At 50.3% G+C, this 67651-nt stretch overlaps 7 protein-coding genes across 7 annotated transcripts; all 7 read right to left on the bottom strand.

The window, feature by feature from the left end:
• Positions 1–4106: 4106 nt before the first annotated feature.
• Positions 4107–7184, bottom strand: KLK7 (kallikrein related peptidase 7). Its single transcript, XM_032388939.1, has 5 exons — positions 7112–7184; positions 6496–6649; positions 6133–6380; positions 5792–5928; positions 4107–4262 (listed from the first exon to the last, which is right to left on the bottom strand). The coding sequence occupies exons 1-5, from the start codon at positions 7182–7184 to the stop codon at positions 4107–4109; spliced, it is 768 nt and encodes a 255-aa protein (XP_032244830.1).
• An 8276-nt stretch (positions 7185–15460) lies between these two features.
• KLK8 (kallikrein related peptidase 8) lies at positions 15461–22101 on the bottom strand. The gene is given in 7 exon segments (XM_032388938.1): positions 15461–15616; positions 16794–16927; positions 19452–19711; positions 19845–19906; positions 19908–20026; positions 20534–20611; positions 22050–22101. Coding segments are annotated over 7 exon segments (861 nt in total).
• Positions 22102–22669: 568 nt separating this feature from the next.
• Positions 22670–27888, bottom strand: KLK9 (kallikrein related peptidase 9). Its single transcript, XM_032388008.1, has 5 exons — positions 27846–27888; positions 27519–27675; positions 24414–24679; positions 23073–23209; positions 22670–22822 (listed from the first exon to the last, which is right to left on the bottom strand). The coding sequence occupies exons 1-5, from the start codon at positions 27886–27888 to the stop codon at positions 22670–22672; spliced, it is 756 nt and encodes a 251-aa protein (XP_032243899.1).
• A 3745-nt stretch (positions 27889–31633) lies between these two features.
• Positions 31634–35109, bottom strand: KLK10 (kallikrein related peptidase 10). The gene is made up of 5 exons (XM_032388000.1): positions 35019–35109; positions 34157–34340; positions 33070–33344; positions 32783–32916; positions 31634–32266 (listed from the first exon to the last, which is right to left on the bottom strand). Exons 1-5 carry the CDS (start codon positions 35107–35109, stop codon positions 32114–32116), a joined length of 837 nt encoding a protein of 278 aa, XP_032243891.1. The 3' UTR covers positions 31634–32113.
• Positions 35110–37647: 2538 nt separating this feature from the next.
• On the bottom strand, positions 37648–40226 carry LOC116621963 (kallikrein-11-like). The gene is made up of 5 exons (XM_032388009.1): positions 40159–40226; positions 39544–39700; positions 38917–39182; positions 38233–38369; positions 37648–37821 (listed from the first exon to the last, which is right to left on the bottom strand). The coding sequence occupies exons 1-5, from the start codon at positions 40193–40195 to the stop codon at positions 37669–37671; spliced, it is 750 nt and encodes a 249-aa protein (XP_032243900.1). The 5' UTR covers positions 40196–40226; the 3' UTR covers positions 37648–37668.
• A 2598-nt stretch (positions 40227–42824) lies between these two features.
• On the bottom strand, positions 42825–47244 carry KLK12 (kallikrein related peptidase 12). The gene is made up of 6 exons (XM_032388002.1): positions 46975–47244; positions 46754–46809; positions 46144–46303; positions 45129–45388; positions 44078–44211; positions 42825–43180 (listed from the first exon to the last, which is right to left on the bottom strand). Exons 1-6 carry the CDS (start codon positions 47001–47003, stop codon positions 43025–43027), a joined length of 795 nt encoding a protein of 264 aa, XP_032243893.1. The 5' UTR covers positions 47004–47244; the 3' UTR covers positions 42825–43024.
• An 11548-nt stretch (positions 47245–58792) lies between these two features.
• Positions 58793–66583, bottom strand: KLK13 (kallikrein related peptidase 13). Its single transcript, XM_032387999.1, has 6 exons — positions 66510–66583; positions 65966–66052; positions 62052–62241; positions 61579–61847; positions 60340–60476; positions 58793–59001 (listed from the first exon to the last, which is right to left on the bottom strand). Exons 2-6 carry the CDS (start codon positions 66015–66017, stop codon positions 58813–58815), a joined length of 837 nt encoding a protein of 278 aa, XP_032243890.1. The 5' UTR covers positions 66018–66052; positions 66510–66583; the 3' UTR covers positions 58793–58812.
• Positions 66584–67651: the final 1068 nt, after the last annotated feature.

The raw sequence follows: 67651 nt of genomic DNA, 5'->3' as shown, positions 1-67651 counted from the left end.
GCAGCTATGGAGGGATCCAGGATGATTTGAGGGGGTGCCTATGAAGTTGGACCTTGAATGCTGCGCCCATTGTTGGGTATTGGTCAGGTGAAGCAGGGCAAGAAGTCCTGATGTGTGGCGGCCATGGGGAGGGAGATGAGGATGGATGTAATGAGCACAGGGCATGAGAAGGAAAATGTGGGGAAGTCACTGGAGATGAGGACAACTGATATCAGTAATGTCCACCTCAGCACCAGCTCAGGCCTGGCACTGGGGGATGAAAATCAATATTTGGCAGTCAACATACTCTCGGGCTGCTCCTCTGCCCCCAACTTCCCCCAGGCCCTTCACGCTCACGTTCCCACTGAACTCGGCATCTTCTCAGAACCCACCATCCTCCTGGACACCAGGCTGGATCGCTTACAGCCCGGCCCACCACCTCCTGTCCATCCCCATGACCCTAGCCCCAGCTCAGACCTGCTCATGTCCCCCCGGACCATCACCCTGGGCTCTTCCCCCTTCTCTGTATCCTTCACCTGACCCCAGAGGGGTCTTCCTGCACCCAGAGTTGACCCTGACGCTCTCCTGCTCATAGCACTTCCCTGGCTCCCCCATCACCCATGGGACAAAGTCCCAGACCCTCAGCCAGGTGTTGGAAGACCTTCAGCATCCACAGCTGTCCTGGTCAATAGAAATATATTGCCAAATACAAATGCACTTTTAAATTTTCTAGTAGCCATAATTTTTTTTAAAATAGTAAAAGGATGGGATGCCTGGGTAGCTCAGTTTGTTAAGTATCCGACTCTTGATCTCAGGGTCATGAGTTCAAGCCCCATGTTGAGCTCCACACTGGGCATGGAGCCTATAAAAAATAATAGTAAAAAAAAAAAAAGAGACAGGAGCTCATTTTAGTATTTCATTTAGCCCAATACATCCAAAATTGCAATGTGAAATCAAAATAAGAACATTTTAAAGATAGTTTGTCTTCTTATTTTGTGCAAAGTAAATGTTTGGAATCCGATGTGTCTTCCATTCACAGCACATGTCAGTTGGAACTTGTCACATTCCACAAGTTAGGAGCCACCGTGGTGAGCAGCTACTGCATTGCACAGCCCAGCTCTGCCCACAGATCTCATGCTCCAGGCATGAAGCTTGCTCTCTCACCTCTGGGTCTCATCCATGCTATTCCCCCTCTCCAAATGCTCTTCTCACCTTCTCCTGACCACAACTTGTCTTTCAAGTCTTTGCTTTGGCATCATCTCCTTCTGGAAGCCTTCCCTTGAACACCACCCAACTTCCACCTTCTGCAGTTGGGTTAGTCACTCTCTCACTCAAGTTCCCACAGCAGGTGCATCCCTCAAGTCATCCTGGACCATGAGCATCTGGATCCATGTCCGTCTCCCCCACTGGATCGTGAGCTCCTTGAGGGCAGGCACTGAGGCTGACTCACTCCCTTGTGTCCCAAGTGCCTTCACAAGACCTGACCCAGAGGAAGCCTTAGGAAATGTTGACCAAATGACTAAAATGTCTTCATTACGCCGCCCACTCCCATTTTACAAAAAAGAAAACTGAGACTCAGAGAAGGAAGTTAATTGCTCAACATCCAACACCCAGGAAATGGTGGGACCTTTTGGATTGGAACTCAACTTCCAGTGTGGAGGTGGACAAGGCCGGTCTTTTGGAGCTCCCATGGGGTGTCCCTTAGCACAACAGGGGATGGGAGGGCTTGGGAGGAGTTGTTGAGAGCCTCGTGGGAAAGGAGGGAGGTGATAGGTGGTGAGGAACTCCACATCTAAGAACCTCTAAGAGAGAGAATAAAGTCCCCAACTGCAGGCGTTTGCCAGTGACCTTTATGGTTTTGTCCTTGCCATGAGCCATGCATTATTATTTACAGGGTATTTTCCCCCAAATTGACATGCTCCACAAAAGTTTTCAATAAAGAAAATGTGTTATAAGAAAATTTTGTGAGAGTGTAAGCAGGAAAAAGTACCAGAAATCACAGACAATAGGAACCAATACTCACTGAAAGCTTACTCTGTGTCAGGCAATGTTCTAGCATTCTCTGAATATTAAATTTATTTAACCTTCATAGCAGACCTGGGAAATAGGTGTTATTCCTCTCACTTCAAGGATGAAGGAAAGGGGATTAGGAAGTAATGGACAAGCAGCTGACAGGTGCCCAAACCGGGGCTGGAATCCAAGAAGCCTTAGTTCTGGAGTCAGTGCCTTTGACTACTATGTTGTATGGTCTGCCCAAAGAGAAAGGAAGTTATTTTTAAAAATCCAACAAAAGTGCTATCCCAAGTCATTACAAACCAACCCACCTCCAGACTTGTAGGAAAGGCCAGGTGTCTCCAGGCTGATTTAGTACAATTGCAACGTTTCATTACTTTTTCAAACTTTAGATGAATATTGATTTGAGGTTGCTTGCTGGGGGGAGGGGAAGTTGATGGATCTTCATGGACACTGGTGGCCAAAAACCCTTGACATACCTTAGACTTGACACTGATCTAGAGGCAGGAAGGGTCAGGGGTCTGGACACCCGAGTCTGAGGGGGGAGGTGCTGCAGGCAGGGACATTAGGTCTGAGGGAGGAGGGCCTGGGGGTCTAGACTCCTGTGTTTTGTGCCAGGAAGGGGCTTTGCCTCCTGTGTGTAGGGAGTTGGCGGCTGCAGGATTTCTGCAATATGGGGAGGGGTGGAGGAGTGGGGGGCTAGGAGAGACTTGCTAGGGAGATGAGATGAGGAGAGGAAGGATCTGGAGGACACTGGTTGAGAATTCTGGGGGAGAAACTGGAAAGACAGGCAAGAGGGTGAGCCCTGGGCTGGAGAGGATCCCTCTGTCAGCAGCGTCTGAGGTGTGACTGCCCAGGGAACCTTTGATGGCAGGAGGCCAAGGGCATAGCCAGGCTTTGAGTCACAGGGGACTCCTCCCTCCTCCCTTCCAGAGGTCCCTTCCCTTCCTTCTTTGAGAATAGGAGCCCACCAACCCAGATTCCCACCCCCCCCTTCCTCTAGCACCCAAGATGCTGTTTTCTCACTCTGGGTGGGTTCCTGTGGGACCCTGGTGTCCCATCCACCTGCCATCTCTATCCTTCCTGAAAACACCCCTCTCTCCTGGTTTTGCCACCTGTGAAATACTCAGGAACACTTTCATATCCCTTTCCACCCCAATGAAACAGGCTTATTCTCTCCTCCCTCCGCCCTTCCTTCTTCCCTGTCCAACCTTCTCTTCCTCTCTCCAACCCATTTTATAGATGAAGAAAACTGAAATCTGGGGAATGGATAGAAACAGGTCACTAAGCAGGAGGCAGGGCGAGGGCTCAAAATCGGATGTCTCTCCCTCTCTTAAGGGTTCCTCCTCCCCAGCCTCAGATCTTCAGAGCTTTTCCGCCTTCGTTTTCAAGTTACAAAAGTGCACGTCTACAGAAACATAAATGGAAGGAAGGAGGCACCCCACAACTACCACTGCATGAGTTAGTATGTGTCTTTTCAGATTTTATTCTGTAAACATTTCATTTTACACAGCTAGATTCACACACCCGTTTGTATCTTTCTTTTTTCTTGTTTCATCATATAACACAAACATTCTTGCATAACACTAACAATTCTGCAAAGTTATTATCTTTAACAGCTTCCTAATATCCCTGTCCCAAACAGGCCTATTGTTTACATAAACAATCCACTAATTTGGGACATGTTCAGTGTTTCCACTGTTTTGCTATGATAAATAATGTTGTGATGAATTAAAACCTTGCTCCGCACTTTGGATTTTTTTTTTTTTTTGAGTAGTATCTTCCTCAACTAGAATCACAGGGTCAACGACCTGGTAAATAAGGGTCTCAATCCACCATGCCAAACTGCCTTCCATAAAAATGGCATGATTTACAATTCCACAGGTTGAGAGTGCTGGTCTCATTGTGTCTTTACCAGCACTGAGGTTTTTGTGTTTCATGCTGGTTTTAGGTCTTTGCTAACTTGATTGGTTTACATATGTGGCGTATTGTTGAGGTTTTAATACGTCTTTGAGGAAAGGTAAAGTCAAATATGACTACAGTTCATCACGTCCTTATTTCTCTGAATTTCTTGTTGAGGGCGTACGGATGGAGAGATGGGAGGTATGCAGAGATTAACAATGCTTTCTCATGGTCTCATTTATCCATTTGACGTACTTGCAGACTTGGGTATAGACACCTGGGTCATTGGGTTGGCCACAAGGGAAAGTTCCCCAGGACACCAGGCCTTGCAGGGTACCTTTGCACATCAGTGGTCCCCCTGAGTCACCCTGGAGAAAAAAGAGCAGATTAGCTTCCGTTTCCGAGCAACCACCACTCACTGGACGTGTCCACGTCCGCAATTATCAAGTCTTTGTCCTGCCACACCGTAGACTTCTACCCTGGCCAATGGGAGAGACTCATGGTCTCTGGGCACCAATAGGAGAACAGGAGTTAGCGTTGTCACGGCGAGAACAAACCAGTTCTCTGAAGACATTGGCTTGAGCCCCGGCCAATGGGACCAATCACTGGGAAGGGGGTGGAGCTTCCAGGGGGTCGGAGCCCCATTTACTTTCCACCTTTAAGGACTCTGCGCCAAGCCAGAGGGAGAAGGAGCATTATCTCCAGAGCATGTCCCCCTTGAGCATGAAAGGGGGACAGGGTGGCCCTGGAAAGCAGGGGCAGGACGGGTGTCATAATTCAAAAGCAACAGTGCAAAATGAATATGCGGCCCCTTTTTTCAAAAATTATTAAGAGATTCAAGACAGCAACAGAAGTGCATTAAATCACTTGTGTGGGACTCTCTGAGTATGAAGCCCTGTGCCACGGCACAGCTTACATATTCATGAAGCCAGCCCTCACTAGGGAGAAAGGGGACCCCTGCCGCCCATTCTCTAGGACATACATCCCTGTCCATCCCCCCCATCTCTAACACACACCATCCCACCTCCCCTGAAAGCTGAGGGTGCAGATGTGAGCAAAGAGAGTGGGGTACTGAAAGAAGGGTGGAGAGGAGAAGGCAGAAGGAGGAGGGGGATGGAGAAGCAGAAATGTAGGGGGTGGGGAAGGAGCAGAGATGGACACAGGTGGAGACGGGGTCAGAGAGAGAGAGAGAGAGATCCCACACAAAGAGAGGAAGACAATGTCATTCAGATACAGAGAGGAGGTTAAAAAGATGAGGAAGGGGGAACAAAGAGGAGGGGGAGAGAGAGTTCTTTCCCTAAAACCAGGACTGGGATGAGGTGGAGGAGACAGCTCCTGCAACAAAGTCTCAATAATTGCAATAAATAATATTTCAATGCAATGCTTGGAAAAAAATCAGATTTAGTATGAAAAAGTCCATGATGAGCACAGTATCCCAACCTTAAAGACAGCGTCAGTACAGTGCTGGGTTGCACCATTACTGTAGCCCGAAGCAAATGAACAATTCAGTAAGAGTGATGGCTCTTTATCCAAAATTCTGATATATTGTTCATCATGGGCTTTTTGCATGGATTTTAATTTTTAAGAATGTTGCATTAGTAGAATATGATTTATCTTGGCAACCACTTGAAGTGTGGGCTGGAAGCTAGTGCCTTACTCATCTGCCTGTCCCAACCCCATCTTTTCCACCGCCATTCTGCCCCACCCCAGGGTCATGCCAGCCTCCTGGGCTCCCACTACTGCCCCAGACAGAGAGCAGGGTAGAGAGAGCTAGGAAAACAGGCCTTGGGGTGGGGTGGGGGTACAAAGGAAATGCTCAGCACCAAGGTCAGGTGCACAGATTTCTGGACGGAAGGAAAGACAGGGGATCCAGGGCTGGGGATGGGTGGACTCTCACATTGCAGGCGTTGGTCTTGGAGTTGGGGATGCCAGCACACAGCATGGATTTTCCCAGTAGGTCCTTGTAAATCTTCTTGCAATCCTGGGAGGAGATGAGCTTGACATCCGTGCACATGAGCTCTGATGGAAAGGTCACTGGTGGGGAGAGGGGAGGTCAGTCAGAGGCCTGGGCCTGCGGCCCCCTGAGTGCTGATGGAGAGAGGAAGAGCCTTGGACCCTGAAGGAAGAGGGGACTGGAGGCTCAACACTCAAGTCATGAAATGGGGCCTGACTCCTGGTCTCCAGGGTCTGAGGGATGAGTTGGGAGCCAGGGCCCTTGGGTCCCGGAGGCAGCCTCACCATCAGGGCTGGTGGTGGTGCCCCAGCCAGAAACGGTGCATGTGGTCCCAGGGGGTTCACAGCGGGAGGGCAGCTTGACTTTCCTCACACTCGGTGATAGCCTGGCTCGTCTACTTAGCTTCACAAGCATGAGGTCATTAACGTGGGTCTGAGTGGAGTACCCAGGGTGGCGGAACGACCTTGTGGCCCGGATCTTCTGAGCTCTATTATCACCCAGCTGATGACTGCCCATGTGCACGTTGTATTCACTGGGAGAATAGAGTGACATTCAGAGAGAAACACTATGATTGGGAGAAGGGATAGGGACCTCGAGGGAGGGGGACAGAGACCCCGAGAGAGGGCTGCAGTGTCCCTGCCACGTACTTCATCATGCAGTGGGCAGCAGTGAGCACCCACTGTTCATTGAGCAGCACACCTCCACAGTGGAGCTGATTGCCTCTGAGCAGGGCCACCTGCCAGGGGTGGGAGCCTCTTGTACATGGGACTCCATCAATAATCTTCTCCCCACTCTTGTCACCTTGGGTTGGATAGAGACAAGGAAGAAAACATGGGTAGCATGCATTAAGGGGGCTGAAGAAGCAGCCGATGGATCTGGAGAGAAAGATGGAAAGAAACAGAGAGGCATGAGAAATGCAGAGGCAGAAAGAGGGAACAGTACAGAGAAAGCTGGATGTGGAGATGGAGAGAGACAGAGGGAGCCTGCTCATAAACCCAGGAGGAACATCTTGTCTGGAGGCAACCACAGAAGCTGATGGGAGCAACAATGAGCGCAGGAGATGGCCCGGAGGGCACAGAGACCCCAGGAGTCAGAAGGAAGCAGGAAGAAAGGGGACAGGAGGTAGAAGAGTCTTGTTTTCCATAGGAGGAAGCTGTAGCAGGGGGAGGGTTCTGACCCAGGAAATCCTTGGAGAGAGGGGGGGTCAGCAGGGACAATGGGAGGCCCCAGGGGTGAGGTCAGACCTCCCAGTCCAGCCCTCACCTTCTTGGCCAGCAGATCCCAGGACGAAGGTCAGTAGTAGGATCTGCAGGGGCAAGAGAAGGGATCCTGCCATGGTGGCCTCTCTCAGCCTCTCCGGGGGCTGCCAGGCAAAGCAAGGGTCTCTTTTGCAGGGGGCTGGGAAGGACAAAGAGTTTCAGGTAGCAGGAGTCCAAGTCCAGTCCCTCCTACATCAGACCTAGAAGTCCAAATCCCCAGTTCTTCCCCCACTCAGACCCAGGAGGCCAGGCCTCCAGACCTCCCTTCCCCCTGGGGACTCAGGAATCTCAGCAATCTGTCCCATCCCTCCTCATCCGCAAGTCTAGATCTTCAGTTCTTTTTCCCCTGACACCAAATTCCAGACCTCCAGTCCCTCATCTCTCACAACCAGGATTCCAGCCACCCCCCTCCCCTTAGAAGCAGGAGCCAGCTATCCAGCCAGCCTCATCCCCCACCCCAAATGAGGCCCCTTCTCACCTCCCGAGGGTCCGATGTGATCTCGGCTCCAGGCTCAGTTGGGAGCCAAGCGTTTCCAGCCCTGTGCAGGGCGTCCCTCTTATACCACCCCCGTCCCCACGCCCGCCCCAGTGCCCTGGGGTGCAGGCGGAGCCGGCTCTGAGACGCCCCCATCCTGCCTTCGCAGTTATCTCGAAGCCCTGAGGGAGCGGAAGCAATTGGCCGCACTCAATTCTTTCTCCACCCTCCTTCTCCAGGCTAGGGTCGGGCGGTACCCAGCTAGTTGGCCCCGCCCATTCGGGCCCTCTGTCCTGGTGGCTGCTACAGGTGAGACTAGGTGTTGGCTCTGAGGGGGGCCTCAGGAGGAGGAGCAAGGAACTGCAGAGCTCAGGGAACGTCCTCCTCTGGGGCCATTTTCTTGTCCTCATTCCCTCTCAGGGGTGGCCTACCCTGTACCCTAATTCAGACCAGCCTGTGGGAATTTGTCCAGGCTGGATCCCGATGGTGTCTTTGAGCCTGAACCCACTCCCAGCCCTGATATAGGGATATGAATTAAAAAGAGAGTGCTTTCCCTAATCCCACCCTACTAAATGTTCACTATTATCAATTTAGTCTGTGTTCTCATATTATACACAGATTGCTGTCGTATTGTGTATTTATAACAAAGAACTCCATACTTAAGTATTATGTAATAGAACTTTTTTTCTCCATAAAATAACTTGAACAATTTTTCCCCTTAGTATATTTAGATAATTTCCTCTTCCTTCCTAAGGATTGCATAGTATCCCATTCTATGGTTGAAACATGATTTATGTAATGTGTTTCAAATTCGTGTATTTTGGATAGTTTTCATTATAATAATGCTGGAATGAACTTCTTTGTACATTCGTCTTTGCTCCTGTGTTTGTTCAAATATTCATGGAGCATCTACTCTGCCAGAAATTCTTCTGCTCCTGGGGACACAGCAAGCAGTCAACAAAGCAGATAAAAATTCCTTCACAGAGGCTCTCCTACTGTGGAGACCATGAATACAAAAATAAGTACATAAAATATATTGTTTATTAGGTGGTGGGAAGTGCCATGGAGAAAAATATAAGTGGGAAGAGGGATAGGGAGTTATTGGTTTTCTCCACTCTCAGAGATCCCTGGGGTGATTAATATTTGGAATGATGATTGGAAAGACTCCATGTGAAGGTAACATTTGAGCAAAATTTTGAAGGAGGTGGTGAATGGATCCATGTAACTACTTGTGGGTAGTGAGTTCCAGGCAGAGCAAACAGGCAGGTGAATTAAGCAAGGGGTGTGACTAGAATGTTCTAACAGGGAAGACATTTTTGAGTGGAGCTGAATGAGTAAGGGAGACAACGCAGGCCATGAGATCAGAGACATAACAGGACTCAAATGACATAGAGTCTTGAAGACCAATGTAGGACTTCAGCTTTCACTTTGAGTAAGATGGGACATTGTCTGATTATTACTTGAAGACAAATTCCTAAAAATGGAATTGACCGCAACTTCTAAATCAGATCTCCAAAATGTAATTGGTTCCTTAGCTATCAGCCCAAATCTTATCTCAGTGCTGATCCAAACCCAATTCTACAGTAATCAACAAACCATTCCTACCTCCAATCCAACTAGAGAACTACTCCCCCAGCCCCCCACCCACACTGTCTTTCAGATCCAATCCTTTTTACACTTAAGAAATACATATTGAGCACCAGCTGTATACCAGGCTGGGCTAGAGGCTGAGGATACAATGGTGCGCAAACCCAGACAGAGTCCCTTCTTTAAAGGAGCTGACAGTCTAGGGTAAAAGAAAGATAAATAATTCATAAACAAATGTAAAATTATAAGCATAATGTGTGCTCTTAAGGAAAGGCATAGGGTATTATAAAAACACTTCCTAGGGACTTGGACCCAGGAATTGACAATAGGCTGAGAGTTGAAAGAGCAATAAACATTAACTAGAATAAAATGGGAGCAGACTAGAGAGTATATCATTTAGAGGAAATAGCATGGACAAAGGTCCTGAAATGGGAGTTATGGTTGGAGTTCAGAGACTGAGGGTTGACTGGAACCCAGATGATGAAGAACATATGTCATGGCAAGTTTGACTTTATCCTGTGGATGATGGTGAACCACTTGGACTCTAGTCAGAAAAGTGACGTAACAAGATTTGTAACTGCAAAATGTCACTCTACCTGCTATATGAAGGATGGATTTTAAGGGGATTCGGACCCATAAGAAGACCATTGCTGTAGTCCAGATGAGAGGTGATGGTGACTTAGCTAAGGCTAGTTAGGAGGTGGAGATGGCAGTAAGTGGATGGATCCAATATGTGCTTAGGAAAGAGAATCAACAGGCCTTGGGGATGGATTAAATGTAGGATGTGGTGAGGGAGTCAGATGTTAAGATTTCAAGGTCTCTTGCTCAATGGATGGTGGTGCCATTCATTGAGAAGCCCTGTTCAGATATGATCAAGTGTTTGTGAGAAGGTGAGAAAGATCTCAGTCTCTGGCTTCAAGCATAATTCTAACTCCAATCTTTACTGTGACACAGTTCTCAACACCAGTCATGACACAAGCCCAAGTCTTAACCTGAAACCTCAACTCCTACCCAAACCTAACCCTCAACTCTGCTTTATCCTTATCCAATTCTAACTTATACCTCAACTTGGAATCTAGTTCCTGACCAAGTCCCTGATTCCAAATGTCAGCTCGAGCTACAACTCACACCTCAACCAACCTTAAACTTTGACCCAAACCCTGAATCCCTAAACATAAACCAAACTCAGTCTTGACCCAAAACTGAATATCACTATAGCCTCAGTCCCAAGCCTGACCCATGCACAACACAAACTATAGTGTCCATCCGAGACTATAGTAATATTCTGGAAGCCCACACTGACATCCCTATTAACTCATCCCCAACTCACCCCAATCCTAACACTCTGACTCCAGTTCCAGCTCTATCTCTTTTCCAACCCAATTTCTACCTGAAATTTCATATTCACTTCCGTGTCTGACTCTTTCCCCATCCCATCTTCATTTTCCTAACTCCACACACCACCTTGACCCTTTATTTCACACAAACTCTGAAATAAAGTCTACCAACAGACACCATACTAAAATTGACCCCATACTGACTAAATTCAACCTAAGTCCCCAAACTTTCTGAGACACTTACTCCCATCAAATCCAAAATGAGACCCCCGAACTCAGACTACTGATCCCACCAATTCCACAGGAGGACCCTGGCCTTGAGGGGTGTCAACCTTCCTGACTTGGGCTCCCCAGTCAAGTAGAGGTAGACCCCAGTCCACTTGACTTCATATCCCCATGAGTCAGTAATCTGTATCTTTCCCTCTCAGCTTCCTAAGGAGAGGAGTTTTAGCAAGACTTCCAATTTGTTATCTACTGCCCAAATCTCTATCCCTGGATTCTCTCTTCATCCCCCTGCCTCATCAGCATTCTGTCAGAAAGAGGAAGGGAGCTACACTCCTCTGGAGCCCTGTTGTCCATTCTTACAAACCCAGAACATCTCCTCTGCTGTGCTCTGCATATCTGTCTTTCTATGTTCTTAATTATTTAATCTGATTTTGTTGCTAAACATGTCTTCATGAACAGAAGGAACGAGTCTGGTGTTCATTGGTGTTTTCTTTAACACCCAGCCCAGACCAGGGAACATAGGAGGTACTTAAATAAATACTAGTTTGCAAACCACTGTCATCCACAGATTTGCCAACCCTAGACTGTCTTTCCTTGATCCCTGCGCCGGTCAACCATGGGGTGTGAGGCCAAGTTCTTTTGCTCAGACCAAACCAGGTGTGAATCCTAATTTCTTGCCCTGTGATTTCAGGTAAGTGACTTAATTTTTCTAAGCTTCACTTTACCCCTCTTTAAGTGGGGAGTGGGGCACCTGGGTGGCTCAGTTGGTTGGGTGTCTGCCTTTGGCTCAGGTCGTGATCTTGGGGTCCTGGGGGCAAGCCCTGAGTCAGGCTCCCTGCTCAGTGGGGAGTCTGCTTCTTCCTCTCCCTCTGCCACTCCCCCCCCACTCATGCTCTCTCTCTCTAATAAATAAAATCTTTAAAAAAATAAAGTGGGGGAGAGAAAAATTTACTTCTCAAGGTAAATGGTAGGATAAAATAAAATTATGAAAAGAAAGTGGATGTACACATAGCATACACTGAGTAGTATTAGCTCCCTTACCCCGTCATCCAGAATGAAGCAGCTTCCATTTTTTGTACACCTGCTGTGTGATGTGTCAGACATTTCTCAGAACTCATCTCTATTCCTCACATGGGTCCAAGTGAGGACTGTCTTCCCCATTATATAGATGAGAAAATGGAGTTTTAAAAGAGGTGAGATCCCTTGATCAAAGTCATATAGCTGAGGAGTCAGAAGAGGCAGAATTCAAATGGCTGAGGATTGCCCATGGTATCACAGTTGTACAGACCCACACTCTGAGAAGAAAATTTTCCAGGGACACTGTCACACACCCTTGAAATCTCATATGGCTCAGAATGGACTTGGAACCCTATGGGCCTATTAATGATGCCTACCCCCACATTGGTGAGACTGTCAAACCCCAGCCCTCCTGTGCCCTTTGTATTTAGTACCAGCACCTGTTTTGAAGTCCCACACAAATACCCAGCCTCATACTTCCCTCGCCCTCAAACTTGTGTCCTGAACCATTGCCTGATGACTTATCCTTCAGCTCATGATCACACTTGAGAACTGGCATCTGGTTATCCTGTCAGCTGTGCCTTGCCCTGAGGGATCCTGGACACTGTGACCCTGGAACCTCCTGACTCAGCCCCTTGGGTTCTGAAGGCCCATTGTTTCTGACTTCCTGGATTCCCTTCCCTCTTCTTTCAAGAACAGCTTCCCACTTCTTCTGGGAAGCTGCTCTTTCATTTCGCATAGTTCTGGTGAAAATGTCAATCATAGTTCTCCAATCCCTCCCATCTGCCCACCCAACCACTGGGATTGATGCATGACCCAGGCCAAGCCAACAAGAGCATTGCCTCCTCCCTGACAACAAAGATTGACCCAAGGGGTGGGTCAGTTCAAACTGAACCAATCAGAGTTCTTCCCTGGGAGTAATATCAAGATGCCAGGAGAATGGAGATCTTTGTTTCTGCTGTGTTTGCTTAATTGGATGTGTCAGTAACTGCTATGTTCCCTCCATCTGAAAAAGTCTGTCTACAGAGGCTAAAATGAGATCCACAGAAGAAGGAAAGAGACAAGCAGAATGAGAAACAACTCACACACACCAAAAAGAAAAATAAAGGCAGAGAGAGGTAGGCAGAGTGACAGAAAGTGTCACACAGAGAGAGAGAGCAAGAGCACGTGTGAGAGAGCTGATTGGCTTAAGTCACCATTTCAAGTACTTGAGACTCTGGTACCCGTGTCACATCCTGACATCATGAACCATCCCCATAACCTTCCTAAGCACCTAAGCCAACCATCCCCTCTTGCATATAAGCCAGTTCTAACTGGGGCTCTGACATTGCTACCCAAAAGCTCCCTAAGTAGATCCTTCCAGCTTTTGTCCATGCCTGGTGTTTTGATTTCCTCCCAGATTCCACAGTCCACGATCCTATTCCTGAATTTCTGGTTGACCTTGGACCAGTTTCTTCCCCCCTTGACCTCAGCCATGCCCCTCCTTAATACTATAAATCAATTTTCAAGTGTTGTTTTTTTTTTCCCCCACTGGGGACATTTAAATACCACCTGGATACTGGGTGATATTAAAAAATTATTACTAACTCTGTAAAGCCTTGATAATGTAAGGCGTTTATGTTTTAAAATAATCTATATTTTAGAGCTGGAGTTGGCAAACTTTTCTCAAAAAAGAGCCAAAGAGTGTATATTTTAGGCTTTGCAGACCATGAGATAAAATTGAGGATATTATATAAGTACTTACAACAAGAGAGAAAACTGGAAAATAAATTTCCAATTTTAATTGATGAAATCCAAAATACAGTAATAATCATTTGTTACCAATTTTTGTCATACAGGTCTATTAATGAGCAGAATGGAACTATATTTGGGGGATAACATCTTGCTTAATTAGAGTTCAAAATTAATGCTCCCTGTCATCAAATCGAATAGTAAAAGCTATTTTTAGCTCTTGGGATTTGGCCCATTGGCTTTAGTTTGCCATACCCTTTTTTAGAAACATATGACAAAATATTTAAGAACAATAGGATGGTCACCATTAGTTTCAAAATACTCCAGCATTAGGGAAGTGTGTAGTATAGGTGAAAGGATTGGTTTTGATTGACTTGGATGGTGGTATACGAGGGTTCCCATACTATTTTATGTATGTTTGAAATTGTTCATAATAAAAATTCTAAAACAATTCTTTAGACCAAGATGACCCTTGAGTATCACCTCCAAAAATGCATCCCCAGTTCCAGGAGTTTACTATCAAGCACGAAAGTCTTCATCAAGATGTCTGGTATTCGGGACGCCTGGGTGGCTCAGTTGGTTAAGCGACTGCCTTCGGCTCAGGTCATGATCCTGGAGTCCCGGGATCGAGTCCCGCATCGGGCTCCCTGCTCGGCAGGGAGTCTGCTTCTCCCTCTGACCCTCCTCCCTCTCATGCTCTCTGTCTCTCATTCTCTCTGTCTCAAATAAATAAATAAAATCTTTAAAAAAAAAAAAAAAAAAAAAAAGATGTCTGGTATTCTGGGGACTTTCACGGAGGACAGAGGTTGATGCATGAGACGCCTCTTGGACACCCACACCACTTGCGGAGAACTGTCCCACCCACAGCCCAGGATGGAGAGACCCCTCCTGTCAGGTGACTCTAAATAGCCATGGCTGGGACTGGTCACCTGAACAGAATGCAGTCAAATCATTGGCCATTCAGTAACCTATCATGTGGCCGGCTGAAGGAGGACCGTTGACCTGGACCAATTGGATTCTCTTGCATGAGAATATAATCTGGGAAATCCTGGGACAGTGAAGCTGTTGGTGGTAGGTGAAAGTGAAGTTCAGAGGTTGTGAAGTAAGGAGAGAGACTGGAATAGCGCATGAACGAGCCAACACTATGAAAATGCAGAGGCATGAAGGAGAGAAAGGCGTCAGAGAGTCAAATAAATGAGTTAGAAGGTTGGTAGCAAGAAAGGATTGAAACAGGTGAAGAGAGATGAGATAGAGGGGAGCCAGTGCCCATCCTTTTGCAATGTATTTATATCCTTACAATAACTACCCCCTCCACACACATCTTTCCCAAGACAACTTACATTAAGCCTCTGTTCTAATGAAAACTCCCCCAAATCTCTTTTTCTCCACACTTCAATTTGGACACATGCAATGAAGTGACTTATTCCCTTCTACCACAGCAGAAAAGCTCTAAGCTGTGAGAAAGATTTCTGTTTCTCCTAAGGAAAAAGAATCTGTCGCTAAGAGTTTTGCAGGCTGTCAATGTTCTATTTCTTCATCTGGGTGGTGGTTCCATAGATGTATATTTAAGCTGCTCACGTATTTCCTGTACCCTGCTCTACATATTTTATAATGGGGGAGGGGAATTCTCCTCTCAAAGCTTAGAAACACTTTAGCTGCTCAGAAAAACGAAACAGAAGTTCTTTCAAATCTCTTTTGCAGGCCAGCCCATTGGATATTTGGAAATCCTTGTGTGTCTTCTCCCCTGAAATTAACCTCCCATTCCTCCAAGCCCTTCTAGAAAAAGGGGATCACTCCAGGCAGTGGTGATAGCCAAGAGTGGCCATGGGGATCCTGGTCTCTATAGACCTCCCATCAAGCCTCTCAGCAAGGCGCAGAACCCCATCCTTCCATCCCTCCCCACAGGGCCAAAGCACAGACAGGCAAGGAGCCAGGATGAGTTGTGAGTTTTATTGAAGAGCGTCCAAAGCTTGTCCTAGCATCAAACGCTGCTGCCTATGGTCTTCTTGATCCAGTCCAAGTAGCAGCAAATGTTGGTGTAGACACCAGGTCTCTCGGGCCACCCACAGGGGTCCGATCCCCAGGATGTGATGCCCTGGAGAACACCACCACACACCAGTGGACCCCCGGAATCTCCCTGGATGGGGAGAGTAGAATACTTTCACCTAAGATGCCCTGCGGTACCCAGAAGTTGGTACTAGTTCTGTAGCATGATTGGTTCCCTCTAGTCAATAGGGATAAGAGCATTGTACCCTGGGGCCAGTGGTAAGAAAGAAGGGTGGGGCTACGTGTATAGGGACACAGACTGGATGTCCTAGGGCAATGGGGGAAATCCTGACCAAGGAGGGAAAAGAATGGTGTCTCAAAGGTCTAATCCAGGAAGAAGACAGTGAGGATTCCGTGGAGGGAACTGAGCTGATGTCTCCATTCCCGGTCAATGGTGAAAAGATCTTTGATTCCAGTTACCAAACATAGGAGGAAGGAGCAGAGTTCTTGTGGACACACACACACATGCACGCAAGGGACAAAGTCTTTTGGGAAGAGATCATGTCTCTATGGAACCAAAACCATTCCGAGAGATTAGATTTCATGGGACGACACTGATGGAAATGACTTCATTACTGGCCAATGGGGAAGAAAGCATTGAAGCATTGTCTTCAAGGACCAGTCATTAGTAAAGGGGGTGAAGATTCCATGAGGGAGGCAAACCTGGGGGAGCCCTGAGGACCCGAATGCAGCCAATAAGAATGAGAGTGTTATACCTATGGCAAATCCCAAGATTTGTTATCTTGGGTATGGGGAGTTTGTCAAGGGACCATTAAAGTCAATGGCACCATTCCCTACCCAGTTGGCAAGAGAGCATTGCTCCCCGAGGGACCAGTCATAGGAGAAGGCAGCCGTGCTAAGGAACCCAGTCAGGTCCCAAAGAAAAGTGGCTGACTACCTAGTCAGTGGTAGAGTCAGCACAAAATCCCAAAACTTGGTGAGGAAGGGAGCAGGGAGCTTGCATACCCTCTAGCCTCAGAGTCTTTCCCTCATGGACATCTCCTCTTACCCCCTTATCCCCTCCCCTCTCTGCACCCCATCCTGAAGACAAGGGATCCCAGGAATATGATAGCAACAATTTAATGTTCCTGAACCCTGTGCAGTGTGATCTGCAAATAGAGTGTGGTCTTCTCTGAACCTGTTTCCCACTCTAGAGATAGGGGTAACCTCTCTGGGTACTAACTCTTTGAGGTCACCCTACTGCCAAGCCTCGAGCCTCTATGGGGGGTGAGGGACAAGGGAAGAAGGGAGTTTCAGAAGTAACTCACCTGGCATGAATCAGCCCCATTGCTGTCACCTGCACAAGTCATAGCGTCTGTGATTTGCCCGCCATAGACATCCTTACATTTCTTCTGGGGAAAGATTTCTACTTCTGCACAGTTGAGGGTGTCAGGAAAATTGAGGGGGCAGAGGTTGTAAGTTCCCAGAGAGAGCAACCATTTTCACCCTCAATCCCTGTCTGGATCTAATCTCCCTTCTGTACATCCATGGCTGCACAGGAGAGTTTTCTGACACATTTCACAGGGCACATCACTTCTCACCACATTAAACAAAGCCATGGTCCCTGCTGTTTCCTTTCCAACATCTAGAGAAGGGATGTTGGGCCCTACCTTCTGTTTCTTGTCCACTAATTTTCAAATTAAGGATCAGGTGACTGGAAGACATGGAGGTGCCCCCTTATGACACCTCTGACCTTGTCTCTCCAATTTTCCCAACCCCAGACCATCAGGTCCCCAATTTCAGCTAAATCCTACTTTTTCCAAAAGTCATCTCATCCTAGAAGCCTTCCCTGACCTAGAAACATCACCCCTCCATCACTCTGTATCCTCTTACTCTCGATGATATTTCATTATAGCACTTAACCCTGCCTAATAATTCATTTTATATGTATTTGTTTATCATCTATTTTCGCCACCTAGCATGCAACTCCATAGGATAGAAACTTCACACAGTAAAGCAGTTGGGGCATACCAGATGCTCACAAATAAATGTTGAATTAATGACTAAAAGTGGAATTAATCATGTAATGTACACCGCAGGGAATATAGTCAATAATATTGTTACAACTCTGTATGGTGACAGATGGTAATTAGACTTATTGTGGTGATCAGTTTGCAGTGTACACAAATGTCCAGTCATTGTATTTACACACAAAACTAATAGAAGGTTGTGGCCAACTATACTTCAATAAAAAAAGAAAGAAAATGGAATTAATCTTTCTTATTAAACTTTGAGCAATTGACTTGAGGGGGAAAAACTTCTATCTGGGACCTCTATGTTCCAGAAGCTGTATACTTCACAATCTCATTGATTGTGAAAAGTCTGAACTCACAATAGCTTTTTGAAAGAGGTTTACGGGGACACCTGGGTGGCTCAGTCAGTTAAGCATCTGACTTTTTGGTTTTGGCTCAGGTCATGGTCACAGGGCATGGGATAGAGCCCCACATTGGGCTCTGAGCTGAGTGTGGAGCCTGCTTGAGATTCTCTCTCTCCCGCTCCCTCTGCCTCTCCCCCTGCTCTCTCAAATAAATAGATAAATCTTAAAAAAAAAAAAAGGGGGATATATTCATTTGTTCCATCATTCATTTATCCATGCATTCATTCAACAAATATTTATGAAGCACCTACTGTGTACCAGGTACCATCCTGAGCACTGGGAACATACAACGAAGAAAAAAGATTTAACCTGAGCCCTTATGGAGCTTAAAAATCTATTATCTATTACCTAAAATCTATTATCTAATCTTAAAAATCCATCATTTTGCAGATGAGGAAAATGAGGCAAGAGATGGGAAGGGGCTTGCCCAGAGGAAAGAGCAGAGCCATGGTTTGAACTGACCTGACTGATTCATGAGCAGGTGGGTTTCCACAGCATCCCATTGTCCCCTTAGAAGGAGTCAGACAGGCAGGGATCTGAATCCTGTCTTTGCTTGGAAAATCCTGGATTTCCTGGTGAATCACATGCCTCTCTGAGCTGAGTCTCAATTCTCTCACTGTGAAGTAGGGTAAGGGTTGCCTGGACTCTGAAGTCCCAAAAGGAGGACTTCAACGGAGGTCCAGACTTTGGGTCCAGAGTGAGGAGGGAGCTGGAGACCTAGACAGTGGGTCTTGGGAGAGGAAGGGACTGGATTCCTGGGTGTGAAGGAAGAGAGTCTCTGGTGCCAGGAATCATGGACTCAAAAGGGAGAAGATGCTTAGGAGCTTGTTCTCTTGGGCCACTGAGGAGCCCATATATCCCAAGTCTGTTGAGAAAATTATAGAAAATCCTGGGCAATGAAAGATTTCATAACGTGGTGCTCTCCATGGGACGCCTGGGTGGCTCAGTCAGTTAAGGGTCTGCCTTCGGCTCAGGTCATGATCCCAGGGTCCTGAGATTGAGTCCTGAGTTGGGATCCCTGCTCAGTGAGGAGTCTCCTTCCCTCTCTCCCTCTGCTTCTCCCCCCTATGCTCTCTCTCTCAATCTCTCTCAAATAAATAAAATCTTAAAAAAAAAAAAAAAGAAAACAAAACATGGTACTCTCCACTGTGAAGGAGGCATGCATTCTTTTTTTTTTTTTTTTTTTTTTTAAGCTGGGTGTGGAGCCCAAGTCGGGGCCTGAACTCAGGACCTTGAGATCAAGACCTGAACCAAGATCAAGACCTGAACTCAACTGGTGGAGCCACCCAGGCGCCCCAAGGAGGCGTGCATTCTTTATCCACTCATTCACCCATCCATTTTTTGGAAACCTGGTTTAACAATCTGCTATTTTGCTTTCTTTCTCCCACCAGTCCTGTTAATATTATGGCCTTCCAGGTTTCCAACATGGGCCACCTGTGAATCTCAACCTCACAATCACTGTCCCTTCTCTATCTCCTTCTGGAGGCAAAGCTTTGCCAATGGCTTGAGGTCCACTGGGCCAGCCAGCTCCTCCTCTCCCTCCTACTACCTCGGGGGCTGGTGATGGTGCCCCAGCCCAAGATGGTGGACTTCTGCCCAACTTCAGGACAGTGATCCGCCAGGTTGATGAGCTTCACTTTGGGCCCCAGGCATGCCCGACCACGTAGTCGGATGAGCATGAGATCATGGCTGTGGTCCTCATTGCTGCTGTTGTAGCAGGGGTGTGGGATGGACTGAGCCACAGCCATTTCTTGCTCTGAACTGTCCTTATTCTTCAGGCTGTGATCCCCCAGGCGTACTGCGTATTTCCTGTAATGGTGGAGAGTAATTTGGGACCCAGGCAGGAGTCTGGGAACCTAGTCCCCTCCTCCCTCGGCCCTCCTCTTTCAGAGGCTCAGTCTCCAGCTCTCTTCTTTCCCCCTTTCCCCAGGCCCCAGCCCACCTCTGCCCCAGGCATCCACTCTGTTTTTTACAATGGGATGCTGTAAGGACCCCGTTGTCATCGAATGAGGACACCCCCGCATAGCAGCTGGATGCCCTGGAACAAGGCTGTCTGCCAAGGCTGCGAATGGGCCTCACATTCCTGGCCGCCCAGCACCTTGGACTCCTGTGCCCTCACGTGTCCTGCAGCAGGAGGGAGAGAGTTTGGATCGTCACCCCCTGGGGCAGTGCAGAGGCCAGGAAAACCCATTGTGGGTTCAAAATGACATATGGCACATTCTCTGCCTGCCTCCTCACATGTCCACACTGGGAATGTGAGGCCCCCAGCTTGCGCAGGCTGCCACACAGATGCACACGTCCACTCATTGAAGCCCATGAGTCACACGGAGTCACACACCCGAGCATGCTTCCACATGCTTCCACATGCATCCACATCCCTGTGTACTGTGCGTATCTGCACCCCTCAGCAAGCAGCCCTGCCGGCTTGGCGTACTCATGCAACATGCAGCATAAGCTGACACACTCCTACCCTCTGCTATGTGTGCATGCCTCCATCCACCCTCAGGAAAGCCCAAAGAAGTTCCCACATGTGATCGCATGTTTCACATCCCCCCCGCATGCTATCACAAGCGCCTACCACGGCATTCCCACACACAGCATTCCCACAGGCTCCCACCGGGCCCTCCTCACCTGCCCAGGCTTCCAACAGCAAGAACAGGAACATCCAGGTCCAGACTGCAGCAGGTGAGAGATGTCCCGTGGCGGGGTCTGGGAGACGGAGAAGGCAGGGCTGAGAAATGAAGAGGGAGGAGCCCTGAATCCTAGGAGAAACTTGAAATAAGGAGGCAGAGCATCCAGAGCCATTCTTCTGGGTCCTGCTGGGGGGGGGGGGGGGGGCTGGGGACCCATCTTCTTAGGTCTGAGGAAGAAGGGGGCAGACCCCAGATTTCTGAATCTGAGGAGAGGAGGTGGAGGCTGGATTCCTACATTCCCAGGAATGGGAGTGTTAGAGTCCCGGACTCCTGGATCTGAAGGAAGAGGGAACTTGGAGTTAAGATTCCTAAGTCTTGGGGAGGAGGGGGCCAGGGTCCAGATTCCTAAATCTTGAAGGAGGAAGGGGTCTGAGATTGGGGTCCTGGGCCCTGGGAGAGCAGGGGCCCCCGGGCCTGATGCCTGTGTCTGAGAATTTTGGCATCTCACCTTGCAGAATCCAGGGGGCGGGGTCACCGACTGATTCAGACCCCGAGGAAGAGGCCCCAGTACTTCAGCTCTGTCTGCCTGGTACTAGGTTCTGGAGGCTTTTAACTGGGAATCCCCGCCTCCCGCTCCACCTCGTCCCGCTCTGGAGCCGAGGGAGCATCAGAGCACTGGAACCCTGTGTATGAGTCAGGAGGGGCTGAGGGGCTGAAAGGGAAACCTGGGGGCGGGGGGGGGGGGGCGCTAGGATCTGGAACTCCTCAGGCTTGGAAGAGAAGGACGTCAGTGCTGTGACTTCTGGGGCCAGACACCTGGACAACTGGCTCCGAGGGAGGAGGGACTGGGGACCTGGACTCAGGGTCCAGGGAAGATAGGGATTGGGGGTCTGAACTCCTGAGTCTGAGGAAGGAGGGAGCTGGAGCCCGGAATCCTGGGTCTGAGAGAGGAGGGGGTTGGGGGCCTGAACTCTGGGTCTGGAGTAGAGGGCTGGGATTCCAGACTGTAGGTCTGAGGGAATAGGAACTGGGGGCCCAGACCCCTGAATTGAGGGAAGGGAGGTTGTGTCTGGACTCCTGGACCTCGGAGGGGAAGGAATGGGGTTCTGGACTCCTGAGTCTGACGGTGGAGGGCGCTGGGGACCCGAACTTTTGGGTCGGGGGCGGGGGGACTGGCCTGAAGTTTTAGTCTGAGGGAGAAGGGGGTTAGGGGCTGAATTCTTAAGTCTTTTTAGGAGTGACTTGGAGCCTGGGTTCTTGTGGGAGAAGGGGGCTGCTGCCACTAACTGGAAATGGACGAAAGATGAGTCTTCTGAGGGCGGATCGGGCCCCGCCCGCTGCCCCTGAGAGGTCCGGGATCTGGGAAGGCAGGTTTGGGAGGCACCATGACCTGGTTTCCCCTTCCCCTGGCGGCGACGGGACCAGCCCAAGCAGAGCCCAGCGGCCTTGCTGCAATAGGGCTGATGGAGACTTTAGGTAGGACCTACTGGGGGGTTAAGGGGGAATTGCTGTACGGTGGCGGTTCCCTGTCTGCCCACCGCCGCCCACACTTTGCCCTTCCTTCATCCCACAACGCAGGCAGACGGACGGCGCGGCTCCGCGCGTTTATTGTAAAATCATCCATTGAATCTGAATGAATTGAGACCCTCCCCCAACTTCTCTCAGTCGGGTCCCCGCCAGGATTCAAACGCCCAGGGGCGCGGGCACGAGGGGAGGAGCCCGACCCTGCACCGCGGGCTGGTAGGGGAAGCCACAGCGCACCTGACGTCACGGGGGCGGGCTCTCCCACGGAGGAGGCGGGGTTACAAGGGGCGGGGCCCGGAGGGGAATTCTCATTGGGCAAAGTTCCGAGGGCAGGAGCTGTCTGCTGGAGGTGCTCCTGGAGCCGAGCCACAGGTGAAGCTGTTCCACGGTGATGCCAGCTCTGGTGACATCACAGAGGCGGGGCTACAGGGGCGGAGGCGTCTCCCCGCTGCTTTACGACGGGGCGGGCCCTGAGGGCGCGGAGCCTGAAGATCCAGAATGTGTCTCGGGGGCGCTGAGGCCACGCGCCGAGATCTCTGAGGCCGGAGCCCTTCAGTTCCCCTCTACCCTACGCCCACCCTCCTCTCTTGGTCGCCCAAGGCATGAGGGCTCAGTTGTCCCCCATGGTCTTTCGGATCCAGTCCACGTAGTGGCACACGCTGGTGTACACGGCAGGGCTCCGGGGTCTGGAGCAGGGCTCGGCACCCCCAGACACCACACCCGCCAGGGTCCCGTCGCAAACCAGGGGGCCCCCAGAGTCACCCTGTGCGCGGCAGAAGAGCAAAGAAACTGTTAAGCAGGTGTATTCATATTACACTGGCCACTTCCTCTCAGGGAAGAGTCGGGGCTTCCAGTCCCCTTTAAATCCAGGAATCCTGGCCTTGGTCCCATCCTCTCCCAGGACGCAAGTGTCCTGGATCCCCAGGAATTCTGGGGCCCCCAACTCCCTAATTCCCTAGGACCCAGGAATCTGGCAAGATATCCATTCCCCTCCTCCCCAGAGTAGGTCTCACCTGGCAGGAGCCCCGGCCCCCCTCCCAGAGGCCGGCACAGAGCATACTGTCTGAGATGTGGCCTGGATATGCCCGATGGCACAGTTTGTGATCCAGGATGCTGATGTTGGCACACTGTAGCGTGAGTGGGTACTGCACTGTTGGCAAAAGAGATGCACCCATAGAGGATCAGCAGCTGGGCCTATCACATTCAGCAGCCCCTCCACCCAGACCCTTCCCTAAGGAGGACCCACAGAACCACAGCAGAAGACTCTCAAGGACAGAAGCAAGAGACAGTGACAGAATCATAATGTGAAAGAGAAACAGATGTTTGAGGAGAGGGAGAGGGCCAAAGAGAGAGAGACAGAGAAACAGAAAGATGCAGGGAGCCAAGAGCCCAGAAGAGATACATACATGACACACAGAGAAAAATAGAGACCATGGCAGGAGATAGACCTCTTAAAGGGAAAGGAGATAGACCTCTTAAGACCTTCCTCTCAGAGGAAGCAATGAAGTAAAAGAAAAGAAAAAGAAACAGGCCCAGAGATGCCAAGGGAGATGGCAGTGAGAAAGGGAGGAAACATTTATGGTCATTGACAGAGACAAACACATAAGAGATACTAGACACAGACAGGGAGACACAGCATGTAGAATATAGATATGGATATAGATATGCATATATCCACGTGTATAATCTAGGGGCACAGATTCAAATGGGCTTGACAGGTAAATTAGAAGTGGGAGGAGGGGACTATGCAGAAACAGCAACCAGTTGGAGGCACGGTAGAGGCCCAGAAAACCCACATCTGGTCTGAAGGCCGTAACCTCCACTGATTCTGCCCAATGGTCACTATTTGGGGAATGTGGGTCCCGCGTTGTCAGCTCTTTGGATTTTCCCAGCAAATGCAGAAATTTGGCTTTTATGTAAAAATCTCTCAAGCTCAGACTATTTTTTCAAGGCATTTGAAAACCAAGACTGATGTGGGAGGCTAAATGTGGCTAATGGGTTGCTGATTTGTGACTCTGAGAGATCTAGGCCTCATTTCAATTCCATGAAGTGTATATTTTCATATTTAAACATCTCTGAAATCAGGGCATGTCTTCCAGCAAATGGTGTCATGCAAGCATTCACGGGATTTTTTTTCCCCTGTTCTTAGTGGTTGTAAATAATGATACATCTTGTAATTTATAGCATCTTAGATTTTTTCCTTATCTATCTATCTATCTATCATCTATCTATCTATCTATCTATCATCTATCTATCTATCTATCTAAGAGATGAAAAGGCAGAGACAGAGAAATAGGGGGAATTCAGACCCTCAGCATGAGACACAAGGGATTGAGTTGTAGGCAAGGCTATACCCTTAGGACTGGACACGGCCCCCCAGCCTGAGATGAGGCACTGGGTGCCTGGGGAGACGCAGGTCTGGCTGAGGTTGAGGGGCTGCACAGCAGGTCCCAGGTGTGCCTTCCTGGGCAGACGGATCAGCATGATGTCATCATTGTGGTCATGAGCCCTGAGATCCTTGTTGAACCCAGGGTGGGGGAAGAAGTCCGTGGCCCGGAACAGTTGCTCTGGGCCCTCCCATTGCCAGAGGTGGTGCTCCCCAAGGCGGACCCACAGATACCTGTTGAGACAGGCCTCAGAGGTCAAGCTGGGTGTCCACCAGGGTGATATGTGTTCCACAAGCCACACACTCTCTCTTGGCCCCCATCATTTCTGTATGACCCAGAGTGCTGTGTGATTTTAAGCAAGGCCCACACCCTCTCTGGGCCCCAGCTTCTCACTCCACCTCTTTGTCTGCCTCTACCTTTGTAGCTCTCCCCTAAAAGCTCACACCCCTTCCTAGTCCCATACCAAGTAAACCACCTTCCTTCCTGCCCCACCTGGAGCCTTTGTGGTGACCTGGGTCCCCTGGAACTGTGTAGGCACATGGGGGCTCCACCTACCACAGAACAACATCCCCACCTCCTGCCCCCACAGGTCTGGTGGCTTCTGTGGGGAGTGGCTCTGTGTGTGTGTGTTGTGTGTGTTGTGTGTGTGTGTGTGTGCATGGAGGGGGATGGGAAATGGAAAATCTCCAAGTTGGGGGTCATCCATGGCCTTAGACTTTTCCTGTCAGCATATGCCCTCACCTTCAATGCATGTCTTCCTGAGGCCTGACCTCAAACTCTCAGTCCACTTGTTCTGCTCTGGATCCCCTGCCCTGGACAGCTGGGGACTCTCTGGGGATGTACATGTCCATTCCTCGGCCTCTGACCTCTGACCTTAGGAACCAGGCTTATGACTGAGAATTCAGGATTTAATGAGTATGAGACATTATCTCTATCTCTGTCACCTCGTTGCCTGGGCTCCGTGTCTGGGAAACCAATCTCCCCCAACTCGTCCTCAAGCCTGAATCTTTTCTACCTCCATATCTCTGCCTCTCTCCTTAGTCTTTGGAGCTGAAATCTGAACATTCTTCTCCTAGCCTTAAGTACAGACCTGAGCTGAAAGAGGCCCTATCATGGAGCAATGCATGATGGGAAATTCCCAGACAGCATTCTGTACTTCATTCAGCACCTGTGCTTCATTCCTGGAGGGAAGAATATCGTAACAAGATGGGCTACCCCTTTCCAGAGGTAATATAGAAATTCTGGATTTCTGCATCAGGTAGATTCTAAGATTCCATTAGAATTCCAGAATCTTCTAACACCCTAGGAATCCACGATTCTAGAATTCTATGTTCTAGAATGTTATGAATCCAATATTCTAACATTCTAGATTTCTCTAGGTCAAAAGTCTGCGGTTTTAAAATTATCTGGATGAAATCAAGGATTTAAAGAGCCTAGAATTCTAGTATTCTGGGACTATAAAATGGATTTAATCAATCTAGAATTCTATAATTCTTTTTTATATATTTTTAAAAGATTTTATTCATTTATTTATTTGTCAGAGAGTGAGAGAGAGGGAGGGAGAGCACAAGCAGGTGGGGGAGCGGCAGGCAGAGGGAGAAGCAGGCTCCCTGCCGAGCAAGGAGACTGACACAGGACTCAATCCCAGGACCCCGGGATCATGAGCTGAGCCGAAGGCAGCCGCTCAACCAACTGAGCCACCCAGACATTCCTAGAATTCTGTAATTCTATGATTTTAGAAATTTAAGAATCTAGGGTTCAAATAGTTTGAGACTCTAGAATTCTCTCAATTAAAACTTTGGGGATTTTAAGAATCTGGAACGATAGCATTCTAAGATGTTTAATTCACCAGATTCTAGACATCTAGAATTCTACTGATTCAAGATTCTAGAATCTGCAAGTCACAGTATTCTAGAATACTGTGAATCAAAGATTCTAGGACCATGAGCTTCTATTTTCAACGAACCTAGCTAGAATACTGAACCTAAGATTCTAGGGTTGTGCTATCCCATACAACTATTGAGCACTTAAAATGTGACTAGTCCAAATTGAGACATGTCATATGTGTAAAATGCACATCTGATTTCAAAAGTGTAGTATTAAAAAACTAAACTATATCATTCATAAGTATTTAAAAATGGATTGCACATTAAAATAATGGTTTGACCATGAGAGACTCTTGACTCCGGGGAAACAAACTGAGGGTTGCGGAAAGGAGGGGGTGGGGGGATGGGGTAACTAGGTGATGGGCATTAAGGAGGGCACGTGATCTCATAAGCACTGGGTGATATATGCAACTAATGAATCATTGAACACTACACCAAAGAAAACCTAATGTACTATATGTTGGCTAATTGAATTTAAATTTTTAAAATAATAAAAATAAAATAAAATAATGGTTTGAGTGTGTCAAATTAAATCTATTATTAAAATTAATGACAATCCTTTCTTTTTTACTATTGTAATATGTCTACTAGAAAATTTAAACTTGGGGTGCCTAGGTGGCTCACTCGGTCAAGTGTCTGCCTTCAGCTCAGGTCATGATCCCAGGATCCTGGGATCGAGTCCCACACCAGGCTCCTTGCTCAGGGGGGAGTCTGCTTCTCCCTCTGCCCCTCCCCCCACTCATACACACTCTCTCTCTCCCAAAGAAATAAATAAAAATCTTGAAAAGAAAATTTAAACTTAACTATGTGGCTGGAGTTATATACCCACAGGGCAGGGCTGCTCTAGGCTCCTAAGATTCTACCAGTCTGAGTCTCAATTCTAGAATTCACGGAAACTAATGTAGAATCTCATGGATCTGAGATTTTAGGAGTCCATGACTCTGGATTTTTCTGGGTCAGAGTCGAGGTTTCTAAGAGTTTTGAATTTTAGACCCTAATAATTAGATTATTTGGGACTCTAGAATTTGGAGGGTCAACTCTAATTCTAAGAGCTGAGCTTTGGGGAACAGAAATGAAGGCTAAATCCTTCCAACCACAGCTCCCTCCCTCCTCTACTGAAGGCCCCTTGACCCCCTCACTTACCTCCAGCTCCCCACCCCACCCCAGTGGCGCCCGGGTCACTCACGGCTTCTGGCAGTGGGCAGCTGTGAGCAGCCAGCGGTCACTGATGAGGGAAGCCCCGCAGAAGAGGTGGGTGAAGTAGAAGAGCCCAGCCTGCCAGGGCTGCGAGTTGGGGCGGCATTCCTTGGCCCCAATGGCTCTGGTGTCTGCCCAGCCATGCCCTGGGGTGGGATAGAGGCAGAGGGGTCAATGACAAGCACAGTGGGAGGGCTGGGGGAGACATGCTAGATGCCTAGCAGGAAGGAGCAGAAGCCTGGGAGGTCAAGGGCAAGCTGGCTGGCGGGGCTCCCGGGACCGTGGAGGGGCAGCGGATGGATGGCTGGAGCCTCACCTGCCAGGAGAGAAAGCAGAGCACAGACGAATCCCAGCCTCATGACCTCGGGGTGCCTGGGTCTTGAGCATGCATTCAGGCTTCTGGGCTTCTTGAAGGTAAGCCATGCCATCTCCTTCCTCCTCTCTGGGGCCGCCCCTGTGATTAATCTGGGTTGGGAAATGTCCCAGGGGGGGAGGGGGAAGCCCTCAGGCCTTGACTGGGGGCCTTGGAAATGGAGGCAATACAGGGGGACCCCTCCTCCTGAGCCGGATGAGCTGGTGGCCTGCTGAGCCAGGGCTGGGCTGAGTGGGGGAGGAGCCCTGGGATATGGAGTCCTCCTGGGATCTCCAGAGAGGGGAACCCTCATTCCCATGATCTCAGGATGCAGGACTTGGATACAGGATATTCTGTGGTCTGGAGGAGGAAGAGGGAGAGAAAGATGATCCCTAAGGCTGGGTCCTGAAGTGGAAGTGAGTTTATCTTGAATGAAGCTGTGGGGAGCTGGGGCCAGTGTCCCCGGCAGGCTGGAGGGATAGGCAGGAGGACCACCACCCCCCACCCCCACCCCCACCCCAGAAAGGCAGGTGAGGGTTGAGAAAAAGAACAGAGACTCAGTAGGAAAAAGGCAGGCTGGATGGGGCAAGGCAGGGAAAGAGAGAGAAAATTAAAAAAGAGAGGGACAGGGATACAGAAGGATCCAGGGTGAGGGAAGGAGAGAAAGGGAGAGACAGACTGAGCAAGGCAGAGACCACAAGAAGCCACACACGTGTGTACCCCCTAAAGAGCCCTCCCTGCCCTGGGCATTTGGGCCCCATCCTGCAAGGACAAAGGCCTCTCCTAGAAGGTTGAGGAAATATGGGCCTAACTGGATTAACTCACTCTTTTCATAAACTACCCTACCCCCTTCTTCATAACCCTACCACCCAAGACCCACATGCCCAACCTGCCTGGAACTAAGCACTTTCCTTTCCTCTTAATATCACCAGATCTGGGCCAAGTCCTGAGAACATTGCCCTGTTTTTTCATCTCCTCCCCTCCATTGTCCTTCCTATCAGCCCATCCTACCTGCCTCTCTCCCCATCCTTCCTCTTCATCAGGTGGGCAGGCCCTGCAGGGCCAAGCCCAGATCTGATTCATCTCTGTGTCCCCAGGATCACCCATTCAGGGCTGAGCTCTCAGGAGGCCTCAGGAGATATTAATTAAATGAGTGAATGTCTTTCTCCATATTCTTTTCCTGGTAAACTCCTACTCATCCTTCAAGATTCAAACTAAATGCCCCCTCCTCCAGGAAGTCTTCTCTGATTTCTCAGGGAAGAATACAACTTTTCCTCCCCTGGACACTCACAGACTCCTCCACTTTCTGTTGCTGTAAGCCTGATTATCACTCTGGGTCTGGGCTCCCCTTGAATGTGTCACTGGGTGTAATGGTTTAGAGCATGGACTCTGGAACTGGACCACCTGGGTCCAAATCTCAATGCTGGCAATTATTAGGTGTGTGACCTTGGGCAAGTCACTGGACCTCTCTCAGTTGGCCCATCTATTAAGAAGTAATAATAATCCAGGTTGGGGGCTGATTGAGCCAATTAACCCACATGAAGCACTTACAACCGTGCTTGGCACATGGTAGGCATTCAACCAATGTAGTAAGTCTATCCATCTCCTACAGAGCCCTGCACTGCCCCCATTATAATACACATTACTCATGGTTGTAGGGTGTCTTACTCTCTCTCCAGACAGGGATGGAAGACCAAAGACTGAGGCTGAAGAGACACTATGTGCGAAATGCCATACTAACTGCTTCTGAAACATCTCCATAGCTACCTTTAAAAAAAAAAAAAAATATATATATATATATATATATATATATATATTTACTTATTTATTTATTTTTTTTAAGTAGGCTCCACATCCAGCATGGAGCCCAATGCAGGGCTCAAACTCAGGACTCTGAGATCAAGACCTGAGCTGAAACCAAGAGTCAGGCGCCCAACCGACTGAGCCACCCAGGCGACCCTTGATAGCTACCTTTATTGACCGTAGTCTGTGCCTGGCAGGTAAGCATTTCATATATATATCATCTCATTTAATTCTCACAAGAGTCTATTCAATCTCTATTCCACAGAGGGGAAAACTGAGGTCGAGAGAGCATTCCAGTAATTTCCTCAAGGTCACAAAGTAAGTGACAGAAATACGTTTCTTTCTCTACCCAGTACATTCCTACTCATCCTTTTAAACCCCATGCAGATGTCCCCTGATCTGCGATGACTTCCCTGACTCCTTCAGAAAGAGCCCATGGCCTCTCCTTAGGGCACCCCGTGCCTCCTTCCGATGCAGCACTAATCAATTTGTGTTGTTAATCCAATGATGTATTGAGTAGCTTCTGTGTGCAGGCACCATACCAGGTGCTTAAGAAAATCACAGTGAATAAATCAGAGTCCCTGCTTTCATGGACTGAGTCAGAAGAGAGAGGGGACAGACCATTATGCAGTAAACAGATAAATGAGGTCATTTCATCTCTAACAAGTGCTGCGAAAGAAATAAACCGAGCAATGGATTGTTGTCCTGGTGAGGGCAGGGGACCCCTTTAGCCAGGGCAATCCTGGAAGGCCTCTCTGAGGAGGTGACTTTTGAGTAGAAACCTGAATGACAAGAATGGAAGTCTTGCCTGTCTCCCTGACCTGACTAGCAGCTCCTTGAGGGTAGAGCTCGGGCTGATTCATCTCCAGGACCTAGAGTAGGACACAGCTCAGTAAACACGTGTAGCACGATGACTAAAGGAACAGGCGATGTGCCTTTAAAAATGAATCGAGTTCCCACCTCCTTCGCTTCTGAGTCTTGCATGACAAATTCAGCTGATACGTCTGATTGGCGTTTCCTGGGTGTGCTAATGGGGGCAGAGGAAGGGAGCTGGAGACTGTGTACCAGTCTTCTGTGGGCTCTATGAGGGCAAGGACCTTGTGGTTGTGTGCCCAGCATCAGGCCTGCCATATAATAGGTGCTCAGTAAATTGGCGTTTGAAAGGGGAAACAAGAGCAACCAAAAATGGAACATTTCTGTTGTGCGTATGTTCAGCTGATGTTACGTCTCCAGAGTCTAGGCTAAATGGACGCACCCAAACATCTGTCAGCTCTGCCTGGATTCTGTGTAGTAGACCCCCCAGTGTAGGAATATTTACATGGAGACACTTTCAGGGAGAGGAAAAGAACCCTTCTCCTTCCAAATTTTCAGGGCGAAATTTCCAAGCCAATTTTGGATAAGGTGGGGATGGTGGTGGACTGGGGCTTATGGGCGTTGGATCACAGGAGAATGGAGATACGGTGGAGCTGGGACTGGAGCTTGTGGTTGGTGAGGGGATGGAGAGGGATCTAAACAGAAAATTTCCCCTAAATCTCAGAGGACTTCTTTACATGAACTTAGCAACTAAGGTGGGGTGGGTTCCTCTGGTCTTAGAGGCTGAGGTGGATCTGGGGTGAGGTCCCTTGGGTTCCAGTGGCCCCAGGAGGGCAGAGAAGGAACCAGATGACTCAGAGGTGGCCCAGCTCCTGCTGAGACAGGAGGAACTGGTGTTGGGTGGACTGAGATGTGGGGAACAGTGGGATGGAGGAAGGAAGTGGTTAAGGGGTGCTTCATGGAACTTGAGAGGAGGGTGGGGAATGTGATTCTCCCATCATCCCTGAGGGATGGCGATGCAGAGGATGGGGCGAGGGGGCTTGGGACTGGGGGCTACCCCTGTGCTTTTCTCCCTAGAACGCGGAGTCACATACGTTCATTCTAACCAGGACCTGTTCACAGATCATGACAACAGGTAACATTTAGTCAGGGCTCACCACTCCCTGCATTAATGCTTTACTGATAATTACCATAGCAACCTATGCACTCATGTTATATGATCGTCTCTTCACAATGCATCTATGAGGTAGACACTTCATTGTCCCCACTTTCCAGATGACGAAATAAGAGGCCCAGAGAGGGTACTTAGCTTGCCCTAGGTCACACAGCGGGGAGGAGCAGAGGGAGGCAGGTTGAGTGAATGACAGCTTCTCTCGGACACTGGGTGACCACCAGCTTCCTTGCTTCTCTTGAATTAAACTTTGCCACCACTTTTAGCACTTCAGCTTCAAAGTGCACCAGAGCAGTGGAAGGCAGGGGGAGGTAAGGGAAGAGGAGAGATGTTAGGAGGTGTAGATGGGCGGCGGAGGTTCGAAAGGGGCAGGGGGAGGGTTCAGCCCCTGCAACTGCGGAGGAAGGAGCAAGAGGGCAGCTGGTGGAGTGGCAGGACCTCTGGATCAGTTGGAGCGTAGGGTTTTCTCTATCCAGGAGCTGTATTTGCAGATCTGGGTGTAGACAGCTGGATGCTGAGCAGAGCCGCAGGGGTAAACGCCCCATGAAAGGATGCCCTGCAGGGTCTCATCACAGACCAGAGGGCCACCAGAATCACTCTGGGGGTGGGAGAGGAGAGATCAAATAAATACACGGACCCACTTGGGTGTCTGGGATAGTGATAGCGAAGAGGTTTGGGCAGGGCTGGAGTTATGTTTGGGTAAAGATGAGCTTGGGGTGGGGTTGGAATTAAGTATGAGCTCGGGTTGGGGTGGGACTGGCCTGGGGGTTGTGGACATCGGACGGGGGGATGAGAAGGGAAATGTGATGGCCCTGGCATTGGAGCTTGTGGAAGGTGAGGGGATGAAGACGGATGGAGAGTAGGGATGGGCTCGGGGTTTAGGACTGGCCTGAAGATGGGAATGCAGTTGAGGATGGGGTGGGAAGTGGGTAGGGCCAGGCACGAACAGGTGGAGAGTCACACACGGGGATGAAGATGGGGTAGGGATGGGATAGTGTGGGACACGGGGATGACACCGGGCTGGGGTTGGGGACAGGGACAGGGCCTTCTGATTTCTCATAACTTCCCTATCCTAGCTCCCATGAGTCAGAGACCCACCCTGGCCAGTCCCTACCTGGCAGGGGTCCTGACCCTGGTCCAGTCCCGCACACATCATGTTGTTGGTGACGACACCAGGGTAGAAGACCTCGCAGTCTTTAGGGCTCAGGACAGTGACCCTGGAGCAACTCAGGCCCCTGTTGTACTTCACTGATGGGAGAAAACAGTAGGTAAACCCGTGGCCAGCCCCTAATCCTCCAGGACCCAGGAGTCCACACCCCCAGCTCCCTCCTCCCTCAGACCCAAAGTCCTGGCCCTCAAGGTATTCCCCAGGATACAGGCCTCAGGGGTCCCAGCTCTTGCCTCTTCGGGTAGCCGTGGTGCCCCAGCCAGCAACCTGGCACTGATCTCCGGGCTGGGCACAGCGGTAGGGCAGGCGCAGGGTCTGGATGCGAGGCCCCAGCACAGCGGGCCTGGCCAGCTTCAGCAGCATGAGGTCATGCTCGTCTGTCCGCCTCGGCAGGATGGGGCCTGAGCCCTGGCGGTATTTGGGGTGGATAATGTGGCGAGTGGTCCGGCGGAGCTGCTCACCCTGGAGGAGGAGCAGGTGGTCGTCCCCAATGCGAGCCCACAGAGGACTAGGAAGGGAAGAGATATATGGGGGCAAAGCCTCCTTAGGGACTGGGACCAGACTCTGAGTCCCTGGGAGGGAGGGTACTGGTAGCAGGGTAGGAGCCTGGACTCCTGGGTCTGAGGGAGGACGGGTTTGAGGGTGAGGACTCCTGGGTCTGAGGGAGGAGGTGGTGGGGGAGAAGGGAGCTGGGGATCTGAGTTCTTGGGACACGGGGAAGAATGATTAGGTGTTTGGATCTCTGAGTTCTGCAAGAGTTGAGGGCAGGGGTCCACCTGGGTAAGCCCACCTCTTCCTCCCTCAGTGGGGACTCATGAGGCGAACAATTTCCTTAGTTCTAAATTCCTAACCACACCAGACCCTGACTTCTGTTGCATACAACTATCTACACCACCCCATTGATCGCCAGGGTTGATTCGGCTGATCTGGCTGGCTAGGCGGGTGTCCCCTTCCTCCCTCACCGCTCTATGTGCGTCCCTCCCGCAGCTGCGCGCTCGGTCGAAGAGGACGACCTTCCCTGATAGAGGAGGACCGTTCTTCAGTCAAGGGTATACGAGTAGCTGCGCTCCCCTGCTGGAACCTCCAAACTAGCTCTACACTTCAATGGAACCCAAGGAGTATCAGCAAGACAGGGCTCGTGGACGGGCCCAGAAACGCTTAGAAGGACCACACCGCCCCCTGGCGGCCACAGCACCCCTCCCACAGGAAGCCCTCCAGAACTGGCTCCCACATGGATTCAAGTGCCCCAGCCCTTCCCGCCCCCTCCCCCGGGCCTGCCTCCACAGCCCCTCCCTGGATGCCCCGAGGGGCTCCCCCTACTTGCTGTTCCCGCAGTGCGCGGCTGTGAGCACCCAACTCTTGTCCACCAGGACGCCCGCGCAGTGGAACGAGAGGCCATTGAAGAGGGAGACCTGCCAGGGCTGCGAACCGCGTGCGCATGGAGCGCCTGAGGCCACAAGGTCCAAGCCAGTGTCGTTTCTGGAGAGCAGCACCGCCTCCGCGGCTGCAGAAAGAAAAGGGGTGGAGATCAGAGCAGGCGGGACTAGGGCTGGGTTTAGGGCCGGAGCGGGGCGGGGGGGGGGCCCGCAGCCAGAACCAGGGAAGCTGGGGAGTTGGAAATTGGGGGTCCTGCAGCAACCGAATGGAAGTGGGAGGAGAAGAACGGCGGGAAAGGGGAAGGAGGCAGGAATAGAGAGGACTGGAGTGAGGAGAGCGAACTGGATGGGTCTGGAGGGACAGGGACAGAGCGCAGCGCTCGGAGCAGAGCGGGAATGGAACGCGACGGGGCCAGCAGGGGGCGAGGACAGATCGCTGCGGAGCTTGAGGAGCAGGGGCGGGAATAGCGCAGCGGGCGGAGAGAAGGGCGAGGCCAAAGCGGGAAGGCCAGCCCGGGGAGAAATGGGCGGACTAAGAAGGGGCGGGGACAGAATGGGACTGAGAGAGGGGCCGGGGTTAGTAAGGGGCCGGGAAAGGAAGCCAAGAGGGGAAAGGAGTAGGGATCCAAACTGGGGGGGGGGGCCCCTGGCGCGGGGCTCGGCGAGGGGCGGGGCTGACTTAGGGGCGAGCCTCCTTTGGATCGGCGGGTGGGTGCTGGGGTCCCCAGAGGAGGAGTGGTGCGCGGGGGTTGGTGAGGAGAGCACTCTCCCTGGGGCCTCCCGCCAAGCCCTGTCCCCCGCCTCACCCCACAGTTGCGTCACGAGCAGCGGCAGTAGCAGCCTCGCCAGGGCCCGGGTGCGGGAGGCGGGGCACAGGTGGAGATGTGGGGGTCCCATGGCCAGGACCGAGGCTGGGGGGACGGGGGGGAGAGTGAATTAAAACTGATACTCCGTCAGAGACACCCGCACACCCACCCCACCGCGCCCGTGCGCCCGGCCTGGGCCAACCCAACCCGCGGGGACCCGCTTAACCTTCAGCACAGATCTCAGGGGCGGATGGACAGACGGGCGATTCGGGCCGGAATACCTGACATGGGCACAGTTACCCTAATGACGCCCCTCCTGGCGTCCTCCTGACCTCCCTACGCCAGAAGGGGGAGTGAGGTCCCAGCCCCAGCTTTCCCGGACTGCCCGCCAAGCAGCGTTTGGGGTTCGCCCTACTTCACAGGTGGGGCCGGGGTCCGAGGCTCAGAGGCGTGTGCCATAGATAGGGAAACTGAGGCTCAAACAGGGCTGTCCGCGACCCAAAGGTCCCCACCCATGCTCTCGGACCCGCCCCTACTAGGGTGAGGTGCATCCCATCTCACCTGGGAGTCGCTGCTGGAAAGGAGGGAGGAGACCCAGGAGTGGCTCTGCCCTGCCAAGTGGGCCGCCGGAATCCTCTGCCCTGGGACCCTTGGCCTGGCCTTCCCTTTTAACCTCGAAGAGCCCGGAAATTTCCCCACCCTCCCCCCAGGGATTCACTCCCTCCCTTTCCCTCTCCCTAATTATACCGTGGGTGGGACTGGCACCCAACCTGGGCCCCAGATTCCTGCTCTGGGAGGGCCCAGGGAATACAGGCTTCTTCTAGAGCCCCAAACACCCTTTTTGGAGCTGGACTCCATGGGGATTCCCCAGGTGTCCTATTCCAAAAAGTCTTCTCAGTGGGGAGAGGATGCCATGTTCCCAGGTAGCCTCCGGGTCTCAGAGATAATGTTGGAAAGAGGTGATTACAACCAAGAGAGAGGAAAACAAACAGGGAAATGCATACCTAGTGACTGAGAAAAGCCAGAACGCTGGCCAGGAGAGAGGGAGGCAGAGAGATAAGACAGATGGAAGGAAAGGGTAGAAGACACAGAGACAAGGAAAAGAAGAAATCACAGAGATAGAAAGGGGGCAGAGAGGGAACGAGGCAGAGCCCCAGAGCCAGCGCGAAGCTCTGTGCTGAGCCCACTCCCACAGCTTGAGCAGTGGGCTCACTGTGTGTCCCAGTGACTAGCGCCCCTCTTCCTCCTGCTGGGGGCGCTCCGCATCACACCCAAGTGTGGTCACATCATATCCTCCCTACCATCAGTTTGCCTTCAGATGACACATGGGCCCATGAATCACAGGAGGCCAAGGCCACAGAGGAGCGTCAGTATGACCTGGACTAATCCCCTCCTTTCAGGTGAGGAATCGAGGCTCAGAGAAGGCAGTGACTCACAGAAGGTCACACAGCAAGTCCACCTAACAACCGGGAGGCCGCAGTTTCAGCTCTGGGCTCTTACTCCTCATGCCAGCAACCTCCCCTGAAAGGCGAGCAGAATGTCAAAAAAGATCCTGAGTTCTGGACTAGTTGTAGGGCATCCTTTCCAGTGGGAATTGAGTTAACTGCAGAGGGTGGCTCTGCCTTCTCCAGCTGAACTCCCTACAACAGTGGAAATGCCCTATATATGCTATTCAATACAGCAGTACGTGTGGCTACGGAGCACGTGGTATGTGAGGTCATTTTAACTTAAACGGCCCCACGTGGTTAGTGGCTATCGTACTGGCCGCACTAGTCTGGAGGAAATACCTCGCCTGGAGGCTGGAAAGAAAAACAGCGATAGCTCCCTCTCTTAGGTCTTAATTATGTGCAGGCTGACGTACCTACTGGGCTATCATTCTTACAAGTGCACGATTTTACAGATAAGAAAACTGAGCCTCAATCAAGGCAGTTTCGCCTGGTAGTTAAGAAATCACCTTGCTTTAAAAAGAGAAAGGAAAGAAAGAAAGAGAAAGAGAAAGAAAGAAAGAAGAAACAAAGAAAGAAAGGAGAAAGAAAGAAGGAAAGAAAGAAAGAAAAAGAAAGAAAGAAAGAAAGAAAGAAAGAAAGAAAGAAAGAAAGAAAGAAAGAAAGAAAGAAAGAAAGAAAAAGGAAAAGAAAAGAAAAGACCTTGCTTTAGATTCCTTGCTCTTCTCCTTACTGGCTGTGTGACTATGAGCAAGTGACTTGTTTCTCTGTACCCAGTTTCCTCATCTGCAAAATGGGCATAATAATGACACTTAATCTTTGTGAATATTAAGTTAGTTGATATATTTAAAAGCCCTTGGATCAGGGTCTGGCATATAGTAAGCACTCCAAAGATTCATTTGTTCAGTAAGTATTTATTTGAAACCTTGGTGAGTGCCAGAAACTGTCTTTGGGGCTTGGGGATACAACAGTGAACCAAACAACTATTATCTCTCCCAGAATCACAAATTAGTACAAGGCAAGATTTGAACCCAGGCCTCACTGATTCCAAACCCCAAGTTGATTATTAAGCTATAGCATCTCTCATAGTCAAGGAGGCATGAAAAGAAAATACATAAAGGCGTCCTTGCTCTGGCTTGACTATTAACAGAATGAACAAGAGCAACATCGGCAAGTAGAAATCAGGGGTGTTGGGCTGGTCCTGGCTAGTTATTCTCCATAGTCTTCTGGATCCAGTCTACATATTTGCAGACCTTTGTATAGACACCAGGCTTTTTGGTGAGAGCACACGGATCCTGGCCCCAGGAGATAATGCCTTGAAGAGATCCATCACAGACCAGAGGGCCCCCAGAGTCACCCTGGGTATGGAGAGAGAGACAACCAGTCAGAAACGAGGAGTGGCCATGGGAGAGGGGCTGTGTTGGGCGCTGTGTTAGGGAGGAGGTGGTGTTGGGATGTTGTAGGGATGGTGTTAGGAGTCGGGTGCAGATTGAGGATGGGGTTGTCGGGACGATTGGGGATGAGGTTGGAGCTATGGGTGGCAATAAAGATGGGGTTAGGGTTGATTGGGGGATGGTTGGGGCTGGGAATAGGGGTGGGAATGGGGATGGAGCTCCAAACCCTCGGAGGTTTGGAATGGGAGCTAGGGGTGGACATGGAGTTGGGGTGGCAAGGGGAGACGGGGTCGGGGTTGGGAATGAGATTGTGGATCTCATCCCAGGAGGTGGGAATGGGATGGGTGGCTGGAGACCCAGGCCCTGCCCCCTGACCTGGCAGGAATCCTTGCCCTCTTCCCGAACACTGGCACACACCATGGTGTCCGTGATGTTGCCGGGGTAGGCCTTCTCACACTCCTCGTGCTTAATGATGGTGATGTTGGCGCATCGCAAGGTATAGGGCAGGTGCACTGTGGAAACGGCATGAGGGGTGTGGAAAATGAGAGCCCCTGGTCCCCTTCCCCCCCCCAGTGCCTGCTTTGCACCCACACCACAGCCAGTCCCTGTCCTTCTTGCTTGCAGCCAACTCATCTCTGTGCTCGTAGCAATAGCTCCGGTAATGGTACCGAGTAGATGTATTATGCCAGTCGTTCTATATACACTATCTCTAATCCAGCCCTAGTAGGTGGGTGTGACTATCCTCATTTCATAGAGAAGAAAACCAGAGTTCAGAGAGGGGAGGCCACGTGCCTGAGGTCCTACAACGAGCAGGTCGTGGATCTGGCACTGCACATCTATCTCTCTGACCCCAAGGCCCAGACTTTTGTCTCCACACACACCCCCAGCTCTTACGTTCCCCTCTTCTTTTTGACTTATCCCACCACTGACACCCCCAGGGATCCCCCTCTCGTACTCTCATGCTCTGGGACTCTCCCCTCTGAAGGTTCCTCTGGTTCCCTCCATCCTCCACAACCGGGGCCACCCGCCCCCCTCCAGGTCCCCCTCTGGAGCCCCTACACTGGGGGCTGGACGTGGTGCCCCAGCCGGAAATGAGGCAGCGGGTGCCAGGAGTGACACAGCTAGATGACAGGGTGAGCGGTCGCACGGCCCCGGTGATGAAGGCTGCTGTCGTCATCTTCACCAGCATGATGTCATTGTGGTGGTCTTTGTTGGGGAAGCTGTTGTTGAAGTCTGGGTGGGGGAAGGACTCAGTGGCCATTCGGGTCTGCTCATAGCCATCCTGCCGCCGGAGGTTGTGTTCCCCCAGATGAACCACATACCGGCTGAGGTGGGGGAGATGGCGGTCAGAGATGGAAGGTCGGGGAGAGACAGGAGAGGGGAGGTGGGGAGAGACATGGGGGAAGGGGAAGGGATGAGAGCACCGGGGAGAGCAAAGGAACACAGCCCCACTTCCAACCTCATCCCCACTTCCCACCGAAGCCTCCTCCCCAACCATATCCCCATTCCAGCACCATCCCAGGTCCGATGGCTTCCGTCTTTCCATCCCGTCTCGGTGTCCATCGTCCACGCTACCCACCCCCACGCCCATCTTGGACCCCATCCTATCCTCCCCATCCCCAAGCCCCTCTCCATCCATCTCTCCATCTCAGCCCCCTGCCGGCCCGCCCCAGCCCCCGCACCCACGGCTTGCGGCAGTGAGCTGCTGTCAGGAGCCATTTGGGAGCGATGAGGGTTGCCCCACAGAACAGCCGTGTCTTCTGGAACAGAGCCACCTGCCAGGGCTGGGAATGAGGAGAGCACTCATACCCCTTGATGATCCTGGTCTCTCCCCCTACATGCCCTGGAGGGGAGTGAGGGCAAAAGACGGGGCTCAGGCATGAGACAACTCCCAGAAGTGGGGGTGGGGAGAGCAGACAAGGGGTGGGTGGTCTGGGTCCCAGCCTGGGGTCCCGCTGGGAGGCACTGTCTGGATAGGCCAGCCAGGTATTAAATGATTGAAATCCTTCCGTACTGCTTGGTCAGTAGCTACTGTTCTGCGCTGTTGGAGTGTCTTCCACCCCACTGCAGCTGCCCCCGCCCCTCCACTGCGACCCTCCTTGACCTCTCCCATTCTAGCATCTAAAGGGATTATGCAGCAAGGGGCATCGGGACCTTATTATGGCTCCTATATCCATTTAGATGCCTTATGGGTTATTCTATATTTTCAGCATTGGCTCAGTCAATATCCAGACATAGAGGGTTGAGGAAGCCTAGAGATTGAAGAGGGAAGCCCCTGCCCTCCCCCATCCCCCACCGTACCTGTCAGCAGAGCAAGCATGATTAATCGAAGAATCATCCTGGCCTGGAGAGGGGAAGGGCAGGCCCAGGTTCTTCTGGGAACAAGAAGGGACAAGGGGCCCAATCACTTTATGGGGAGACTACAGAGGGGCTGGTTCATGCCCTCTCCTCCCTCCCCGGCGTGCTCTGGCTGCCTCCAGGGAGAAACAACAGGGTTGGAGGAATACCCAAGTTCTCACAGCATCCCAGCCTCCAAACCTTTAAAACAAATCTTTGCTATCAAGGTGGCCTTGGAGGGGCCTGATCTCAGCTAAAAGCTTCTCATAGCCAGAGTCAAGGAGGATGTGGCAGATGCTGCGAGGGGCTTTGGCTGGGGCAAGGGATTGGTTGGCCCTGTTTTAAGTCAGTCATAGTACCTGTGAGATGCATCTGGGAGAATGTTTTCCTTCTTGCCCTCCTGAGACCTGGCCAGGCCCCACCAGCCCCATTCCGCCTCCACCCCAGGGTGATATGGGCCCTTTGAGGGCTGCCCGGCGTGCGGTAGGGGGCTCAGCCTGGGACGGTGTTCGGGCCCTGTCCTTCTGAATCCCTGCCCCTTTGAAGGACAGACAGATGGAACTGGGCGGGGCTGGTCAGGGGAAGGGCCAGTGCCCTCAGCTGCCCTGGCCTGCAGGGGGGTGGGGTGGAGGGCTGGATTCAGCTATCAAAGCGGGGATCAGGGGTCACTGAAGTCGGGGGCAGGGCAGCCAGTTGGAGAGACAGAGAGGCAGAGAGCACCCGCCCAAGCCGAGAAGGACAGAGCAGAGGGAGAAATGGTGTGGAGGCAGAGGAGGCCTGACTGGCTCCAGGAGCACAAGCACCTGCAAGAGGGTCTTCCCTTCCCTTCCGGACTCACGGGCTCTGGGACTGGGGCTCTGGGTGCCGGGTTGGTGGCGGAGGCAGCTGTGGCAGTTTGGGTCACAGGCAGATTGGGTCAGAGCATCAGGTGAAAGGCAGGTGCGGGGTGGCCCTGATGACTGGGCCTCCCAGCCCTGCCTTACTGCCCTGGGGGTGGGGTGTGTGTGCCGGCCGGCCGCCTCTGTCACCTCTCCAAGCCCCTCTTCTCCCTGTTTCTCGCCCCCCCCACCGCCCCCACCCCGCATCCTTCCTGGTCTGTCTCTCTTCATCTCTGCTGGTTGCTTCCTTTCTGTAACTCCGTGGCCATATTTCTCTTTGCCTCTCTGTGCCTGTGCCTTTCTGTCTTTTTGTCTATCTCTGACAGTCTCTCTCAGTCTCTCTCTGCAGGACTCCTTTAATTCTTTATCTTTCTTTATGTCTCTCTGTCTCTGCCTCCCTCCACCTCCTCTCTCTCTCTCCCTCCACCTCATTCTCCCAGGCTGTGTCTCTCCTCTGTCCCTGCTCCTCCCTCCCCACAGCCCAAGCCCAGGTGGGCCCCTGGCTTCCTCTGGGCCCTCCCTTCTCCATTCCAAGGAGGGGGGAAACTGGGGCCTCACAGAGGTGGGGCTGCTGCCAGCTGAAGGGGCAGGACAGGAGGGTGGGGGAGGCAGGTTGGGGCCTGTGGGAATCAAGGCCCAGGAAAGGGAGTCAGCCCTCTGCAAGGCCCCAAACCCTAGCGCTCCTCTGGGGCTTCGCTTCTGCCCCCTTCCCTTCCCTCTGCTCCCCCCTCCTGCCTCCGCCTCCCGGGAACCCCGGGCCCCCCCCCCCCCCAAATCCAGCTGTGGCACTTACTCGCTGCGAGACTTAGGTCCAATGACTTCCAAATCTGAGCCACCTCAATTTCCTGTCTGCCGATCCCTCTATTTCAGGGCCTGCTTGTTATCAGTGAGATCTCCTGCTCTCTGTCTTGCCCTCCTCTCTCCCCTAACCAGAAGTGGGGCAAGACGACTGGGTATAGGTTCCTAAGGCAGCCAGCCCTGGCCTCAAACCCCGGCTCTGCCTCTTCCTACCACAGTGACGTGAGCCAAGGAACTCCACCCTGGTGAGGCTCAGTTTCTTCATCTGCGACATGGGGGGACAGCCCTGCCTTGGGGTGGTTGGGATGAAGACTCCAGGAGAGCTGAGCACGGCAGGCATCCAGCAAGTATTCCCATGCTGTCACCATCACCCCTCACTCTCCCACCCCAAATTCCCCTTCCATTCCCTGGGGAGAAGCTCCCTTTGCACCTCCTGGATGGGGGTGAAGACAGAACCCAAGGAGTGGGCAGGGTTATTTTAAGACCTAGGCTGGGTCCTCTTGCTTTCCAAGGCTACACCCCGCCTTCCATCATCACAGACATATTAAAACGAACCCACATCCCACATTAAATATAATGTGTGCTCAACAGCTCCAGCAAAGCCAAGTTGGAATTGGCTAGGTGGAAGAATGTTACATTTTATAGACATTTAATTAAATGGTCGTGAATTTTGATTTTGCAATTTTCATTTGGTATTTTGGGGCCAATAATTCCCCCCTCCTCAGGTCCTTCATGGGCACTGTTCCTAAAGTGCTGGATAGAGAGAGAGGAAAAAAAAAAGGCCCTTATTTTTATTGTTATAAGTAACCTTTTCTCCTCCGTTCCTGAGTGACCCCTAAGGGAAAACTCTTGCCCTCTGTGGTCTCTATTCCTACATCTGTGGGTAGGGGGACTGATGAGCCTCCCTCCTGTGTCAACCAGCACGGGGATATCAAATAGACAGACATAGCTCGTTATATTTATTCCAGGAAGTCACACATTCCTTCCTCCTCCAAACTTGGGACTTAGAAGGGCTGGCTGGAGTTGGAGTACTGGGAAGAAGATCCCCAGCCCAAGGGGAGTTGGAGCCAGGGGTGATAACGGAGGACGCGTTGGTGCTCCGAGGGTCAGTCAGTGTGGCCCCCAGGCTGAGGGGTGGAGGTGGAGGGAGCAGGTTAGTTGTTCCTCATGACCATCCGGATCCAGTCCACATATTTGCAAATATTGGTGTAGACCCCTGGGATGCCTTCCTGCCCGCAAGGCTCCACGGTCCCCCAGGACACCAGACCCTGAAGGACTCCTCCGCACACCAGGGGGCCCCCAGAGTCGCCCTGGAATACAGAAGGAGAAGCAGCACCGAATGAATAAGGGAGAAATCCTGTTCCCATTGTCCTTGCCCCGACCCCCAAACCCATTCCCAGGCCCTGAAGACAGGATCCAAGTCTGGTGATCAGAGAAGAGCACTGCCACGTTCCCCACGTTCCCTCCCCAGCAGTGACTGATCGACAGGGAAGAACACGCTGTTCCTAGGGCGCCAATCCCAGGGAAGGCAGGACTCCATAAAAGGTGGGGGAGGGGGCCTCTCAAGGACAATGGCTAGAGCTCTGACCAATGAGTGAAGAGAGTATCTTCAATGACCAATCCCAGCAAAGGAGGTGGGGCCCTATAAGAATTCTACAGGGGACGACTGGCTGGGGCACTGACCAATGAGGGAAAGAGCACCCCATCAGTGACCAATCCCAGCAAAGGAAGGTAGGATCTATAAAGGTCCTCTCAGGCACAAAGGCTGGAGCCTTAGCAAGTAGGGTGGGGCAGCCTCCAACCTGGAGGAGCCGAGGGAGCAAGGTAGCAGAGTTCGAGGACAGGAGAAGCCACCAGCCTCCTTTCCTGCCTCCATCCTAGATTCTCTCGCTCTTGCCTGAGCCAGCATCAGTTGCAGGATGGTATGGGGAGAGACAACCGGTTACACACCTCAGTTCCAAATCCCCGCCACCTCTTTGCCCTCCCCCATCTTCTCTTCCTCTCCCTCTCCTGTGCCCCTCCCATCTTTCCTTCTCTGTTCCCTCCCTCCACCCACCCCTCCTCCTCTCTGTCCTCCATCACCTGGCTCTCCCTGCCTTATCCTGCGCCTCCCCTTCCTTCTGACCACATCTCTCTCTCCCCCATCCTCCCTGCTCTGTCCCCAACTTCCTACCCTGGGTGACCATGCGTTGCCGGCATTCACGCACCTGGCAGGCATCCGCCCCTTCCATGCCGCTGGCACACACCATGTTGTCAGTGATTCTCCCGGGGAACACAGCCCGGCAGGTGGCACTGGAAACGATGGACACATTGAGGCATTGCAGCAGGTCCGGGAATGGGTCTGGGGGTGGAAGATAGAAGCCACAGGGTTTCCCAAAGCTCCCCACTTGGGGGCCACCTCCCTCTACCCAAGGAAGCCAAATATAAGTCTATACCCTGCCCTTTTCCTATGACCCCCCACTACAATCTGCAAACATTTAAATTTCAGATTTATTACTTCATTTCATAGTGACCCTTGCCCCAGTTCATTGACCCAGTCCCCCGACCTTTAACCTATGACTCTGAGTGCCATAACTCAAGACACCCTTTGTCCTTCCAACCTCAGAAGCAATGAATCCAGACCCACTTTTCTCCTTAAATTCCAGATGCTGTGACCTTTGACCTTCAATCTTATTATACTTAGATCCCAACTTGACCTCCTTTCCCTCTCTGTCTCCAGACCCCACACTCCTTGTCTTCTCTTAAACTTCTAAACTCAGTGATAAACCATTGGTGCCAACTCCAAAGTGACTTATGATCCCTGTTTATTTGAGCCGGGACCTCATGACCCCTAACCTCTAGGGCTTCTAATCCCAGACCAGTGATCCCTCATTGAATCCCAGTTTCCACCCTCAGATTATGGCCAGCTTGTGCAACATCTGGATCCCATGTCCTCAATTCTACAGTGACCTCTAACACTCGAGTCCATGACCCATTACCCCAAGATCCTATTTATATATGCCTTTTGCTCCAGTCTGATGACCCCTGCCATCACTCTGGCCTCCAACCACATCCTGACCCATGACTTCTGACTCTATACCCAACCCCTTAACCACTTTGACTCCCAAGACCCCTGGTCCACCATGATCTCTGACCCCATACCACAATCCTCATGTTTGACCCTTGACCCAGCCTTCTGTTGAATGGCATGACTCCTGATCTCTTGCTCTACACCCCAGACTTTGCCCATCCTGAGCCCTGACCCTGATGCCCCCTTACTCCATAGTTGATTGGTGATGCCCCAGCCTGAGATCTGGCACTTGGTGCCGGCCGGTGCACAGGTGGTGGGCAGGGGCAGGGGCTGGATGCTGCGAGTCAAAGGGACGGGGGTGCCCAGTCGCAGGAGCCGGAGGTCGTTGTCATGGTTATGCAGGGCTCCCTGGTAGCCAGGGTGGGTCATGGAGAAGCCGCTGCGCCGGATCTGCTCCGTCCAGTCCAGCCTGGTGAGGCTGTGCTCCCCCAGGCGCACCCAGTACCTGCTGGGGGTCAAGGTGGCTCAGCGAGGGTGGGGTGGGCCCCTGGATCCCCAGCCCTCCAGCCTCTCTGCTGCTCTGCACCTCAGTGTCTGTCCTCACTCCCTCACAGTCTTGCTCTGTCTCTCACCTCTTTCGCCATCTTTCCATTTCCTGTGTTTGCCTACTTCTCCTCCCCGAGCCCCTGCATCTCTGTCCCTTCCCGATCCTCTTAGCTGAGGCAGAGACATCCAACTGTCATACTCACTGCTCTGTTCTTACCACCCAGAGGCTGCCTGGGCTGTCAGCACCCTCAGCTGAAGGAACGAGTGAGTAATGAGTGGACTCTCTCTGTTCTGTCCCTGAATCAATCCGTCTCTTCACGTCTGAAACTTCCCTTTTGGAAAAAACCTCGAAGTTTCAGACCGAAAAAGCCCAATCCCCTCATTTTACAGATGGGACCGCTGAGGCCCAGACAGGTTGCCCAGACTGGGTCAGAGAAAGGCTGGGATGGTGACAGAGGTCATCTGGGAAGGAAGGGTAACACAAGGGAATGGGAGCAGGTAGGTGGGCAGGTTTCAGGACCCTTCCTGCCCTGCCCCTCACCCCAGGCCCATTGTTGAGGAAGTCTTACTCTTTGTCTAGCCTCAGACCTTCTTGTGGCAGGACCATCTCCTTACTCCATGGCACCCCCCTCTCCTGAGCCCCTACCCTGAGGGCTCCCTTTCCCACCACCTTTCCTTTGCCTACCCCTAGAAGGGACCACCCAGACAGGGGCTTACCTGCCACTGCAGTGAGCCGCTGTGAGGACCCACCTGCGGTCAATGAGGACCCCCCCACAGCGCAGGTGGGTGCCCTCAAACAGCCCCACCTGCCAAGGCTGCGAGTGACGGGCACACTCCTTGCCTTTGATAATCTTCTCTGTGGCCGGTTGACTGAGCCCTGAGGACAGGGGTGTGGGCCAGAGAGATAGGGTCAGAGATCTAGAGACTGGGAGTCAGAGATAGGAAGAGAGATGCAGAGATGAAGACACAGAGAGGCAAGAGAAAAACAGAGCCCCTGAGAGAGAGTGAGGGACAGGGAGACACAGACCCAGTGACAAATACAAAAAGACCCAGCAGTGCCCAGAGACACAGAGAGGAAGAGAAAGAGAAAGAGACAGAGAGATACTTAAAGGTAAGAGGGAGACAGAGACAGAGAAAGGACAGAGGCGTAGTGACAGGAAGACACAGAGGAGAGATAAATCAAAAGATACAGGGGGACAGAGGTGGCAGGGCCCCAAGAGGTGGAGGTGATCGGAGGCACAGAGGCAGTGCCTTGCCCTCCTCTGTGCCAGGCTGGGGACCAGACCTGGAAGGGGAGTTGGGGCTCCCATCCTCCTGGGGAACTCACCAGTAGCAGAGAGGAGCAACAAGACGCTGGAACCCAGGGTGGCCCGCCTCCAGGTCCTGGGAAATGTGGGGGGATCTCAGAGACGGCCCTTTCCCTGTCAACCCACCTTTGCTTAGCCCACCCCTCCCACCAGCAGCTCCCAAGAGGACAGGATGCCTGCCCATCCCCCCTCTGTCTGTCTTGGGTGTCACCCTATTGGTGACCACCTGCCCCCTCCTCACCTTGTCCCTCTGCCTGCTGGGTCCTCCATGTGGCTGTCACAGTTTCAGCCTGTCTGTCTCTGTTATCTGTCTGTCCACTACCTGCCTGTCCTGTCTTCCACCTGCCACCCTGCCAGTCAACTTTCCCACTGTCCACCTGGCTTCTCAGCCACCTGTCATGCTGCCCCACCTGTCCCCCTCCTTCCGTCTGTCTGCCCCAGACCGGCAGCTGACACAGCTTTTAACTCTCTTTGTCCCAGCCCATGCAATTTCCGGGTTGAAGGAAGGGGACCAGGAAGACATGGGGTGGAGCACCCTCTAATCCTGTAGAAACTCTTCTCAGCTAATGGCACCCAATTGAAATTTACAACTAAATGGGGGTGGGGTGGCAGGGGAGGGGCCCAGGACGGTTGTGGGGTGAAGACCCGACCCCACTCCTTCTCCCCTCCTTTCCAAGCCAGCGCCAGAGACCCATGACTCAAGGTGATCTGGGAGCTGGGTTCTAATCCCGATTCCTGGCAAGGTGAGGAAGGCTGAGGGAGAGTGGGACGCCCACACCCGGGCCCCTCCCCACCCTGTGCAGGAAATAGGCAGGAGGGTAGGTGGCTAAGAGCTCCGACAGTGGAAGGGAGAAGCAGGGAAAGCAAGAGCAGAGAGAGCCCAGACAGAGAAGGAAGAGATTTCGAAATAGGTGATCAGGAAGAGACTGAAGAGGTTTCTAAACTGGGTTCCCCAGAGTTGATTCTAATTGAATTTTCTCAATGCACAGTCCACCCTGTTTCCTGCAAAGAAGCCCACTCTTCCTATCAGCATGTGGTCGGTTTATCTAATTCCTTGAAAGTCTGTGGGGTTTTTTCTGCATGAGGGCTTCCACTGAGAAAGAAAGGGACAGGGGACGGAGAGAGAACCAGGGACAAGACAATCTGTGCTGTCTTTAGCTTTTGATTTGTTTTGAGACACCACCTAACTCAAGCCCTCTCTATTTCTGGATTTCTGGGGGCTCTGCTTTTATGGAGATGCAATTTACATGCCATATAATTCACTCTCAGCTCCAGTAGGGAGCTGCCCTCTGGAACACACACCAGCACTGTCAGTTCCCATGGCTTTTCAAAAGAAGCTGGAAATTCAGATTTATGGTAGGACATTTCCTGATTTTAAAATACTGGCCAGGACGCCTGACTGGCTCAGTCAGTAGAGCGTGCCAACTCTTGATCTTGCGGTTGCAAGTTCAAACCTCATGTTGGGTGTAGAGATTACTTACAATAAGAAGTCTTTAAAATAAAATAAAATATCGGCAAAAAACCCAAAACACCTAGGGTTCCCCAACAGATTTCTTTCTCTCTCCCACTCTCTCTTGTCTTCTCTTTCTGCCTCTACTTTTTTTTTTTTTTTTTAAGATTTATTTATTCATTTATTTGACAGAGAGATAGAGAGAGCACAAGTCGGGTGGGGAATGGCAGAGGGAGAGGGAGAAGCAGACTCTCGCTGAGCAGGGAGCCTGACATGGGGCTCGATCCCAGGACCCTGGGATCATGACCCGAGCCGAAGGCAGACGCTTAACCGACTGAGACACCCAGGTGCCCTTGCCTCTACTTTTTTAAAGTAAAATTCACATAACATAAAACTAAGCACTTGAACCATGTTCAAGTCCACAATTCAGCGAATTCCACCACACTCAACCCACTGTGCAACCATCACCACAATCTAATTCCAGGACATTTTCTTCAGCCCCAAAAGAGACTCTGTACTCATGAGGCTGATGTCCATCCCACGATGAATGGTAAATAAAATATGGTCTATCCATACCACGGAGTATTATGCAGCCGGAAAAAGGAGTGAAGCACTGACACCGGCCACAATGTGGATGAACTCTGAAAACAGTATGCTAGGTGAAAGAAGTCAGTCACAAAGGCCACATCTTGTATGATCCCATGTATGTGAAATGTCCAGAACAGGCACATGCACAGGGACAAAAAGCAGATTGGTGGTGCCGGGGCTGTAGGGAGTGGGGAGTGGCTACCTAGTGGTTCTCTTTTGACATACAGTCTCTTGCAACTTGTGGCTTCTGGAGAAAGCCAATCCCTTCTTTTGTAGCTGGAGGCTTCAAGAGGGCACGGACTGGCTCACAACCTCATGCTCACACCTCCCGCACTCAGGGAAAGCTCTGAGCACCTTTGCCACCTCCCCTGGGGAGCCCCCCAGAGCTCTCAAGTCCCGAGCTCCACGCTTTACTGTTGGGCATTATTGTAAGCTCAACATGCAGCCTGTTTCCTAGAGAGAACTCAGCTATGCCAACACCTGGGGCGAGGGCCCACAGCATGGAGACCATCACAGATGTGGAAACTGAGGCAGGACTAGATAAAGTCACTCACCCATACTCATGTAGCTGGCCAGTGCCAGAGCCAGAGTTTGAACCCAAGCAGGCTGTCTCCAGAGCCTGTACCATTAATCATTGTCCAAAGATATGGATGAACAAATGAATGGCTAACTGAATGAGTACAGGGGTGAACAGAGGAATGTAGGAATGTTCTTACAGGTTTCAAAGTAGGATAGCTTTTGGAATCCTACAGACTGGGCTGAAACCTCAGCTCACACCATGACTCACTGGGGGCCATCAGGCTTTGGCTTGACCTGTTTGTTCATCTGAAAGATGGGGCTGGGAGGCAGCTCCCTGTCCACACACTACTTCCTCTTGGGATCATCAAACAAGGCAACAAAAGATGGGTGAGGATATCAGGTACATTAAGTGAAGACACTCTCAAAATTGCCCTTCCCAGTTTCTTTCTCAAGGAGTTTTCAAAGCTGACTTAGATGACAGAATCTTTTTCTCAGCTGTGAAGAACTATCAGCTACAGCTTGGTGCTGTTCTTTGTCTTCTGTCTCTCTCTCTCTCTTCTATTTCTCTGTCCCATTCATTCACTCATGCATTCACTCAACAAACATTTCAAAATGCCCTGTGTGCCTGACCCTCTGCTGGGTGACACTGGGACCACAGAGTTGCATCAGAACCAGTGGCCCCCACCACTCTCAGAGCCTTGCCCTGTTTCTCTTCCATCCTTCCCAGTTAAACTTATCCACGGAGATCTACTCACCGCTTGCTTCCCACAGCCTCTGTCTTTTTGGGTCTCCAGAGACTTCCCTATTGAGCAATCCCATGGTCTCCTGGTCCTCACTTTACTCAGTCTTCAGGCAGCCTTCCACCTGGCCTGCCCCTTACTCCTTCATGCATTTCTGGTTCCCCTCCCACTTTCTGCCTCTCAGTAATGAATAGGTCTTTTTTCCTCCCCTGGTGCCTTGACAAACAAGGGAGTTCCCAGGGCCTGTCCTAAGCCTTGCTCTCCACACTGACTGCCTACACGGGGCAGTTTCACCTGTCACCCGTGATAGCATGGCTCTTAGTCTCTCCCTGGCTTCAGGTCTGTGCATCCAACAGCCTCCTGGATGACCCAAACCCAGCTCCCCAACTGTCCCACCAACTTGTTCTCAGACCCTGCTCGCTCCATCTTGTGGCCCTAACTCCCAGCCGGTCCTCCGGTCTGGACCCTTGGGACACTGATTCTCCCTAGGACCCAGTGTCTCTTCCTTCTTCTGAGACATCCCATCCCAAGACTGCAGCCACCACTCATTGCTCCCTGGCTCCTGGCCCGGAAATCTGCCTCCAGAGGTCTGGCCCTCTGCAGCCATTGGTGTCTTGCACAGCTAGGGGAGGGAGAGAGACAAGCAGACTCCGCGCTGAGCCCAGAGCCTGCCCCGGCTCGATCTCAAGACCCTGATATCATGACCTGAGCCGAAATCTGCTTTCAACCCTACCAGAATTTATGCTGCTGAGGTGAGGAAAATGTAATCTGGTTGCCAGGAGAACCAACAGCATGATTAGAGGGTTGGAACTTTCAGCCCCCCGCCCCACTCCACCCCTGCCCAGAACTCTTGGGCTGGGAAGAGGCACACAGATAGGTCTGGGCGCAGACATGCCACCCAGGGCCACTTGATGGAAGCCCCCAGCCCCACACCTCTGTTCCTGAAGGCCAACTATGGAAGCTTCTGACTTGGGTCAGTTAAGTCTACAACAGCAGATTCAGTGCCAAGCAGCACAGTCTCAAATGCACGTTCACCAGCAGACAGCAGGGCCAGTGAGCAGGACAGCATGATGAGAAAGACCCCGTGGTCATCTACACTCCTGTTCACAGTGCCAAATGTGGCCACCCCCAGAGGTAGGAGGGACCCTGTAGTGCATGTGTGGCATGTCAGGCCAGACATGTGGGCCAACTTTCAGATGGAGGAGTCCATCCTGTTTCTGTGGGGTGGCTACAACATTATCCTCCATTGTCTCTCCTCCAAAAATCCTCACTTGGGCCTCCGCCCCCTCTACCCGCCCACAGCCTGTCTGCTGCTTTTGTCTTGTCATTGAACCCGTTAGAATGGAAACTTGGGCTTATATGCCCATTGCCCCCGTGATATTGTGATTTAGGATAAGAAGTATGTTTTTGGTCTTAGTCCCCATTCCTGGCACAGAGCTCCTAAAACTCTTGGAATCTCCTTAAAAAAAAAAGGTGTCTTTTGTCATATGAATGCACCTAAGAATGGGAGGGGACTGGGGCTGCAGATGGAATCAATCACCAATGGACAATGAGTTAATCAATTGTGCCTATGCAGTGAAGCCTCCACAAATACCCAAAAGGACGGGGCTCAGAGGGTTTCCAGGTTGGTGAACGCATGCGGAGAGAATGGTGCACCCAGACAGGGCAAGGAAGCTCCGTACCCCTTCCCACAAATCTTGCCCTATGCATCTCTTCTACCTGGCTGTTCTGAGTTTTATCCTTTTACAGTAAACTGGTAATCAAGTAAGTAAAATGTTTCTCTGAGTTCTGTGAGCCACTCTGGCAAATTATTCCAACCCAGGGAGGACGTCGTGGAACCCTCCGATCTATATAGCACTTGGCCAGAAGCACGGGTAAAAAACTAGGACTTGAGATTGGCATCTGAAGGCAGAGGTAGGGGGCAGTCTTGCAGGACTGAGCCCTTAACCTATGTGATCTGGTAGTGTAGTTACTACCTCCTGGTAGTGTAGTTAACCTAAACTGTGGGACAATTGCTTGATGGTGTTGGGGAACCCCACCTCCACACATTGGGATTGTGTGCAGAGACCAATACCCCTACTAGGCTGGGAAGTCCAGCTTAGTCCCTCCGAAAAGGCCTCTCAGTAGGGGAAGTGGCTGAGCTTGGCCTGGACCCTTCAGACTAGAGGGAGAACTCTTAGCCTAAGTCTAGTCTGGGAGCTGACATCTCCCCACCCGGGGCCTTGGGAGAATAAAAAGCAAGGGCTTGATGTGTCAGGCCAACGCTGGGAAGCATGGTTATCCCTCTGACACACTCCCCTTCCGAAGGCTTTCAGTCTCTTCAGTCTTTTCCAAGACTTTTCTAGCCCCTCCCTCACAACCACCAGCTTTCCAAATCCCTCCCGCACAGGATCCCATTGTTATTAAAATTCCCCTGCACGAAAACAGGAAGAGGAGGGCAAGTGGCTGCAAAATCACAGGAGAGGGAGGGAGGGCGGGTGGAGGGATGCCTGAGAAGCCTGGCCACCTGGCTAGCCTTTCTGAATTAAGGTGTTGTTGGCCAGGCAGAACCTCCAACTCAGGTATGTCATTATTTTTTGTTCCACAAGAAGGATTTGGGCGGCCGCCTCCCATTCTCCCAAATCCCCAGCTGGCTGCTCCCAAATTGCCCAAGGCTGTCTGCTCTGGCTCTGGGGCCTTGGAGACAAATCATCATAACAATTTTGTCAGTAAGAACAATGATCCGTACTAATGAGAGCACTGCTCAGTAAGCACTCACTCGGGTGGCAGGTGTTCTGAATGCTTTTCACATATTAATGCAATTAATCCTCCCAAGACCCCTCTCACCACGTAGGTGTTATTTTTTTAAAAGATGTATTAATATATTTAGATCTTTTTTTCTTTTCTTTTTTTTTCTTATTATGTTCAGTCAGCCAACATATAGTACATCATTAGTTTGTGATTAGAGTGTTCTAAAGCCTCAGGTGTGCAGAGAGGAATTCGCTGGTGGCACATTATTGTAAGTGATGTGTACATGTCCCTCTTTTGTTTTCCTTATTACCTTATTCCTTTTGTCTCCTTCCCTTTCTGCTATTGTCCTCACCATTGCATATCTTTGCTATTATCTTTGTTACTGTGTATCTTTTGCTATTGCTTTTATTACTATGTATCTTTGCTATTATCTTTGTTACTATGTATCCTTTGTTACCTTTATTAATGAGTACCTTCTGCTATTGTATTTTTTATTGCATAGCCTTTTAAAAACTATGAGAGTCACATAAATAAAATTTTTACATTTTTTTTTTAAGATTTATTTATTTATTTATTTGAGAGAGAGAGAATGAGAGAGCACATGAGAGGGGGGAGGGTCAGAGGGAGAAGCAGACGCCCTGCCGAGCAGGCAGCCCGATGCGGGACTCGATCCTGGGACTCCAGGATCATGACCTGAGCCAAAGGCAGTCGCTTAACCAACTGAGCCACCCAGGCGCCCAAAATTTTTACATTTTTAAAAATTAAAAAGATAAACTTAAATTCACATAAAGTTCACCATTTAAGGCGCACGGTTTAATAGCACTTAGTACATTCACAGTGTTGTATATTTTTTTATTAGAATATGTTCTTACAAATTGTATATTGTTTTATGTGCAAAGCACTGTGTAGAGTTCTGTGTAGTTTGAATTTATGTCAGCAGTATTGTGGTGTACAGCTTTTCTTTTTTAAGCTCAGAACTAAGTTTTTTTTTCATTTTTAAAGAAGGTATTATTTACATAAATTAAAATCCATTCATTTTAGGTGTTCGATTTGATGAATTTTGGAAACTGGAGGCTATTGGGCAACCTCCACTATAATCAAAACATAGAACAGTACCTCTCACCTTCCTCCCCATCCTTAAGCTGCCCTGCACCCCTTCTGCAAAAGCTCTCCCTCCCTCCTCTGCCCCAGGCTACCACTGATCTACATTCTGCCACTATCATCTTGCCTTTTAGATCATATAAATGTTTGGCTTCTCTCACTAACATAATGCATTTCAGAATCACCCATGTTTTTGCATTTTTCTGTCAATAGTTCATTCCTTTTTATTGCTGTGCAGTATCCCACAGCATGGGTATACAACAGCCTTCATCCATTCACCAGTTGTTGGATATCTGGGTTGCTTCCAGTTTTCAGGTTATTCCAAATAATGTTGCTATAAACATTCATGTACACATCATTGTGTGGGCATATGTTTTCATTTCTCTTAGCCAGGCACCTAGGAGTGGCATTGCAGGATCATATGATGTGTATGTTTAACTCTATAAGAAATTGCCTAGGAGTGGCATTGCAGGATCATATGTTTAACTCTATAAGAAATTGCCCGGGCGCCCGGGTGGCTCAGTTGGTTAAGCAACTGCCTTCGGCTCAGGTCATGATTCTGGAGTCTCGGGATCGAGTCCCACATCGGGCTCTCTGCTCAGCGAGGGGTCTGCTTCTCCCTCTGACCCTTCCCCTCTCATGCTCTCTGTCTCCCATTCTCTCTCTCAGATAAATAAATAAAATCTTTAAAAAAAAAAAAAAGAAATTGCCCAATGTTTTCTAAAGTGGTTGTCCCACTTTGCATTGCCACCAGCAGCGTATAAGCGTTCCAGTGGCCCACATCTTTGTCAACACTTAATACTGTCAATCTTTTTAATTTTCACCATTGAAGTTGGTAGCACTATACCTTTAAGATTCCGATCACGTGTGCATCTAGCCTGTTGCTTGTAAATGCTGTGTAGTCCTCCATGGTGCTCTCCACCATGTCCTAACATCCACCCCCACCCTCACTGGTGGGTGCTCAGTTTTCCTCTAATTCCCAGCACAACAAAGAAATGAGTGACAGACACTTCATAGTTGCCTCTTGGTGATCTGCATGATCACTGCCCTAGGATAGACCTCAGGAGTGGAACTACTGTGTCCTAGGGTGTGCATATACTTAATTCAGCCAAGGAGTGCCAAATTACTTTCCCAAAATAACTGGACAGTGTCCATTCACACCAGCTGTGCACTAGAGTATTGTCTCTGCATCCCTGCCAATACATGGGTTATTTCACTTTAAAGATTTCTAATCTATCTAATAAACATAAAGAGATTGTTATTTGTATTTGTGTTTCTTAGATGACTAATGAGTCTGTACACTTTTCATCTTAACTTCCTGTTTGTTTCCTCCTCTGCAAATGCATTCATAGCCCTGAGTATTCTTCTTGTTTATGTGCAGGATTTCCTTGCACATTTTAGATACCAACGCCAGGTCAATATTACACTTTGCAAGTATCTTCACCCATTGATTTACTTTGTTCCTGTTGTCTTTTGTTGAACTGAAAATCCTTAGTCAGATTAAATAATTGTTGCCTTATGATTAGTCCATCTGAAGTTTTAAAGTCTTTCCTCACCCCTAAGTCACAAAAATTTTCTCTGTCATTATCTTCCATTAGCTTTATGGTTCGACCCTTAGCTTTTAGGTCTTTATGCAATTTGGTGTTAAGTACCAGTGTTATACCCATTTGAGTGGTAGGAAAACTGAGGCATGAAGAAGGTAAGTCATGGGGTTAAATAAGTGGCAGAGCTGGAATTCACACCCAGGCAGCCTGGCCTCAGAAACTCTGTTCTTAGCTACTACATCATGCTGCTCTGATTGAGAAGTTGGCTGAGTGCAGACTTTAAATGTCAATCTTTTAACAACCCTGAGCAGTAGGTCCTGTTAGTACCAGAGGAGGAAACAGACACTCCCAAAAGATAAAGATTCTTCCATCCAAAACCAGATCCTTCAGACTCCATCCTCTGTGCTTTTATTTATTCATTTTTATTTACTTTTAAGTAATCTGTACATCCAACATGGAGCTTGAACTCACAACCTCAAGATCAAGAGTCTCATGCTCTGCCGAATGAGGCAGCCAGGAGCCCCCACCCCCTGTGCTTTTAAACACTAAACTACAGTCTCCCCGATAGGAAACAGGGATGGTGGACACTGAAAGATGATGGCTCCCTCCTTCTGTTCTTTGCACAGTATGGATCCCTCTCACTTTTTAGGTCTTCAGCCAAATGCCACCTCCTCCAAGAAGCCCTTGCTGACTACCTGTGGAAAACAGCCTCCCCTCTAATTTTCTAACACAGAACCCTGTTTAGATCCTTCATGGATTACATTTATTATCACATAGAAATCATCACAATTTGCAGTTATTTAGTTTAGTTTAGTTGTTAATTTTCTGTAAATCCCCTGAGGACAGAGTTTATTGCCACTTGACTGTCTAATAAACAGTTCAAAACAAAAACTCCCAGTATTCCCCTGCAAATCTCTTCCTTCCAAAATTTCCCCAAATTTAGTAAATGGCAGCTCCATTTAGTATACGGTTGCTCAGGCCAAAGCATTGAGGTCTCCTTGGCTTCTTCATCTGATGTCAGCAGATACTGTCCAACAATCTCTTCAAGCAGATCCAGAATCTGCCTCCTTAACTCCCCTGAGAACATCACCTGGTCCAAGAACCTTCACCTCCCACCTGAGCTCTTGAAGTGCAGTCACTTCCACACCACCCTCTTCACCATCTTCCCAATCTTCAGGTGCGCCAGGCTGGCTCCTGCCACAGGGCCTTTGTACTTGTATTTTCTACATGGGGTGCTGCTCCCCAGATGTGCACTTGGCTCTCTCCCTCCATCTTTTCATTGTTTTGTTTTGTTTTTGTTTTTAATGTCACCATCTCAGGGCTCTTCCCCAGACCATCCTATTTAAAATAGCAACTCTGGGGGCACCTGGGCGGCTCAGTCGTTAAGCATCTGCCTTCAGCTGGGGTCATGATCCCAGGGTTCTGGGATCGAGCCCCGCATTGGGCTCCCTGCTCCGCGGGAAGCCTGCTTCTCCCTCTCCCACTCCCCCTGCTTGTGTTCCCTCTCTCGCTGTGTCTCTCTCTGTTAAATAAATAAATAAAATCTTTTAAAAAAAATAAAAAATAGCAACTCCGGGGCACCTGGGTGGCTCAGGCGGTAGAACATGTGACTCGATCTCAGGGTCATGAGTACAAGCATCACGTTGGGCATAGAACTTACATAAAAAAATAAAATAGCAACTCCACTCACTCTCCCAACCCAACATTCCTTATCCTTTGTCTCTGCTTTTTTGCCATGGTTCACATTGCCACTTCAGTCTATCTCCTTATTCTTTTTTTTTTTTTTTTGTAATTGTGTCTCCTTGCAAAGAACGCAAGCTCTACAGGGCAGAAGTTTTATCTAATTCACTGTTTATCAGCTGTGCCCACAACAGTGCCTGGCTTGTGATAAGTGCCAATATTTGCTAAATAAATAAAGTTGTATTTACCAACACCCAGGAGGGTGCCTGCAGATGGTCAGCATTGAACAAATGCTGAAAAAAGTAACTTCTTTTTTTGTTGTTTTGTTTTAAGTAAGCTCTATGCCCAGCATGGGGTTTGAACTCAGGACCCTGAGGTCAAGAGTTGCATGCTCTACCAACTGAGCCAGCCAGGAACCCCAAATGGAACACTTTTAGGACACTGCAAATTTGAGGGGTTGTTGTTGACACCCTAAGATGATGTTCTGTAGAGAACCATGCGAATAATAATAATGGAAGTGCTTAACATTAATCATAAGGGAAAAATGAAGAGGGGGAAATTGGAGGGAGAGATGAACCATGAGAGACTATGGACTCTGAGAAACAAACTGAGGGTTTTAGAGGGGAGGGGGGTGGGGGGATGGGTTAGCCCGGTGATGGGTATTAAGGAGGGCGCGTATCGCATGGAGCACTGGGTGTTATATGAAAACAATGAATCGTGGATCACTACATCAAAAAATAATGATGCATTGTATGGTGATTAACATAACATAATAAAATTTAAAAAAAAATAAATAAAAAATCATAATAGTGCTATGAGGAGCAATGATGATCCCCACTTACAGATGAAAAAATAGAGGGGCAGTGAGTTCTATGTTTTGTTCAAAGCAGGGACACGGTGGCTTGAGCATTTAACCACTGCATTTGGGGTCACTGAACAAAGATGCTTGTGGGGGAGATAAAAAGACAGAATACTTGGCAGATAATAGGGTCTAGGCATGGAGGCCCCTCTGGGTACTGAACCCCAGAATGCTAATCTAGTGTGCTAGTGACCTTTAGTGGGCATGGGGATTCAGAGACAGGGAATCCTGGCAAAATGTGGGATGTAGGTAGAGAAAGGACACTTGGGAGACCACAAACTATGTGAGAATGAACCTTTATGAGGATTCAATATTAGCTGTGATGTGATTAATCATTCAGATGTGCCTAGAATATTGTTGGGGCAGATTCTGGGCACAAGATAATATTTTCAGGATGAAATACCACAGGGGTCTAGAACTTTCTTGAGCACCAGACACAGAAGTGTCTGGAATGTTGGCAATAAATAAATATTTGAAGGGGCATAGGATGTTGTCAAGGAAGTTCCATTCACGGGACATAGAATATTGTTGAGATGGGCCAATGGGTGTATTTAGTGTGTTCCACAGACAGAACATTCAGATGGCTATCGGCGATTATGTTGAAACAGTGGGAGTCCTGGAATGTTGTCTGGGTTGGAACGTTCAGGGTGCCAAGGTGTTTCAGGATGCAGTATCTGGGAGACCATAATATTGGAAGTGACTGAATGCTTTTGAAACACGAAACGTCAGCTAGGATCAGACACACTGAGAACATGGATCACTGGTTCAAGTAGAACTTTGGGAGGGGCCAAGATGGGCTGGGCTAACTGGACAAATGGAGTGAGGAAGGCACAGAGGGAGGAAGGAGGCAGGTGAGCCAACCCGGCTTTTATTGTGGGCCCTTCGTCCATTTCTGGTCCTGGGTTTTATGTTTTCGAATTGTGTCTTGGATCCACAGAACATACTGAGAAACTCGAGTGTAGACACCAGGCCGGTTTGGCTGACCGCATGGGAAGTCTCCCCAGGAGATGATGCCATGGAGTGTTCCATTACAGACCAGGGGGCCCCCGGAGTCGCCCTGAGTGGGGGAAGAGAGAGAGGTGGGGTCCTTGGTGGAGCCAAAGGCACAGGCTGGGACATGTGGGAGAGAGTGAAAAATGGAGAGAGACACACTCAGAGGCAGAGACAAAGAAAGACAGGCACACAGAGAGAATGAGAAACAGGAAGACAAGAAGACAAACAAAAGAGACACAAAGGGAAAGATGGAGCTGGATGCACATGGAGACCAAGAGTAAGACTTCTCTCTCCACATTTTTCTCTGCTCCTCAGTCTCATTAGAGTGGTGACACCTTACCTCAACGCCCACTCCCAGTTCTCTGGTACTGCCTCCCCCACCCCCCAACTCTGCTGTGCTTTTATGGTTCCCCGGAGCCATCTCACTACTGAGTAAACTCATCCACATCTGGTTAGGGTATGCCACACGTGTATTTCCACTTCTCCCCCCGGACCCAAGACAGACGTCACTGATTAATCGAGGCACACATCATTAATTCATTCATTGCTCTTTCCCACTAAACCAAAACTCAATCTCAGAAGCCTCCTCTATTGAACATAGTTTTGTTTCTTGTGTTTGTGGAGGTTTTTGCCCACGTAGTATTATTTCCCCTTATTTTGGTAACTGCCTCCTGATTTTCTTTTTTTGGGGAAAGCCCCCTCCCTTTCCCTCAATCCTTGCTTATCCCTGCCCCTTCCTGGCCCACATAGTCAGTCCCATGACAGACTTGGTCCATCAGAGAATCCCACAGCTCTGGCCAGAGTGATGGTCCAGGACACATGACCTAAGTCAGACTAGTGAGACTCACACTCAAGATGTTTATGTAAACAACTGGAAAACTCTTTTTAGTCGAGTTGCTTAGGAAGGTGGGATGTAAGCCCAAAGCTGCTGGGGCCATCTTGCTATTGCATGGGAAAAGCTTAATTGAGAATGAAGACAAAAACAGAAGAGAGAAGAGCAGAGTTGAAAGGAGACAGAGTCCTAAACACATTATTTGTGCACCTGGATCCATCTGTGCCTGAAGCAAGACACCCCTGGACTTTTCAGTTACAAAAGCCAGTGTGTCTTGCTTAAGCTGGTTGGAGTTGGGTTTCTGTCACTTGCATCCGAAAGAATGCTAATTTTTATGAATCTCAACACAGGGATCTGGGCCGCCACTGTCAGTCAAAGCTACGGTGAATTATATTCTACAGCCACGGGTACTCTCTTTTTATCTTGACCCTCTATGCTAGGGGACATGTCATTTTAAAAGACTGTTTCCTTCAAGGCTAGAAGCAAGTCCTTTCCCCCCAGCATCTGTCCCCACCTCCATCCTTGCTTCCCATCCTGGCCCACAGCATCCCACCACCCCCTTGTTCTCACCTCGCAGGAGTCCTTGCCACCCTCCTCTGTGCCGGCACAAAGCATGTTGGGTGTGATCTTCCCCGGGTAGACTTGACGACACTCCTCATCTGAGCGTAGCTGGATGTTGGCACATTGTAAGGTTTGGGGGTAACTCACTGGGGAGGAGAGAGAGGAGGGTCTAAGGATGTCTGTCTAGGACAGGCTATGGGGTGGGAGTTAAACAGGACAGTCGGTAGAAAACGGATGGAAGGGGGAAGATGGGGAAGAGATGGGACATGTATCTGGGGAAAGTGATGGAGGAGGCAGGTGTGGAGAGAAACAGGAGGGAAGTGGAGGGGAAGATGGAAAGAATGCAGGAGATTGGGAAGGAAGAGCCATAAAAGGGAGGGAGCCGAGGAGAGGGATGGTGGGAGATGGTGAGAGACAGAGCACTGGGGATGGGGAAAACAAGGAAGAGAGATGGCAAGTCAGGGAGGAAGAGGGAATGAGATGGAAGGAAGCCTGGGCACCACTAAGATGCAAAGGGCCCTTGCTGCTCTAAGGATCAACTTCCTATTCATGCACATGTAATTTATACACAAAGGATACACCTACATTTCCTTATGTTTAACAAATACATACCTGCCAATATATCAAATTTATGTTACATATTTATTTAAATATGTATTAAAATGTATAATTTATATAATACATAATTTATATTCAAACATATCTAAATATAGAATTTATGATTTAGAAAAATCAATCTATATAATCTGCATATACAAATGTATAGTGATGTATATTTATATAAATATACATGTGATATATAGCATATGCTACCATATTTGTTTTTATTAATTTATATATTTATATAAAGAATATATAAGTTTTATGATATCTGATCTATAACATTATATATAACTTTACAACTCTATGTACATTTACATAAGGGATATATAACATAACTTTATACATATTTATAAATTTAAATATATTTTAAAGTATCTATAACTACATAATCTATGACATATAACTATATTTATAAATAGACATTTATATAAAGGATATATGTGACATATATAACTTTATGTATTTATAAATTTATATATTTATATGAAGGATATATATATAAAACACACATATGTGATACATAACATATAACTATACATCTTCTGTTATTTATATATATAAAGGAATCCTCCTCCAACCTTCCTTCCTGTTTCTGCCCCAGTTTTCCCAGCACTGACACCTCAGGCCACCTGTGAGGGTGCCTACCCTGGGGGCTGGTGGTGGTGCCCCAGCCAGACACCCGACAGCAGGTACCAGCGGGGAGACGGTCGTTGTGGGAGAGAGGCAGGACACGGATGTGGTTCGTGGGCTGGACCGGGGACTGCAGCTCCAGAAGCATGATGTCGTGGTCATGGTTCAGGTGGGTGGGGCTGCTCTGGTATTGAGGGTGGGGGATAGAGCGGACTACCTCCCTCACCTGCTCTCCGGCCTCCGAGCGCCCCAGGGCATGCTTGCCCAGGTAAACTCTGTACCCGCTGTGGGTGCAGGAAGGAGGTGATTAGAGAGGATAAGCCCATCTCCACCACTTTCCTCCTCTCCAAACATCTTCCACACTTCAACTCCAATCCCCTTCCCAACCCCAGCCCTAACTCCAACCTCATCCTCAATCTAGCTCCACTCTCCCACCACCCCAGTCCCATTTTCGTCCCTACCCTCATGCTGCCCTGACCCCCACATACTCCTTCAGACAGTGTGCTGCAGTGAGGACCCATCTGGGGTGGACCAGGACTCCCCCACAGAGCAGCCGCCCTTGAACTAGCAGGGCTGCCTGCCAGGGCTGAGAGTGGGGGCGGCAGGTGTAGCGACCCGGGAGAAACCCGCTGGTCCCATTGGTGCCGTTGAGAATCTTGGGATATTCCTGAGAGATGCCTGGTGAAGAAGAGAAAATGTTAGGAAATTGGAGTCTGGGGCGGGGAAGGAGGCACTGGGCTTGGGGAGAGGGTCAGAATTTTGCTCTGGATGACCAGGAACTGATGATTCACTTTTTGGCCTCTAGGAGTTGCCATCTTCCATGTAATGGAGATGAGTCAGGGCAAAGAGATGATGAAGTCCTTTTCCGCACAAGTGCTAACTCCGTCGGGGGTTCAGAGTTCATGAAACAAGGAAGCTTCTGATGGGTAAGCGGAAGCCTGACTTTCTCCCCACCTGCATTTCCTCATCCCACTGTGGGGATGGATTTCAGGAATAGGGATGAGACTGACCTACACATGTACCTAGGCAGTAAGTATGTATCCATCCATCCATCCATCCATCCTTCCAACATGTATTTACTGGGTGCCTCTATGGCTTTAAATACAACCCATAGCCTAACCACTCTCAAATTCAAAGTTTGCCGGACTCTATCATTGGACTCTTGCGAGCCCCTTTGGCCCCATCTCCTACTGTCCCCTTCACACACTCTGTTCCAGACTCGTGGACCCATTCTCCAGACACAGTTCTTTATCTAGTTCTGTGCTGCTCAAAATGGTAGCCACTAGCTACATGTGGATATTCAAATTTAAACTAATTGAAATGAAATAAATTCAGTTCTTCAACCACACCAGTTACATTTGAAATGCTCAAGAGCCCCACATGGCCAGTGGCTACCATATTGGACAGGACAGACATAAGACATCATATATAGGAAATATTCTACTTGATGGCACTCAGAATCTACAGGTTACATGTCTGTGTCCTTATTGACTCTGAGAGCTCATCTCAGCTCAAATATCACCCCCTCAGAAGCCATCCCAGATTCCTGGCCACCTGGTCTAATAGTGTCCCTCCCAGCCCCCCAGTCACTCCCTATTACATCCCCCCTAGTTGATTTTCATCAGAACCATGCTCACTATTCATTTCTCTTTATATTTGTTTACATTCCTGTACCAATCACCAGCGTTAGCTTCCTCAGCTGTAAAGCAGGAAAACATCTCTCAGGGCGCCTGGGTGGCTCAGTCGGTTAAGTGTCTGCCTTCGGCTCAGGTCATGATCCCAGGGTCCTGGGAACGAGCCCTGCATCGGGCTCCCTGCTCAGTGGGGAGCCTACTTCTCCCTCTCCCTCTGCCACTCTCCCCTGCTTGGGCTCTCTTTCTCACAAATAAATAAATAAAATCTTTAAAAAAAAGAAAAAGAAAACATCTCTCATTGGGCACAGTACCTGGCATTAAGCAAATGCTCAGGGAGGACTGTCATTAATTATTAGCTACAACAGGAGGTCCCCAGCTCTGTGGCCAGCAGGTTCCTCTCCTCTGTGGGCCAGCTCTCCCACCTGCATAAGCCTCAAGATTAGCTCAGTGGTTCTCAAAATTGGGAACAGGAGTCATTGGTGGGCACAAGGTCATTTTAGGTGGTACGGAGATGAGGCATGAGTGACACCAAATTGCAGCCTTGGAAACAGAGTCACTGCCCAGTTCTCTTCCAGTCCTGATTTTGTTGAGGAGGAACATCTCATGATGGGGCTACTCTGCTTTTAACACCTCTCTAATCCTCGCTGAGCTCACTTTTTATTTTTATTTATTTATTTTTTTAAAGATTTTATTTATCTATTTATTTGATACAGAGAGAGAGAGAGCACAAGTAGGCAGAGAGGCAGGCAGAGGGAGAGGGAGAAGCAGACTCCCCACTGAGCAGAGAGCCCGATGTGGGGCTTGATCCCAGGACCCTGGGATCATGACCTGAGCCAAAGGCAGCAGCTCAACTGACTGAGCCACCCAGGCACCCCTGAGCTCACTTTTTAAAACCAGGAAGCAGAAACCTTTTGCCAGCAACCTAAAAGTTATGAAGTTGAACCATGTACAGTCACTGTTTTGGGGGAGGTCCAAAAGGGTGCAGCACTGGGAATGTCAGATGGTCCAACCCAAGAAACACATTGTTTTTGTCACATTGTGCAGGACGTATTTTTTTCCTCTTACCTTTTATTTATAGCAAAGGATGCTCTTTTCCATTTAGGACAATGATATAAACTTTACTTTTAATATACTGTAAGTTAATGGGGCACCTGGGTGGCTCAGTTGGTTAAGCATCTGCCTTCAGCTCAGGTCATGATCTCCGGGTCCTGGGATTGAGTCCCACATCGGGCTCTCTGCTTAGCAGGGAGTCTGCTTCTCTCTCTCTCTCTCCCTCTGCCCCTCCCCACTGCTCGTTCTTCCTCTCTCAAATAAATAAATAAAATCTTTAATATACTGTAAGTTAAAAAAAAAAAGTTGATTCTGAGCAGACCATTAGATCTAAAATAAAGAAGATGGTTGCCAGAACCTAAAGTCTAGGATGCTGGAGACAGGGCAGGCAACATGATCAGGATCCTGACTCAGGCACCCCCAGTGTCTTTGGGGAAGAACCTGCTGTCTCAGTCCCAGGTTTTTAGCTGTGAAACTGGACTAATTGTAGTACTCTTACCTCATAAGGCTGTTGCGGGCTCCACAAGACGCATTTGGAGCTCCTAGCCCAGGGCGTGGTACCCAGGAGGGGCTTGAGACATGGGCACGAGTCCTGGGAGTGGTGCCAAAGGACAGAAACCACCCCACCTTCAGGCCAAGGGTGGTGCCCCATGCCCGGTGCCAGATGCCCAAGGACTACTCCCTTCTTCAGGTCTCAGCTCAGGGGTCTAGTCCTTTGGGGCAGGGCCTTCCAAACCAGGAGTTTCCATTACATCTCTAGGCTCCTGGCTTGGCTCCTTGAAGCCATCACCTCCCGTCACAGTTGTAATTATTAACTAATTATTTGGGTAATTGTTTGAATAATGTGTGCATCCTTCCCCGCTAGGCTCTGGGTGTTAAGAGCAGGAACTTGTACAACACCCAGCACAGTGCCTAGTGCTCAACAGCTGTTGGTTAAATGGCTGGTTGCAAGGATGGATGGATGGATGGATGGATGACGCCTGAATGGGGTTTCCAGAGAATTTGCCTGCAAAAAGGCGCTTAAACTGAAGAGAAATATTTGGGACTGACTCAGGGTGGAATCAGGTGTGGGGTCACGCCGAGGATTAAAGGAAGAACAAACTAGAAGGTTCTGGAAGCGGCTGAGAATGAAGAGCGAGTACTTCTAATAAAGTAATAATGACTAAGTTGCCAGCCCCTTCTATCAGCTGTGCACTGGCTTATTTCCATATTCACAACAACCTCTTGTAATAGGGACTTCTATGTTCTCATCTCACAGATGAAAAAAACACAGAGAAGCGAACTTACTTGCTCAAAGTGGCAGCATCAAGATTTGAACCCGAGTCTCACTCCTCTGTCTCTCAGGGAGGCCTTGAATGTGAGAGGGGGCTGCTGCAGGGGCAGGGGATGCGGGTGGGAGTGGGCTTCCCAGTGCAGAGGCGGGAAATCAGGGAAGGGGCGGGTGGGGAAGACCCAGAAGACTTAAAAATAGAGCGGGCCCCAGAAGATGTGGGACGCCCCAGGGAGGAGCCTGGGGTCGGTGGGGAGAGTGGGCTCACCCCATCGGAGAAACCAGGTCACGCAGGGACAAGCAGGAAGCTCTGGGGCTGTCCGCGCGGGATCCGACCCCCGAGTGGGCGGTGGGCGGAGCTCGGGGATCCCACGCCCCCTCCTCCTGGCCTGACCCCTCCTATCATTGTTCCGGTGGCCACCCCGCCTCCACCCCCGCGCATTCTTACCGCCTGACAAGGCCACGGTCAGGAAGGCGATCACAGCGGCCAGGGACCACATGGCGGCTCCGGGATGGGGAGCAGGGCGGGCGGGGCCTGAGAAGTTGGGGGGGTTGTTAAGGGCTGGCTGAACCCCCATCTCTGGCCGCCCCTCCTCCCCACCACTGCTCCTGCACTTCCCAATCTTGAATCTCCTTCACTAAGAACCTTGACCCTGGAATCTGCACCCCCTCCCTAATTTTCATCCTCGGTGGGGAGCCCCCGTAAGGAGGTAGGAGGGGCTGGGGTAGCGTGCGCCCGCGTCCACCCGAGCACTCCAGAGAGCGTGCGCCCGCGTCCACCCGTGCACTCTAGCGAGCGGGTGCCTCGGTATCCTCTCCCGCCGCTCTCCGCCCCCTCGCTACCCTCTCCAGCTCTGCAGATTTCTATCTCTATAACTGAACCTCTGGCTTCCCTCTCCACCTCCCTGACTCAGCTGTTCTCCCTCTTTTCCTTTCCCTCCTCACCTCTCCTTCCTCTCCCACTCCTCCCCTCTGACGCTCCCGCCCCCTACCAGGGTGAGAGGCCCGGGTGCAGAGCTTCGCCGCCAGCTGCCTCCAACTTCAGCCCGGACCCATGGCTTTTAACCTCTGAATTCCCTCCCCCCGTGCCCTCAGCATTTCCCTGTTACTGGCCCCCCCCCCCCCCCCCCCAATGGCCCCGCGGGCTGCTCCCCGCCCCCCCCCCCCCAAACCTGGGCTTGGCCCTTCCTCTTGGGGCGGAGCTTCCAGGACAAGCTGGAACCCAGATCTGACCCCGCCCAGGCCCCAGTTGAATCCGCTGTGAACTTTGGGGCAGCAGAACCCACCTAGAGGAAAGGGGAAAGCTATTTTCTTTCCTCAAACCCACCCGAAATTCCCATGACTCTCTCTAACATCAGCCCATTTTTCATCCCACTTTCTAATCTCTCCAACCCCTGTGCGTGTCCTTATATCCAACAGCTCCCAGATGGCGATATTCCACCTTATTCCTATCTCCCTCATTTTAACCATACTCCTTGTGGTCAGCCTAGTCCCCAAACCCAATCCCATCAACAGCCTTATCTCAAGTTTATCCAAACATCAAACCCAACACATCCAAATTCCAGTTCCCAGCTTCATCTCCAACACCAACGCCATCTCCAGACCTTCTGAAAAACACAGGGATGCCTAAATTTACTCCCACCATTCCCCTTCCCCTACCCCACCCCCACAGGCATCAGGTGCAAGAAGGGAATCTTCAGATAGGTGGATAGAAAGTCAACTGTACTCGGACTTGGATGGGGCCCTGGGGAAAGCAATATTTTGGGTAAATGGTCTTTTAGGAACAGGGCTAGTTGGGGTGAGGGAGTCCATGGGGATGCATGTAGGTGGACAGGGAGAAACAGGAATCGGAAAGCTCTGGGGGCCAGGATGATGGGGAAGAGGAAGGAGGAAGAAGTGGTGTTTTGGGAATGAGTAGGTGCCTCCTGGAACTGTGACTGGGTGGGGCCATGACTTAATCCTTAGGGGGTGGAGGGGGCAGGATTAAGGATTAAGGAGGGCAGAGGTGGGGTCAGAATTTGGAAGGAAGCCAGGGATGGGGAGCAGATGAAGTTTGGAGAGAGCAGTGGTGTTATCATAATAAGCATAGGGATTAAGATGGGCAGAGTGAGAGTTCACATCAAAATTGGTGTAG

Source organism: Phoca vitulina, unplaced genomic scaffold (assembly GCF_004348235.1).
Source record: "Phoca vitulina isolate PV1807 unplaced genomic scaffold, GSC_HSeal_1.0 scaffold52, whole genome shotgun sequence".
NCBI classification, from domain to species: Eukaryota; Metazoa; Chordata; class Mammalia; order Carnivora; family Phocidae; genus Phoca; species Phoca vitulina.
This window is presented reverse-complemented; position numbering and strand designations above follow the sequence as displayed.

Bases quoted from the DNA above. Each gene is read 5' to 3' on its own strand.
- KLK9 (XM_032388008.1), bottom strand. From the start codon at position 27,888: ATGAGGCTGGGATTCGTCTGTGCTCTGCTTTCTCTCCTGGCAG. The intron at 24,680-27,518 runs GTGAGTGACCCG...CTGTCTCAACAG, and splicing joins GCTGCCCACTGCCAGAAGCC to GTATCTGTGGGTCCGCCTTG. The intron at 23,210-24,413 runs GTATAGCCTTGC...TTTTGCCAACAG, and splicing joins GGCCGTGTCCAGTCCTAAGG to TGCAGTACCCACTCACGCTA.
- KLK13 (XM_032387999.1), bottom strand. From the start codon at position 66,017: ATGTGGTCCCTGGCCGCTGTGATCGCCTTCCTGACCGTGGCCTTGTCA. The intron at 60,477-61,578 runs GTAGGCACCCTC...TCTCCTCCCCAG, and splicing joins CACCACCACCAGCCCCCAGG to TGAGTTACCCCCAAACCTTA. The intron at 59,002-60,339 runs GTGAGAACAAGG...TCCCCCACTCAG, and splicing joins GTGGCAAGGACTCCTGCGAG to GGCGACTCCGGGGGCCCCCT.
- KLK7 (XM_032388939.1), bottom strand. From the start codon at position 7,184: ATGGCAGGATCCCTTCTCTTGCCCCTGCAGATCCTACTACTGACCTTC. The intron at 6,650-7,111 runs GTGAGGGCTGGA...ATCCAACCCAAG, and splicing joins GGGATCTGCTGGCCAAGAAG to GTGACAAGAGTGGGGAGAAG. The intron at 4,263-5,791 runs GTGAGAGTCCAC...TTTTTTCTCCAG, and splicing joins CCAAGACCAACGCCTGCAAT to GGTGACTCAGGGGGACCACT.
- KLK12 (XM_032388002.1), bottom strand. From the start codon at position 47,003: ATGGAGGACCCAGCAGGCAGAGGGACAAG. The intron at 46,304-46,753 runs GTGAGTTCCCCA...CCCTGTCCTCAG, and splicing joins GTTGCTCCTCTCTGCTACTG to GGCTCAGTCAACCGGCCACA. The intron at 45,389-46,143 runs GTAAGCCCCTGT...CTTGACCCCCAG, and splicing joins GCGGCTCACTGCAGTGGCAG to CAGGTACTGGGTGCGCCTGG.
- KLK10 (XM_032388000.1), bottom strand. From the start codon at position 35,109: ATGGGACCCCCACATCTCCACCTGTGCCCCGCCTCCCGCACCCGGGCC. The intron at 34,341-35,018 runs GTGAGGCGGGGG...TTCTTTCTGCAG, and splicing joins GCTCGTGACGCAACTGTGGG to CCGCGGAGGCGGTGCTGCTC. The intron at 32,267-32,782 runs GTAGGGACTGGC...TCCCACCCCCAG, and splicing joins AGGGTCAGGACCCCTGCCAG to AGTGATTCTGGTGGCCCTCT.
- LOC116621963 (XM_032388009.1), bottom strand. From the start codon at position 40,195: ATGATTCTTCGATTAATCATGCTTGCTCTGCTGACAG. The intron at 39,701-40,158 runs GTACGGTGGGGG...ACTCCCCTCCAG, and splicing joins CATGCTTGCTCTGCTGACAG to GGCATGTAGGGGGAGAGACC. The intron at 38,370-38,916 runs GTAGGGGCTCCA...CCGTTTCCACAG, and splicing joins CACCACGTCCAGCCCCCAGT to TGCACCTGCCCTATACCTTG.